This window comes from Sminthopsis crassicaudata, chromosome 2 (genome assembly GCF_048593235.1).
Source record: "Sminthopsis crassicaudata isolate SCR6 chromosome 2, ASM4859323v1, whole genome shotgun sequence".
Classification (NCBI taxonomy): Eukaryota; Metazoa; Chordata; class Mammalia; order Dasyuromorphia; family Dasyuridae; genus Sminthopsis; species Sminthopsis crassicaudata.
In genome coordinates this window covers 495,227,845-495,299,933 of record NC_133618.1, presented here as the reverse complement: position 1 = coordinate 495,299,933, position 72,089 = coordinate 495,227,845, and the positions used below count along the sequence as shown (strand labels likewise).

The following is a 72,089-nucleotide window of genomic DNA, read 5'->3' as shown; positions in this document are numbered from 1 at the left end:
TAAGCTTTTGGAACAAAAACTCATTTTTTGGCAAAAACTGCTGGGAAAACTGGAAAACAATATGGCTATGTATAAATGAGCATCTCACACTAAGATAAAGTCAAAATGGGTTTGTGATTTACATAAAAAGGGTGATATAAATTAAAAGAGCATGGAATAGTTTGTCAAATTTATCAATAAGGGAAGAATCTAGGATAAAAGAAGATATAAAGAGCAATTCAAATGTAAAATAGATAATTTGATTATGTAAAATTAAAGTTTCTGCACAAACAAAACCAATGCAAACAAAATTATAAGAAAGCAGGAAAATGGGGGGATTTTTGTAACAAGTATCTCTGATATTTATAACTGTATCTCTGATACAGTCCTCATATCTAAAATATAGAGAGAACTCCATCAAATTTATAAAAATTACAAGTCATCTCCCAACTGATATGGTCAAAGGATATAAATAAACAATTTTCAGACAAAAAAATCAAAGTTATTTATAGTCATATGAAAAAAAATGTTCTAAATCACTATTGATCAGAGAAATGTAAATTAAAACAATTCTGAGGTACCATCTCATACCTTTCAGATTGAATAATATGACAAAAAAAAGGAAAATATTGGACATTGAAAGGGATGTGGGAAAACCAGTCACTAATGCATTGTTGATGGAGTTATGAAATGTTCCAACCATTCTGGAAAGCAATTTAGAACTATACCTAAGGGACTATAAAATTGTGTGTGCCTTTTGATCCAGCAAATACCACTGCTAAGGTTGTAGTCCAAAGATAATTTTTTTAAATGGGGGAAAGGACCTTGTACAGAAATATTTATGGCAGCTCTTTTTGTGATGGCTAAAAATTGGAAATTAAAGGAATATCCACCCATCAATTGGTGAATGATTAAACAAGTTGTGGTATATGGTTGTAATGGGATATTATTATACTATAGGAAATAATAAGCTGGATGATTTCAGAAAAACCTAGAAAGACTTACATGAATTGATGCATAATAAATTAAATGGAACCACAAGGGTGCAAATAGCACAGTAACAGCAAGTTTGTGTGATGATCAGCTAGGAAAGACTTGGTTCTTCTCAGTGCTTCAGTGATCCAAGGCAATCCCAATAAACTTTGGATAGAAAACTCCATCTGCATCCAGAAAGAGATTGAATGTAAGTCAACGCATATTACGTTCATTTCTTTTTTCTGTTTTTTTTTTCCTCTCTCATGGTTTTTCCCTTTTGTTCAGTTTTTTTCTCCCAACATGATTCATAAAGAAATGTGAGTTTTAAAAGTTAATATGCATGTAGAACCAGAAAAAACAATAAAACAATTAATATTTTTAAAAGAATGGTGTGCATAGTAAAAACAATATTGTTTAATGAAAAACTGTGAATGACTTAGCTAGTCTAAACAATACAATAATACAACACAATAACAAAGGATTAATGATGAGGCATACTATCCATCTCGAGAGAAAGAACTGAATATTGATTGAATACACACTGAAGCATGCTATATTTCACTTTTTCTTTTTTTTTTTTTATTTGAGTCATCTTGTACAAAATGACTAATATGGAAATGTTTTACATAATTACACATATTTAACCATATCTGATTGCTTACCATCAAGGGAGAGGAAAGGAGGGATAGAATTTGAAACATAAAACTTCAAATAAAAATGTTTTTAAAACCAGGAAAGGGGAAAGAGAAACTACTTAGGAGATTTCCTGCTAAGGAAATGTTGAGAAGGCAAATGTAGTCTTAAAAAGAAAAGGTTGAATTGAGAGTAAACTGAAGCATCTGTTAAGCAAGAAAGACAGCACTAAGCTTATTATGGTTGGCTGAAAATGTAAATTATATCATAAATGCAAATGTAATGTGAAATGCATGATGTAATGCCATAAGATTTTTTGAGAGGAGAGCGCATGTCTCTCTGGAAGGAACTATTTTTGTCCCAGAAAGAGCATATCACAGAGGTTCTTTATTAGAGAATAGATTTGGAGAAGCAGAAGCCAACAGAATATCACAGGTTTTCTTCTAAGTTAAGTGACTCAGTCAGGGACTCGAGTTCAAATCCTGCCTTAGATCATTACTAGCTGTGTGACCCTAGGCAAGTCCCATCTTCAGGTTCTCATAGGTAATGTAGGAATAATAATAGCACCTACTGCTCAAGTTGTTGTGAGGAGCAAATGGGATGATATATTTCAAGTGCTTTGCAAACCTTAAAGCACTATATTAATGCTAGATATTAGAATTCTAAGATTAGAGTGTTCAAAAAGACTAGAAAAGAACTTAGGCAAAGAAGAGACAACATAGCATGCCCAATATCTTCCAGCAAGAGAAAGAGAAGTCCTCTGAATTTATGTTGAGTGGAATGGCTACTTCCAAAGTTGGTGATCAGAGGATTAGTGAGGATAGAACATGTAGGCAGCATCCTATCCCAAATGAGCTATACATTGTTGTACAAAACAGTTTTGTTTTAACACTTGTCTCAGTGGATTGACCATTGGGAATCAAGAAGACTCATCTTCCTGAGTTCAAATCTGGCCTCAGACATTTATTAGCCTTGTGACCCTCATCAGATCATCTAATCCTGTTTGCCTCAATTTCTATATCTGTAAAATGAGCTAAACGATCATAGGATCTTTGCTAAGAAAACTCCAAACAGGGTTTAGAAGAGACAGACATAATTGAAAAAAAATGACTGAACAACAAAAGGCTGGAAGAAACTGGACAGCAGATTACATAAGACCATTTGTTTCCCCCAAAAACTGTAGGTCCCTAACAGAGAGTTAAAAGCCAAATCCTGTTTGACTCGTTACAAAGGTTTAAGCTCACAGAAAAATCTGAGAAATGAAATAGTAGACAGACCTGCTCCTCCAGGGGAAACAAATGCAAATGGACATGGCATTAAATAAGAGAACTCAGATGCCCCAGATTGTTTTCTAGGAAGTCATTGTATTTCAGTTTTATACTTACACAACAGACACTTTTAAAGTCCCACAGCAAAGAAATAGAGGGGAAAATGACCTTCATCTTCCCAGAAGAATTCTACCAGTTTGAATAAGTGTTCCCCAAGAGATTTTGAAAAACCTGCTGCCGTTAAAGAGATTATGGAGAAAATAGTTAGAGACATAAACTACCTGAAAGTATTGATGTCCCTAAATGATCTCGTGGGTTTTGGAAAGACTTTGGAGGAGAATGAAAAATGGCTGATGAAAGGGTTAGTGTAGTAGGAAAATGCTTGTGTGAAGCTGTCAGTTGACAAGTACCAGTTTTTGGAGAGTTCCTCCCAAGAATACAAGTCACATATTGTATTGTCGGGAAGGAATATTGTCCCCCTATTTTGCCCCATCTGAAAAATCTTCAGGAACTAAACTTCTCTAGACTTGTGAAGAATAGGACTTTCATTGCAAAGTCTCTCAGTGATCTCACTTGGGGATGTATGGTTGAGAACTGAAAATAAGGAAGCATGAATGGATAGTCTGCCCTAATCCCTCTATGGCATCATCTAGAAATCATTGGGAAGATGATAAATGGCTCAGGAAAAAAATGGCATCATTATCCCAAACACAAATAGCGGTTATGAAAAACACTATATGTGGACCTTGAACCTTTACAACCAACAGATCACCCTAAGTAGCAGAGAGATAGAGAAGCTATGTTTAGTTGAACCCACAAAGTATCGTCACTGAATATTGAATTGAATGTCCTTCCCTCATATGACTAAGTAAAACTCCTTTTGTTAACTGAAAAAAAAATTTCAGGAGTGCTTCATTATTTTATAATATCAAACCCAAACTACAACAGAACATACCAACTCAGGTTGTAAGGATGCACTTAGACCAAGGAGCCAATCGATAAACATATATTAAGCACCCTGTATGTACCTGGTACTGTTATAAGTGCTATGGGTGTAAAGAAAAAAAAAGGAAGGTAATTCCTACCATTAAGGAATAAGAGAGAGAATATCAGTATAAGCTATTCAAGGAGGCACTGACCTTGGAGGAATTAAAAAATCTAGAACACTACTTCACACTCGCTAATAAATATGATGGAGAATATGAGGTCTGAGTGAGATCACATGCATATAATGCTCTCAAGAATGATGCTATAGGCTTTCCACTATATCTGTTGCTTGGGTGAGAACCATATTTGCCTATCACTTTGTGATTTGGCACAAAGAAGATGGAAAAAACAAAGATTCACAACGAGTACATGTCTTGGCTAATGGATCATCTGAAGGAGGTGGACTGCCTAGGTATGACCTCAACTCAGAAATGCTCTGATACAAACTTATGGCGCTCGAGTTTCCTATCAAGAATTTCTTTAAGGGAATAAAGGTCATGAACTGATGCTGAGCAAAGCAAGCAGAACCAGGAGTACATCATACACAATAACAGCAAGAATGTGCAATGATCAACTATGAAATTCTTAGTTCTTCTCAGTGATCCAAAGCAATCCCAAGAGACTTTGGACAGAAATGCCATTTACATCCAGAAAAAGAACTATGAAGACTGAATATAAATCAACCCATGCTTTGTTCACTTCTTTTTTTCTGTTTATTGTCTTTTTCCCTTTTGCTCTGATTTTTCTCTCTCAACATGATTCATAAAGCAATGCATATTAAAAATAAATAAATTTACTAGAAAAAAAAGGAATAAAGATCTGCTAAGAAATCTGTGAATGTGAGGACATACAAGATATTGAATCAAAGAAAAGTCATCCCAGTCTAGGTGTTTGAAAGACTGAGCAACTTGCCAATCTACAAAAGAGTGATTAGACCCTATAATACATCAAAACTCATTGGAGAATTGGTTAGACTCCTATGTGACCAAAAGAGAAAAGAGTGATGGAAAGTCAGCCAAGTGAACTCCAAGAGTTGGGGTCTATGAACCAGCTTCAGAGAGATTATTAGATTATGGATGGCAATTTAGGAGTAAATCTAGAAAGGAGATATCAACACAGATAATGATAATATAAAATATTACATGCTTAAGAAAGTTACAAACAAAAAGTTGCTGCCACTTGGATTGATCCAGAAAGGCTTCTTGGAAAAACTGGCATTTGAGTTAGATTTAAAGGATGGGTAAGAATTCAATAAGAAGTAAAGGAAATTCTTAATTCATCAGAACTATTGTGAATTTCATACATCAAGTATGGATACATGTCCAAGGAGTAGAGAGATATCTTGTTTGGCTACAATTCACAGAGGGAATCATATTATATAAAGCTGGAGGGTAAGATTGTACCTGCTGGGTTGTATAGCTTGAATATTGCCAAGAAATTCATACTTTAGTTACTAGGCAATAGAGAGCTGTTGAAGATTTTTGAGAAGGGAAATGATATACCCAAATCTCTATGTGCTTTAATAAATATTTTCATGGATCTGTTATCTTACTGAGGTAGGTCATTTCTCCAAAAATGAAGTTCACCCACATCCTCTTACAGATCCTCTCCAATGGATATGTGGTCCGGAGGGGTAGGATATCCACTGAATATTCACTTTCCTTTAGATCATATGACATTCTGAAAGTACCAATGAAGCACATGGAAGTCCATTACTTATATCTCACTTTTCACTGTGCAACTGATCCACATCCTCTTCTGACCCTATGGTTCTCTGATAATTCTCTTCTGCACTTCTCCTGTCCAGTTTTTTGTTAGTTATATATTGCAGATAATTCATGTCCACATATCATGATTTTCTTCATTGACCTTTGAGTGATCCATAATTTTTACCTCTTTATATATCATAGATTCAGGCTCCATAGTCACATTATATGCCCAGAAGAATATTGAGGTTAAGGAGATGGATCTTTGTTTCAAGGAGAGGAAGATTATTCTAGCAGTGATACCAAGAATGATGTGAAGGATGTGAGGAAATGGGGAGGGAGAGTAGAGGCAGAAAAACCATTAGGGAGCTATTGAAATAGTCTCTACTCAGTCACTTTGCAGTCACGAATAATTCTTCACGAAAACTCCATTTTACAGCTCATTTTACAGAGGAGGAAACTAAGGCAAACAGGATTGTGTCAGGGTCACATAGCTAGTAAGTGTCTGAGGTCAGATTTGAACTCACAAAGATGAGTTCTGTTGACTCCAGGACTGTCACTCTTTCCATTTGGGCCACCTGGCTGCCCACTGAAATAGTCCAGGAATGTAGTAATAAAGGTCTGAACCAGATCATGGCAGTGAAATAAGAGAGGAGAAATTGGATTACAGAGATGCTGTGGTGGTGACATTCACAGAATGTGAATTGGTAACAGATGACAGGAAAAAGGAGGCAATGACAAGAATGTAAAGGTAAATCCCAAAGAAATTATTTCCATCAGTGCAATGATCAATCCTAACTTTGAAACACTGACAATAAAGCCTACCTCCTGCCTCTTGGCAGAGGGAGAAGTGGACTCCAGGTGCAAGACAAGGTATGCATTTTCATACATGGTTGCTGTGCTGATTTGTTTCATCTGCAATTGGTTATAAGGCAAGAGGAGTCACTGAAAAGGAAAGGCGCTATCATAAAAAGCAAAGATCAGTAGAATATTTAAAAGGAAAATAAAGCTATGACAGGTGAAGAAGAAGAAAGTCAAAGATAACCTCAAAATAGAATATGTTAATATAATTTTTTTTTAAGATCAAGTGACACCAAATAGAGATTCATAGTCTCATAAATAATCCTCTTTTTGTTTGCTACTTTGTATATAGAAATTCTCAGGGGATGTTTTTGTTGTTTGTGAAGTTCAGAGTAAACAAAATATTTTATAACATAAAAAGAATTTACAGAAAACAAAGCTAAGGTTTTCAAGCATGAAAGATGCTTTTGACGATTGTGCCACAGACAGAACAGTGAGTCCAAAAGGAAAAGCAGGTTTATGGAAAAAATAAGCCTGATGGCCAGGTGGCTCAGAACACTGGGTCTGGAGGCAGAAAGGTCTGACTTCAAATCCGGTGACTGAGCAAATCACTTACCCCTGTTTGCCTCAGTTTCCTCCATCTGACCTGGAGAAAGAAATGACAAAAAACTCCAGTGTCTTTGCCAAAAAATCCCAAATGGGATGATGGAGAGTCAGACATCAGAGCAACAGCCACAACAGGACATGCCAAGTTTGAGGTGCTAGAGGACCCTGCAGATGGAGGCGATCAGAGGGAGATTTCTGTAAGCAATTGGTGATACAGAAGAGAAAAATCATCTGCATAAAGATGGTGGCAGAAGCTGTGGCAGTAAATGAATCACAAAGAGAAGAGAAGGGACTAAGCCAGCACTCTTAGGAATACCCCCAAGTTAGAAACACACCCTTAACACTGAAAATTCGATATTGAGGAAGAAGAATCTTGAGAAATCTTCTTAACGTTTCTGGCCAGAAGTGGACTCCACTCCTGCTTGGGAAGAGAGCCCTGAGCCCAGGAGCAGGAGAAGCTTTATACTTGCTAGTTTGTTACAGTGCCTCCCTTCAGAGCGGGATTTGCCCAGTTCTTCTGGGTTACAAGCTTTCTGATACAGGCTTTGGCAATAAGGAGCTCAATAATGACCTTGGAGAGAGCAGCTTCATCAGAGTGGTGGGGGATGAGAGCAGAGCAACCGCAAGGGGCTGAGTAGAGAGGGCAGTGAGTAAGCAAAGAACGACTTAGTAGAGAAGTTTAATAGTGAAGGTGGGTGGAGAGATGGGGCAATCACTGAAGGAGATAGAAAGGTCAAGAGAGGTTGAGTTTGGGTTGGGCTTTTTGTTTGTTTGTTTTTTAGGATTGGAGAGACGTGAGTAAATTTATGGGCAGATGACCGGAGACAAAGGAAGATAAGAGGAAGAGGGTAGGACATGAGGATGGGAAGAAGGTGCAAAGAGGGATAGAAGAGGAAGAGAAGAGGAGGAGGAGGAGGAAAGCACCAGTGACAAGAAGGAGAATAAAGATACATGAGAGAGATGGCTGGAGCAAAGCCTCCGAGGATGTGCGAGGGGATGAGTTTCAGGACATCATTTAAAGCTTTCCGAATTAGTGAATTGTAAGGATACTTTTCTGGCAGGAAAAGAAAACATTTTGAGAAATGGAGAAAAGGAACAGATAACATTGGAGCTGAAAGCAATCTTAAAACTAGCTCTGAGAGAAGTCCTAAAGACGATGGAGTCCAATTATCTTATTTGATAAGATAGTGAAACAGGCCTAGAATGGGTGAGTGATCTGCCCAACAACAAACAAGGAATTTGAAAAAGATATTAGAGTGGAAAATCCCAGTGTCTCAACTCTCAGTTCAGCAGAAGAGCTAGGAACATCGAGAAAGGCAGCCTCGGGGAAACTTCTCAAAGCCTCTCCTGAGCATCCCCACTCAAGCAAGTTTATAGGGAGAGGACTAAAGGATGGAGTCATCCAACGTCAAGAAGGGTAGGGTATTAGCAAGAGAACAGCAGGAGACAGAGGACGAAAGAAAGACATGAAGAGGGGAAGGAGCTAGTGGTTTGAGACTAAAGGAGGGCTCTTTGGGGCAGGCCACTTCCTCATTCTAGGTCTCAGTTTCCCTACCTATCAAAAGTAGTAGTTGGACTACATGGTTCTTAGAGTTCCTCTCAGCTCTAATATTCTCTCTCTCTCTCTCTTTTTTTGGTTAAAGCTTTTATTTTTAAAACATATGCCCAGATAATTTGACAACATTAACCCTTGCATAGTCTTGTGTTTCAGATTTTCTCCTCCTTCCCACTACCCCTCCCCTAGATAACAAGAAATTCAATATAATATTCTCTTTGAGGTGACTACCAGCTATAATACCAAAGGTAAAAAGTAGGGGGTTGGAGGGTCTCTTTGAAGAGGGAAGCACATTCTCCTTCCAAACTGACGAGGCCCATTTATCCCAAGTAGGAGCCTGAGACTTAGTTCTCTGTTTTCTCTCTTCCCTAATCTATTTATTCCACTATACAATCAGGCATCTGCTCCATTGTTCCCTGGGAAAAGTTCCATTCCCAATTCCTCACTGAAAAAAATAGAAGAAACTCTGACTAAGTTTTCAGGCAAAAAATAGGAACTTATTTAAGGTCTCTCATGTGCCTGAATCAGTGTCAAGGGAGCACAAATGGGCATCTCTCTATCCTTGGAGAGTTTAGTGTAGATGGGCAATATCATGGAAATAGCAACACTGAGACCTGAGACCCAGGTTGAGTACCAGTTGTTCCACTTTAAGCCTATCAGATGATTTTTTTCCCCTCTCTTGGCTTCAGATTTCCTCACCTGTAAAAGAAAGAATTGGCACTAAGTGGTTTCTGGGTTCCAGCTCTAACAGTCTTTATGTAAGATTACCAACTAATACTAGGCAGCATGTGCTGAATCTCTAAAAACAGACAGGATAGGAGCCAGCTCAAAGGAAGGCCAGACTTCTGTGAGACTTCTTTGAGAAGGTGTGAGGTGAGCTGAAAAATGAGTAGGATGCAGCTTGGGCAAAGGGGAGAGGGCATTTCTAGGTTAGAAATATTATGAGAACTAAGAGGGCACAAAAGTTAAAGGCATATTCAGTTATAGAGAGGAGACTTTTTAAATGAAAATAAGAGAATTCAGATATGGGAAATCAATTACAAGGTGAAGTAAGACCACCCTAGTAGAGTGGAAAGAACCAAGTGGAGTCCAGAGTCCTGGATTCAAATCCATGTGAACTTGGGTCATTCATGTTGTACAGAATGACAGGATCTCAGAGCAGCATCTCAGAGCCCCTCAGTGATTATCTATTCCAACTAATGTCTGAAAAATAACTCCCCCTGTAATAAACTAGTCAGTGGCCAGCCCCCCTCCACTTGGAGAATTCAAGGTATAGGGTACAAGGAATTCTACTTTCTCCTTTGCTCTACTTGTAGGAGTTTAGGAGTAAACCTTCAGTTTAGGAGAGTATTCCTGGCATCAAACCTAAATAGGACTTTTCTTACTTCTACCCATTGACTGGGGCCAAACAGAACAAATTGAATCCTTCCTCCATGTGACACTGCTGTGAGTTTCAGTTTCCTCACATAAAAAATGGGAGATAATATTACCCATGTTCCCTCTGCACTATGAGGTAAGTGCTCTGAAAACCTTTAGGCAGTCTACACACATGAGTGGTTTTTATGCAGGGTCTTAAATATCATATTCAGGGGGAATGGGATCTCTCTTCCAGGAGGGGAAGGGGACATCTGTAGAATCTACTGAAAGTTTTAGGAAGGTTAGAGGTGATTTCATCAGTATGGACAGAAGCTGCTGGAGCCAGCTCTCACCTACTCAGGAGAGCCTGCTGTTAAAGTTCCAATATGAGCATTTCCAAACAAGATGTTGGCAAGAGCTTCCAGGATGGGGCAGCTAGGTGGTGCACCAGCCCTGAAGTCAAGAGGATCTGAGTTCAAATCCAGCCTCAGACACCTAACACTTCTTGGCTGTATGATCCTGGGCAAGTCACTTAACCCGAAATGTCTCAGCAAATTGTTTAGACCAGAGCAGTGGTACCAAACTCAGGAACAGGATCCATTAAACCATGCATAAGGATTCCTGAGGGTTGCAGATGACATAGTTTAAAAATGTAATGTTATCTTTGTTTTATTGTGTTATATTTATTTTGTTAAATATTTCCCACATACATTTTAATTTGTTTTGGGATACCTCTGGTCTAGACTTAAGAAAGTGATGAAGAAAATGTTAATAATGCAGAATATTCTTAAAAGTATGTCCCAAGTACATTGTTCCCCCCTAGGGAGCCAGTTGTTCAACATTTCTTATCACATCCTTGAATAATAGGAATTCCCAAATGAGGAAATGCCTACTATCAAAGCAGATCAGATCATCGAGAGAAGCTTAATGGCTCAGGAAATCAGACAATAACTGTGTGACCTTAGACAAGTCACTTAACCTTAATTGCCCCCCCCCAAAAAAAAGTAAACCATCAGCTTCTCTACAAGACTCTTAGAGAGTCATTTAGAGCAGGACTTCTTAAGCTTTTTCCACTCAAATCCTTTTCACCAGAGCAATTTTTACTCTACCCCAGGTATATGGTTCTGTAAAAGAGGTATACAAATCAAACATTTACTGATAACAAATCATAAAGAAATTTATCTCAAAACAATTCTTTGGTATACATATAATTTTACTATTTATCAAAAATGAGAGCGAATTTGCATCTTATTGAGATGGATATACTGGTCTATTTTTACATAAAGAATTAAATCTTGGTAGAATATTTGATACCTTTCACTATCGTCAAATTTTTCCATGAACTCCATATTCAGTTATACGACCCTGACCCACAATTTAAGAAGCTTTGAGCTAAAGAATCTTAAGTTTATGTGAGTTATCCAGGGTCACACAGGTAACGTGTCAGAGACAGGATGTGAACACAAGTTCTCCTGGCTTCAAGACTAGCTCCCTAACCTCTGCCTCTCTCATAGATAGCCAGTGTGGTATGAACTTTGACCTTGGAGTCTAAGGTCCTAGATTTGAATCCCATCCCTGAAAGCTGTGTGACCTTGGATCACTTCCCCTCTAAATCTGTTTCTTCTTCTGTAAAATGAGAAGGTAGGGCCATCTCTAATACTGCACATTTTATCCTCTGATCGTAATCAGTCCCCCAGCCTCCCCAACTCCACCTTTGTCTTGGTTAAATGATAAATGTTGGTCCACTTTGGAGTGACTCTTCTCAAACATCCCCCTTGCACAGACCTTGAGGAAGACAAGATGAAAAGTCTTGAAGCGAGACTATCAAACCGGGAGGAGGAGCCTGGTCCAGCCCAGGCAGAAAAACTACTTCTACAAGGGCCTGGGGCCTGTTTTCTCCCCCTGCCAATCCTTTGAGGCCATTATGCAAATGATTCACAAATGACCACAGCCAGGAATTATCCTGATTACAGGGTAGGTCAGGGCTAGCGCTGAGCTCATAAAAGAGCTTAAACCACTGTGGGCTGACTCTTCCACACCTCCAAACCACTCTCAGTTTCCTTCTCCCTTCATGGTTTGCCACCCATAACCAAGCAGTGCTGACCTCGGTCGATCATCTGTATTCTAAGAGTTGGACTATTCTAGAAGGTGAAGTACGAAGAAAAGACCCCAGGGTCCTAATTATGTCATCAACTCACTGTGTGATATTAGGCAAGACACTTCCCTCTGAGTCTCAGTTTCCTTATTTATTTAAAAAAAAAAAAAAAAGGAAGGGAGGGAGGAGGTTTGGACTAAATTATTTACACGATTTCTCCCAGTAAGTAACATTTTGTGAAATATGCAGTGTTATATTAACACATTTTTTGACAGAGATATCAAGTGACTTTACTCAAAGTCATACAGCTGGAAGGAGGAACAAAAGATTTTAGCCTGAAAATCTGGGTCTCTTTTCACTGTCCCGTGCTTCTTTTAAGATCCCATTCTATTTTTTTATTTATTATTTATTTATTTTCCTGAGGCTGGGGTTAAGTGACTTGCCCAGGATCACACAGCCAGGAAGTGTTAAGTGTCTGAGACCAGATTTGAACTCGGGTCCTCCTGAATTCAAGGCTGGTGCTCTATCCACTGCGCCACCTAGCTGTTCCCCAAGGTGCCATTCTATTTTAACCTTTTATGTAACATTTCTATGTTAGTATTTCCTCTGGAACTAACAGGGATAATTGCTCACTATCTCACGTTCCTCCTAAGGTCCCATTCAATTTTAACATTCTATGTCACATTTCTATGTTAGTATTTCCTCTGGAACTAACAGGGATAATTGACCACTATCCCATGCTTCTTCTAAGGTCCTATTCAATTTTAACATTAAATATCACATTTTTAGTTTTATTTCCTCTGGAACCAACAGTTTGAAACAGAACCCATTTTGAAATTATAGAAAAGAAAATTTTCAGTGACTTCACAGAGGTCTGGAAAGGGGAAAGGAGAGGTGACAGAAATCCCAGGAAATTCTTGTTGGAGACCCAATTCAATTATGGGACAGAAATGGTAAAGCCTTCTGGGAGTCTAAAAGGGAATAGGATTTATTTCACTTTTTGAACTAGTGACTAGATCTTCAATAGATTCAATAAATATTTATTAAGCATCTCCACTGTGCTAGAGATTCCATTTCTTTCACGAATATCCAGAATCTTAAAACAATACCTGATGCCTTAGACCATGCTCCTGAATTAATATTAGGCGAGTCAATTTACAACATGGAGTTAGAGAATATTGGCATTGGAAGAGGACTTAGAACAAGGGCTCTTTTTCCTTTTTTTTTCCTTCTCTACCTTCCCTTCCTTGCTTTTTCTCTTTCTCTCCCCCTCTATCTACCTATTCTCTTTCTGACCTGGACCGGTTTGCTCCTCACTAGGTAAGTTGATGCCCCATCCATCCCTTTCTAGAGGCTCCCCTTGTAACTATTGAACTTAGTGCAAATACACCATCACAGCTCAGAATTCCATAACTCAAAAGATTCATCAGTTCAGCCTGTTTAGCAGTAGGGATTATAAATACATTCTACCTCAACCAGCAGAACTAGGGTTCTTTGCAGTCCATTGAAAAGGCCCATGGATTTTGGGGAATATGTGAGTTTGGATAGGAAAAAACTCATCTTGATTTTTATTAACTTCTAAAAATGTTTTTAGTATCTTACTCAATTATTTTAAAACATTACTTTGAGAAGGAGTCCATAGGGTTCACCAATTGCATAAGGGATGCATAACACCCACACAAAGATTAAAAACCCCTTCCTCCTTAGAATGTAGAACATTGGAAATGGAAGGGACTTTAAAAATCACTCACTTAGTCCAACTCACTCATTTCACAGATTAAGAAACTTCAGTCTTTTGACTCATAGACCAGAGATTTTATAATGGAAAATAAAAGGGACTGATTTCTATAGTACTGGTAGGATCCATGGGTTCCTGCTGCTACACAGGTGGCTTTGGATATTCCATCATCCCTGTTCCCAGGGGGTACCTAGGAAGCAAGGAAAGGAGCAATGTCATGTAAGAGGAAGAACACTCCGTAATCATTGAATCAGGAGAGCTGAAGTCTCATGCCTCTGCCAAAGTCAAGAGTTCCCTTCTCTAAACCTGTTTCCTCCTCTACAGATGAAGGAATTGGGGGAGCTAAGAAATGGGGGAAGGGAAAAGAGACTAACATTTTCTTAAAATATTTTTGTTCTATAATTCTAAACTATGGTGTGTGAACTATGGTGTATGGCTGAGTGGATCCTAGTCCTTCCTTTCCATAAACTGATCTCCAAGCCTAATAATATAGGCTAGTGGTATGTAGGAGAGGAAATGGAGATACATTGTAAATTAGAGTCATATTATAAAGGTCTTAAACATTAGACTAAAGGAAATGGATTTCCTCCTGTATGAAACAGGTGGACTTGAAACAAGGGAGAAATATGAAAAATATGATAGGGCAAGTGCATTGAAAACTTGATTCTTTGATGAGGGTATTCTCTGAGGTAATTCTTTTTGACCGTTCTAATTATTTCACTTCCAAACTGAAATGAATTAAAGGAATAAGCATAAGAAGCCTCAATTCTGTATGGACATAAATTAGAATAAAAGAGCAGGTCACTGCTCCTCTGGCAAAGTCCCCATTCTGTTCTCTCTCTCTCGTCTCATCCAGGGATCATAGTCAGGGAGTATGTGAGCTTGGATGGGAAAAAAAGTCATCATTATTTTCGCTGAACTTGGAGTTCTGAGTTTTCTAATCTTCCACTATGGGAAACTGGAGAAATTTCCCTCTTTAGGTTCAATTTCCTCATCTATAAAAGAAGACTGAACTTGATGACACCATTCAGCTCCAACCTTGTACAGTTGTTTCCTAAGATTCCTTTAAGTTCCAGCATTCTATGCTTATGTTCAAATATCCATGTCTGGCTATGTCATTCCTTGTGTAAAGGTCCTTCCTAGTTCAACCTTTTGTTTTCTAAAGACAATCCTATCATCTAAAGTGTCTTTAAATACTGACTTTCTATGCTTTGAAATCGTTTGTCTGGATATTCTATTTTGTGCTTTAATGCCCCTTCCATTTCTGCTGACATTCCACACTCTAAGTTCCCCTCCATCTCTAATATTTTATACTTTGAATTTCCTTCCAGTTTTGACATTTTGTAGTGTATATTCTATGGTCCCTCCCAGTTGTTGCATTCTGTATTTGATTTTCAAAGGTTCCTATTAACATCACCATTCCACACTCTGGGGGACTCTCTATGCAGGGATGTTGTCTTCCGTGGCCACCTTCCAGGAACAGGTGAGTGAAGGTAATTACTGTAGATGATTATGTGCTTTACCTGATGAATAACAAGTCATCTTATTGAAGGTTGAAGGGGCCACACCCCTGCCTTTGAATGCTGGCTTCCCTGACTGAGCAGTGTCCTCAGACTTCCCTCATTAATGTTCTTCAGTCTGGCTGTTGGCTAACACTGTCCTGTCCTTTCACCAAAGTGCTGAGGGAAAGGGGAGTCTGGGGCCCCTGGAACCATCATGGCTGGTGAGTGGAACTTGCGCATTAGGCCATTGGAAGGGGGGTGTGGATGATAATTTCTCTTTAAATGTGAGATGTCCTTGTGGCTCCTGGGATTTCTCTGGAAGATGAAGTCTTTGATGAGAAACTAAAGCAGAATTGTGGATCCCCAGACTTGGGGCTAAAAGGAACCTATCTCCTCCAACTCCTTCCTTTTACAGATAGTAAACTGAGGCCATAAGAGGGGAAAGGGACTTAATCAAAATCACACAGTGAATTAGCAGCAGAAGAGCAGAACCAAAATCTCAATTTAATTCAATGAGCATCTACCAAATGCCTGCTATGTATAAGGAAGACTATGTGGTGTGGCAGGAAAAGCATGGGGCTAAGAATCAAGAGTTCCAGCTCTGCCATTCACTAGCTGTGTAGTCACGAGCCAACAACTTCCCTTCTCTGGGTTTAAATGCCCTCATCTATAAAACAATGAAATTAGACTCCTGATGTTTTTCTTAAATCCCTTCCAAAGAATCAAAAGTAAAATGGTTTTCTTGGCATTGGGGATATAAAGATAGTGATGATACAGACCCTATTCTCAAGACAATTATAGACTAATGGAAGAATGTAAAGTAGACAAATATTTAAGATACAAAACAAAGAATGATAACTAGACGTGAAAAGCCCAGGTAGAGCACTGTGAAAATTGGAGGAAAAGAAACTGATTGAGGGGAGGATGAGGAAATTAAAAAGAAGAGGGGATCAAGGAAAGCTTCATGAAGGAGTTGGCATCTAATTGGGCCTTGAGAGAAGGGAGACAGTTTAACAAATGGAGGTATAGAATGGAGATGAACAGGGAGGAGGCATAGGAATTTGCAGGGACAAAGGCATAGAGATGAGAGTGCAGAATGAGAATGAGGAACAACAACAACAAAAAAAAAATTGGTCTGAATGGCACTTGAAATGCATGAAAGGAAGTACGGATGGAAAAATAGGTTGGAGTCAAATTATGGATAGCTTTGAATGCCAGACTTTAGAAAAAAGTGACCTTGGTTTTATTCAGTAGATAATGATTGTTTTTAGTGGAATCACTTAAGGCTGTAGACTCAAAGTCAGAAACTTGAATTTCAATCATAGCTTTGACCTTTCCTAAACAATGCTACCATGCAGTCACATAGCCCATGTGAACCTCAGATGCTTCAACACTATAATGGGGATGTGTGATAATTAAACAACTTCCTATCTTGATTGTTGCAAACCAACTTCTTTTAAAAATGTAAAGTACCATCAGACTGTCAATTATTATTATGAGCCTGCTGACAATTTTCAGCTCTGGTCCATACCAGCTATGTGATCTTGAGCAAGTCACTGACATTGTCTTCATCTTATTTTCCTCTTCCATAAGATGAGGGAACTAAACTAGATGACCTTTGGAGCGGGTTTTAGTCAGGTCTCTTTTACCTTTATCTCGTGAGTACGGAGTAGAGTTGGAAGACTAAGGACAGCAATAGGGACCAAAGTCTTTCATTCAGCTCAAGGACATTGCAGTAATCCCATCTGTCTATGGCTGGAGAACAGAAGAGCCTCATTTGGGACTAAAGAGTACTTTATTCCTAACCCAGGTAGAAATGACAAGGATGTCTTTTTTGTTAGTTTTCCCCAAAGGGGAACCTAGTGTGAGGTCCTGGATAGAGTTGGCACTCAGTAAATGTGTTAGTTTGGACAAGATTAAAGAATCATTCTTAATCTTCATGGGAAAAAAGATGGAGAATCTATTTCCTAGGGAGGAGCAGAGCAAATCCATCACCCCATCAGCACCCCTCAAGCATGTCTATAATCAGAGACTGTGAGGACCTCCTCCCTAACATGTCTAGTCCCCAGTACACAAGTTTAAAGGATTGTTAAAATCCTGAAGTAATAATAGCTCACCTCTATATAACGCTTTATAGGCCACGGGTTGTTTTACGTCATCGAATCATTTGATCCTCAACATCCCTGTAAGACAGGTAATACAAGTATCATTCTCCCCATTTCATAGATGAAGAAATTGAGACCCAGAGAGGAAAAGTGATTTCCCACCAACTACCAATTTGTCAACTCCAAGCCCAGAGCTTTTTTTTTTTTTACTTCATGTTCTATTTTTTCTGTTGCTACTTTTTTCTGTCTCTAATATAAGTGTTTGTGGATATATGGCTTAAGAAAGAATTGGTTTCGTATTATTGAGGTCCGAAGTGTGGATAATTTACCAAGGAGACAATAGCTAAGAATCTACTGAATTTGGCTTAGTTTCTCTTCTTTGGATGTGCCTGTGTACACTGGCTTCTCAAAATTACCTTGGATTAGTGGTTATGAGGGCTGGGGATTGTGGAGCATGGTTACAACTCCACATTTCACCCTAGAAGTTTTTGCATCAGATCTTGGAGAGCTATCGTGGAAAAAGCTAAGATTTATCAAAAGATTGAAGTTTGAATCCTGACTCTGAAATTCATTTAATTGTCTGATGATGGCTAAGGCCCTTGGCTGCTCTGAACTTCAGGTTCCTCATCTCTAAAATTCTGACACTCTCTGCCTCATAGGGCTGTTGTGAAGAAAGTAGTTTGAAAAACTTAACTTCGATGGAAATAGGGATAAGACCCAGACTTCTGATTTCATTGGATCAATAAAAACTTATTAGTACCATATTATGCGTCAGGCATTGTCCAAAGTGATAGGAATACAAAAAAAAAAAAAAAAAAAAAAAGTCTCTCAAGGAACTTTCAGTATAACAGGGGAAACAATACTTCAGTAACTAGGTATAAACAGATTATATGCAGGATTATTTGGACAAAATTAACAGAGGCAAAGCACTAGAATTAAGAGGGATCAAGAAAGGTAAAATTATAGAAGGTAGGATTTTAGTTGAGACTTAAAGGAAGCTTAGACGTAGAAATGAGGAGGAGGAGGATTTCAGGCATGGGATAATAATGCCCAGCATCAGGAGATGGAGTTTCTTATGTGAGGACTAACATTCTCACTGGAGTTGTAGGGTACACACATGGGAGAGGAGTGTATAAGGTAGGAGAAGACTGTAAAAAGAGATAGGTAGGGGCCAGGGCTTAAAAGTCAAACAGAAGATTTTATTTAGAGAACTTCCAGATAAAGATAAATGTGATCCATATTCAGATCCCACAGTCCTCTCCTCTGACCCTCTCCATCACAAATCTATTGGAAATGGCCTGAGTCGTTTCATTGCTGAAAAGAACCAAGTCCATCACAATTGATCACCTCATAGTCTTGCTGTCACTGTGTACAATGTGTTCTTGATTTTACTCACTTCACTCAGTATTAATTCATGTGAATCTCAAAATATGTTTTCTTTGAGCTGAACATCTTTACTCTAGGAAGCCCTCCCTGACCATCCCCACCCTATAGGGACCTCTCCTTCCCAGAGCACTTACTGACTATCCCTCATTGGGTCCTGCTCATACTCAACCTTGTGTTGTACTCATATGTACATGTTTCATCACCCCAATGAGAAGACAATAATAGTGGATAGAGTACAGGAAGACCTGAGTTCAAATCCAGATTCTTACCAATTATGTGACATAACCAGAGGACCCAAAGGATTCTTCAAGAGATGGAGAGCCTAGGAAAGGGAGTTTTTCTTCTCCTGCACAAGTTATTTAATCTATGCTCGATTCCTCAACAATAAAATGGGAATGATAAGAGCAACTACCCTACAGGGTTGCTATGAGGATCCAATCAACTACTATTTGGAAAGCTCTAAGGCACATTGCCTGGCACATAGTAGGTACTATTTAAATATTTATTCCCATCTCTCCCCTCTCATTTCTATAATATGAAGATTTTGCAAAATATTTTCTGCACAACAATCCTATAAAATGGGCAGTATTATTATCTCCATTTTATGGGTGAAGAAAATGAATTTCCAAAGAGTTAACCTACTTGTACCCAAATTAAGTATCTGAGATTGGATTGAAACACAGGTCCCCTGACACTAAATCCAGGACTCTTTCCACTGTCAACCTTCTTAAAGGACAGAGTTCTATACAATATCCCTAGCTTTATCCATGGTAAGCACCAAACTAGTAGAATACTTCAAGAAGCAGTAAGGTAAGCTAAAAAGAGATCCAGAATAGAGATCAAGAGCTGGGCTCTAGCATCAGTTCTAACATTAATTCACTCTGCAAAATTAGCATAAAGAATTCATGTCTTTGTTTGACCTATATTGAATTGCTTTTGTCTAAAGGAGGGAGGAGGGAAAGAAGAGGAGAAATTTTGAAACACAAGGTTTTGCAAGGGTGAATGTTGAAAACTAATTTTGCATTTATTTTGAAAAATAAAAAAAACTATTATTATAAAAAAAATTCATGTCTTTTCCAGTTCTGACTTTCTATGTTCTAAGTTCAAGGATCTCTCCTAGTCTTGACATTTATGTTCTATATTCTAAGGTTCTATCTAACTCTGATATTCAATATTCTAGAGTTCATTGAACTTCAAACATATTTTCTATGGCCTCTTTCAGGTATTGCTTTTTTTTTTAGATCTGACTTTCTGTTTTTTGTGTACTAATGTCCAATGGAAATATTCACTTAATTCAAGGTTCTGTCTGTACTAGGAATGACCTAGGGTTGATGGGCTGTTGCTTTGCTCAAGAGAAAAGCTAATGAGTCCTGGTTTACATTGTAAAAAATTAGCAAAACCCCTAATTAATCAATTAGCTGTAAAGTTCAGATGTCAGTGATACATTAACCAAGGACATAATGGAACAAATCAAAAATCAATTAATTACACATGAGTCAGTCATCCAAATGCTGTCTAGAAGGAGGGAGGGAGGAAGGGTATATAGTATTTGGAAGTCTCCCTAGCTTAAGTGAATTCAGCTCTAAAGGATTGGAATTAAGCTGCTGAATCCTCTTTTTATACCAAGTCTTGAGCAAAAGACTTAGCTGGGTGGAAGGGGCAGGAAGGTAGTCCTAGCCCATTTTGGGGGCCCATAAGAGGGCCAAACATATATAGCTAATATGGACCACAGCTGCTCTTGGTTCCAACAGATACTTTTTCAATTGACTGATCTCTAATCATAAAATAATAAATTTATACTCCACTGATATAACTCAAATAGAAATGGAGGGTGTTTAAACTATACATAAGGATGATTATGGAACATATAGGTGACTCAATGGATAGAATGCCAGATCCAGAGTCAAAAAGACTCATTATAAGGAGGATGAGTCTTCTTCCTCAGTTTAAATCTGGCCTCAGATACTTACTAGTTGTGTGACCCTGAGAAAGTCACTTAAACCTCTTTAACTTGGTTTCCTCATCTGTAAAATAAATTGGAGAAGGAAATGGCAAACTATTCCAGTATCTTTGTCAAGAAACCCTAAATGGGGTCAGAAAGAGTCAGACACAACTGAGAAATGCCTGAACAACTGAAAAAGGGATGATTCCAAGACACATGTTACCTAGAAACCTCCTACTAAATCCTTTCCATTCTCCAGAGTAAATTCAGATAACTAATTTATGTGTAACTGACCTTTAATCTGCCCCATTATGTCCTTAGTTAATGTGTCACTGACAACTGACCTTTACAGCTAATTGATTAATTTGAAGTTAAACTAATTCTTCCAAAAATCATTAGTTTCTCTCTCTCTAGCAAAGCAATGACTCATCAACCTCAGGTCATCCCCAGTACAGACAGAATCTTGGATTAAGTGAATGTTTCCACTGGACATTAATACAAGAAAACAATGTCAGATCTAAAACAAAAAAAAGTCATAGTTGGAAGGGAATGTGTAAATATGTGTGTATTATGTATATATGTACACATGTCTATATATACATATGTTAATATACTAATATATTAATATATTAGCATATTAAAATGAGATAGGAACATTTTCATCTGATTTGAGTTATGCTCAGGAGTGTTATAGGCTGAGTGTTTGACACCTCTATTAAAAGTCATGGAAGGTGGTGAGTGATATGTTCAAAGGGACACATTCAGAGCAATGAATTAGGTAAATGATTGGCAGCCTATAAAGGATAATTGGAAGGGGAGAAACTGAAATCAAGGAAACCAGTTAAAAGGTTATGGATCTAATACAGAGGTGAGGTAGGTGATGACTAGACATGAATTTGGCAGGCACAAGCTATCAGATTATTAACCTCTGAAGAAAGGACTGGCCTTGGGATTCTTAGAATAAGGAGAGATTCTAATTCCTCCCCTTCTTCCCCCTTCAAATCTGGTGACTTCAAGTCTTAGCAAGTCAACAATTCAATAAACATTTAAGAATCTGTGGTAGTAGCATGAGTAAGACCTTGTACTAAGTGCTGAAAAGATGAAAAAGGCCTTAAATGCAAGAATCAAGAGTTTCAAATTTATTCCATAAGTGGAAGATTACTATAGAAAGATAGAGGGTTGATTTAAGCATAGGAGCACATTAAGGATATTACTCAGGTAGAAGTGGAAAGGATGAACTGGGAGAAGGGAGAGACCAAGTAGACTTGCTTAATTCCAGGATCTGTCACTTGGGTTTAGACCTTCATTAAAGATCATCTATGTGGGGAAATGTATGTTCTATTTTTTTGAATAGTCTGACTGTGGAAATCCACCTCAAGCACAAGAATCACTTTATGAAATCATAGAAAGAATATTGGAAAGAATAGTGCATGAATAGTTAGAAGATCTGGGTTCAAGAACCAGCTGCCTCACTTAACTAGCTGTAGTCTTAAACAAATCACTTAGCCCCTTTAAGATTTTTTTCTTCAATTGATTGGGAGGGGGGCTGGTAAGGTGGGGGATTGAGCCAGGTGAGCTCTACAATCTATAATCTTTTAAAGAATAATGAAAAACAAAAGAAGTGTGAGCCTGAATAAAGTGCAATGGGAGACCTGAGGAGAGAGAGACTTGAGAGCTAATTTCTCAAGAAGGATGTGTTTGAATTGGATCTTGAGGAATGCATAACATCTGGACTAGAGGGACTCCCTAAGAGAAGCCTGGTAAAAACCCACACACATTCCTCTTCTAGAGAGCTTGTCTTTCTGTCATATTTCTTTGAAGAACTGGATGATAAAAGACTAATTGAGTTTAGGAGAGTTGTAGCTTCCTGAGAAATATGGAGGGAAAGAAGAAAGCCTCTCTGTGAGGAACCAGAAGAATCCTCAGAATTTCTGGAATCAACAGGTTTCTCAACTAGAGGATGGAAGAAGAAGAAGAAGAAAGAAGAAGAAGGAGAAGAAGAAGAAGAAGAAGAAGAAGAAGAAGAAGAAGAAGAAGAAGAAGAAGAAGAAGAAGAAGAAGAAGAAGAAGAAGAAGAAGAAGAAGAAGAAGAAGAAGAAGAAGAAGAAGAAGAAGAAGAAGAAGAAGAAGAAGAAGAAAAAGAAGAAGAAGAAGAAGAAAAAGAAAAAGAAGAAGAAGGAGGAGGAGGAGAAGGAGAAGGAGGAGAAGGAGAAGGAGAAGAAGAAGAAGAAGAAGGAGGAGGAGGAGGAGGAGGAGAAGGAGAAGGAGAAGGAGAAGGAGAAGAAGAAGAAGAAAAGAAGAAGAAGAAGAAGAAGAAGAAGAAGAAGAAGAAGAAGAAGAAGAAGAAGAAGAAGAAGAAGAAGAAGAAGAAGAAGAAGAAGAAGAAGATAAGCACAGCTACTAAAATCATTAAGGAGCTAGGGAGAGCCCAATTTAAGCAAAGGTATGATCTAAGCCTTCACAAATATTTCTGTGTCTTTTTGGACTCATCCACCAGGCTACTTCTCATGTCTGAAATTCATGGTCCTTCATCCTGACCTTTTTCAAATCTTCTTTCTGCAAGACCCAGTTCAGCTGTCATCTCTTCCACGAAGCCTTCCCTGATAACTCCCAGCTAAAAATGTTCTTTTACTCCACAAATTTTTCCAGAACACGTTGTCGAGATCTCTTCTTTGCCCCAATTACATTCCCTCGTATGATAACATATTTGTCCATACACATGTCATATTTTCCCTATTTGACTATATCCTCTCTGAGATAAGGGACTGTGTTCTTTTGTATTTATTTTGCTAGCATTGATCAAAAGGTCCTAAACCTAGTGGATCCTTCACAAATGTTTACTGAATAGAACTAATTTGCATCATGTGTTTGTGATGCCCAATAGAATTTGGTTTTGCTCCTAGCTCACAAACATCCCATTCCACAGGACATTTATCGTACTTCTCCCACCCTCAGATTTCTGATTTAATAATAGACTTCTTGATAAATCTGGGTTTCTCTAGGGGACAAGGAAGCCACGCCAGGGAGCAAAGAGGAGTCAGTCCTATTGGCTTCTGACACAGCTAACGATGACCTGGGGTCCTAAAAACACTTCCTCTAGATCTAAAATCTCAGTCATTTGCCCTTCCTGCCATAAGGAGCTTGATTTAGCCTTTTTTTCTTGGTGAAAAAGCTCTAAAGATCTCTCCCATTCTATTATTCCTAAGAATGGTAAACTTTTTCAGGACCTTGGAGAGGGCAGATTAGGCTGGTTGTTGTGATAGGTTAGGGACTACTTTGTCCCCTGAAAGGCTTCAGGACCTAAGGAGAGTCTGCACCCAAAACTAGGTGACCTTGTTGTCTTTTCAGCAGAACCCCCTCCTCTCTTTGCCCCTCCTGGAAAAGGAAGGAAGAAGGAAACACAGATTGGAATGTGCTAAATAGGCGCGTGGAGGATTACGGGTTGTAGTGATGTTGTCTCAAGAACTGGGAGATCACTCAGCTGCGGAGACTAGAGGGGCGGGGGCAGCAGCGTGGTGGGTGAGTCCAAGAAACTGACGTCTGATCTACTCTTATACAAACACAAACACACCCCTCACTGTTCCTGAGGGGAGTTCATCCACACCCACTGTCATTCAAACCAGACACTGACACTGAATCTGCATACTCTTAAAATAAGCCCCACCTCCTCTCTCTCTGCCTGGAAGAGGACATCTTCCTTTCCTCCATTACAAGTAATTTTAAGACCCTTCATCAGTACTCCCAAGTTCAGGGTTGTGTAATGTTTAAGGGAAGCCTTAGAATCAGGAAGATTTTGATTTGAATCCTGCTTCAGACATTAACTGTGTGACTCTGAGCAAGTCACTTAACCTCACTGAACACTGGTCTCCTCAACCATAAAATAGGGATAACACTTCAGGGTTGCTGCAAGCATCATCGATAATGTACATAAAGTGCCTTGAAAATCTTAATGCACTGTATAAAAGAGAAGCAGAGTGATGTAGTGGATAAGGCACTGATCCTATCTTAATCATTTACTGTGAAATGGATGAAAAGAGAAAAAATATTGGATGAAGAGAAGCAGGGGGAAGAAAAAAAGAAAAAGAGAGAAAAGGGAAAGAGGAGGAGGAGCAAGGAGAAAGAGGCAAAGGAGGAAGAAAAAGATTTGCAAAAACAATTATAATGCTTTCTCTCATCAAGAATAGTAGATCCTCCAAGCAATTCCAATAAACTTTGCCATCTGCTTCCAGAAAAAAAAAAAAAAAAAAAAAAACTATGGAGATTGAATGCAAATTAACACATGGTATGTTCACTTCGTTTTTCTGGCTTTTTTCTCTCTCTCCTGTGGTTTTTCCCTTTTTGTTCCGATTTTTCTATCCCAACGAGATTCATAAAGAAATGTGTATTTAAAAAAAAAAAAAAGAATAGTAGATCCTCCACACTTAGATCCTAATTTCACAGTCTCTGAAGTATAAATGGCACTAAAAAAAAAAAAGAATGAAAATGGGAAAATTAGATTGAATCAAGGATTTATAGCGATGGGTTAGAGGAGATAAAATTGTAAGAGCACTGAGGAAGTGTTTTATTTAGCCTCACACCTCTGGTTAAAGCAAAGACCTGGGTGCAAGAATTTATAGGAAAGTAGTGTTTGGGAAGCTGATAAAAACAAAAATTTTATTACTATGTAGTATAGTAAACAAGCAAAAAAATAGTATATATACCCACATTATATGGCAGTATAATCGAAATTACAAGATACAAAATACAAGAAAGTTACCCAGGGCAAGAGGGAGGGAAAGATAAGCTCAAAATTAAGATTCATATGATGAAATTATATACCCTAAAAATGAACTTTGTTGAGAACAGGTCATTTGGTGCCAGATATGAAAAAGGGCATTCTTAATCAGTCCAGTTGTAGTAGAGAAGTTCTCAGAGTCATTTTTTGATACCAGGATTGGATAGGGAGAGTTTCTTTTTTGGAACCAGCAGCTGGAAGAGGTTGTAGATTTTAAGTAAGGCATCAGGAGGAGGACGACTTACAAACTTCTGCTCTCCATCGGGAGTTCTGTCCAATCAGAAGCTGAGAGTATTAAGTGCCTGACACAAGGTTAGTCAGAGCAGGGGGAGGAATGAAACCTTATCTGTCTTTGCCTAATGCCTTATGGGTATTAGGACTACTTAGACTCAATACTGGAATTATGTGACTCCATATTGGAGTTCTATCATTATAGTATCAAGCAATGTAAATATTATAATTATCACAGGGAGCTAGGTACAAAATATCTAAAAGAGGGGAAAAGACCAAAGATATAGAAAAAGACTCAAACTTTACTGATATAAAAAAGGCATTCTCAATAAGGATACTGATGGATCAAATACTGAAAATGGTCATTACATCCAACAATAGACCATATCTTTAGTATCTCACAGCTAATTGAAAGATATCAAGAACAAAATATTCCATTGAGTTCATTATGTATTAATTACAAAGCATTTGACCTTAAGAATAAAAATGATGCCTCCTAGGCTCTTTTACATTAAAGAAGTCTCCCCTTTATGTCAAGGTCATGTAGTATTTCTTGAAAGATGTAACAATAGAAATGACTCTATATAATGGCCCTCTGAAAATAAATAGTGGAGGAATAAAATGGGAAGATGTCTCCTCGCTAAAAGAATACTGAATCCAGAGTAATGTTTAGGAGCAGGAAGGATTGTGAAGTCCTTCTGTTTGTAGATGATATGTCATTGATAGTGTCAAGCCCCAAGACAATGCAGACACTCCTGGAAAAGATCTATGTATATGTAATAAAGATTTCTATGGCAGGAATTCTTAAATTTTTTTGCCATGGACCCCTGTGGCAATCTGCTATAAGCCTCTGGATCCCTTCTCAAATAGTTTTTAAATGCACAAAATAAAATCAAAGGATTACTGAGAAAACCCATTGTGTTGAAATACAGTTATCAAAACTTTTAAAAAACCAATTTCATGGACACTTGGTAAAGAACATTGGCTTTAAGGAATTTGATATGTCCACCCATACAGGAAAGGTCAAATGAATGAACAATGTTTCACCATCCATGCATCTGAACAGACACCTCATACAGCTTGTCCATCTATATAGAGATGAAATCACAAATCCAGGCCCCTTCTCCTTCTCAAAAAAGAATGTGAAACCACAAACAAAATGAACAACAGATTTTCTTTTGGGGGGCTTATAAGAAGACAATACAACTGGCCAGTGAGCTGGACACAGAGTTGAAAAGAAAGAGAATAGCAGGGTACGTTGCTTTCAGGAAATTGCAAAATGCTTTTACTAATCCCAAACTTCCCATAACAACAAAGACAAATCTTTTCAATACCAACATTTTACCTGTGTTGCTATATGGAAGCCAGACTTGGAAATGCCCCCTACCTCTAAAGCTGATCATCAAACAAAGGAAATTATCCAAAAGAGAGTTATTGAGAAGGCAGGGGAATTCAACCTTGTTTTAGGATCTGAAAATGTATGGAAGAGAGGAGGCTTAGTGGAGACCATGGTAACAGGGTTATCGCAGGGAAGAGAAATGAGGTTTGTTTTGAGTACCTGCAGAGTGGAAAAGCAGAAGCAATTACTGGAGGAGGTGGGAAAGGGAGTTACAGGGAAGCATATTTTGATTCAATATAAGGAAGAATTTCTTAATAATAAGAGCTGTTCAAAAATGGAATGGGTCTTGTGAGATAAAAATTTCCCCATCACTGAAGGTGTTTAAGCAAAGAGTAGACAACCAGATATTGGAGATGTAATAGTGCCAATTAATGCATGGCAAGAAGGTTGAACTAGAAGTCTTCTCAGATCCTTCCTGGTTCTAAGAAAGAGTCTGTGATTCACAACCACCCCCGCCTCAGACCCGGCCTTCTGTCTGGACCTAGTCCAGAGGCTCAGGTAATTACTGCCTATTAACTTGACCTCCTGCCTCTGACTCACTTCCAGTAAGATAGTTCTGCAGATAGTTGTGGCAGAAAGAGGCCCGAGATAGGGCCTCTGAGATGCTGAGAGACCTGGGGAGGAGATAAACAGCACATTCTACCAGAGACCAGGGGCAGGTGAAGAGGACTGCGGGCTCTGGACTCTACTCCCAGCGCTGACCCCTTTGCCATGTAACCTGGGCCCTGCCCTCAGAAACTTATTAGGAAACTTAGAAATTATCAAACCCAACTTCTTCCTTTCACAGAGTAAGAAACTGAGGTCTAGAGAGGAGAGACTGTTTTCCTCAGTGAAGTCAGTGAAAGCCCCATCCCCGACTTCAAAATTCAGCTGGTTTTACTACATGATGCTCCTTTTTCAGGCTTCCACTTCCACATATGTAAAATGGGAATAATAATCCCATTATGGGGGAAAGTTATAAGGATTAAAGGAAATCATAGATATGAAAGACTTTGGAAACTTAAAGGCCTAAAGTGGGGGTTTGAAAATACATTTGCTAAAGTCGCAGACGTTGTTCTCCCAGACCCCGATGGGGACCCTGATTGCCTTGCTACCAAGGTAGAGAACAAAGCCTAAGAGAGGAAATAAGTAATGACCTCACCCCTGCCCAGGTCAGAAGCTGTGGTTTGCCTTTCTTTGTGTCTCAAGAACTTGGCATAAAGCCTGGCACACGGTAGGAGCTCAATAAGTGCTCACTGACTGATTGGAGAACCCATTACCTCCTGAGGCAGCTCTTCTCAGTCTCAATGGCTTTGATCATAGAGGCTTGGCATAGACCCACCTCTGTATAAGCCCCCAAAAGAAAGCCTGGTGCTCATTTTGTCTCTGGTTCCACATTCATTTTTGAGAAGGTGAAGTGACCTGGATTTTGATTCCGTCTCTACATAGAGCTTCATAGTGAGGAATGCATGCAAGATATCCCAAGTCTTACTGTAGTTTTAATCCCCTCTGCAACAAAGTTGCCCTGGAACCAGAACATAAGGAGGCATATAGAGGTGTGATCCATGAGGAGAGCTCAGAGGCCATGGCACATACCGCTTGGCTCAGTAACTAGAATACTCGAATTACAGTCAATAAGATCTAGGAGCAGATCTCCATCAGCTTTATGTACACTAAGATTTTGGGGACTTCCTGTATAAGATGAACATCTTCTATACCAGTGGTCCTCACACTTTTTAAACAGGGGCCAGGCCAGTTCACTGTCCCTCAGACTGTGGGAGGCCAGACTATAGTAAAAACAAAACCTCTCGCTCTGTCTCCGCCCCTCAGCCCATTTGCCATAACCCGGCAGGCGGCATAAACGTCCTCAGTGGCTGCATCTGGCCCGTGGGCCACAGTTTGAGGACCCCTGTTCTGTACTGTCATAGGCCAGGATTCTTAACCTGGAATCCATGAACTTGATTTAGATAGGTAGGTAGATAACTAGATATAGATCTAGATGGATATGTACATGTGTATGTGTGTATGTATATGCTTATATGGACATATGCATATGTATTTCTATATGATTGGCTTCTTTTGTAATCCCATATATTTTATTTTACACACTTAAAAATATTATTCTAGCTTTAACAGACTGCCAAACAGATCTATAACATAAAAAAGCTGAGAATTCCTACCTTGGAGAATTCTCTACGGCATTAAAAAAGTGATTTGCCCAGGGTCACACAGCAAATATAGATAAAAGGTAAAATTTGAATCCAGTTCTTCCTGGCATGAAAAGCAACTCTTTAACCACTGGGCCATACTACTATTGGGCATAAAGAAAGTAATTAGTGAATATTGATTAAGGGATGAGTTAATTCTTTCCAGTTCATCCCCTGCATGGGGTCATGCAGATCAAGTCCAGTCCCTCTTCCATATTTGTTCTCCTTCATTCACCCAAGCTTCTTTTCTCCAAATAAAAATTCCCCTTACCACAGTGGAGGTATCATGGCACCATGAAAAGAACCAGATTCTGGAGTCAAAGGATTGGAGTTCAGATCCTACCTTTGACCCTTACTACCTGTGCGTCCTTGGGCAAATCCTTGAGTCTTCATTTTGTCATCTGTAAAATAAAAAGATTGAGCAAGATAGCCTCCGAGTCCCTTTTAGGTCTGGGATCCTATGGCTATGTTCCAAGGGATCCTTGGGTCCTGGGACTGGCACATGGTGGCGTGATGGTGATTAGCTAATAACAATAATAATAATAACCAACAGGGGATATAAATGAGACATAGCCTGAGACTTGAATGAGCGCCTAATGACCTGGACAGTAATTGATGGAGGAGAGCAGGGAAGAATAAGACTCACAAATTACAACATGAGGTAGGATGTGGTGAGTGTTTTTGGAGGGTTGGAGAAATAATATTGTGGCAGGTAGAGAAGTGGATCAAAAGAGGGAGGGATCACCTCCACCTGGGAGAAAGCAGGACAGGCTTTCTGGAGGACATGGCCTTAGAGCAGGTCTTACGTGATGAGTAGGATGTCAACAGGTATGTCAGTATTGGGAATGGAGGAGGAGGGGAGAGAAGGAGGGCGTTCTCAGTGGAGGGAATGCTCATAAGGGGAAGCACAGAGGAGGGGAAAATAGTACATGCTCTCCTAGTTCTTCCCTCTAGGATCAAGCACACAGGAGCTGTGGTTAGCCAGATCATTGCGTGTCTGGTAAGGAAGAAAGGGGAATAAAGGTAGATCAGCATGTTGGGATCAGACTGTGGAGGCCTAAAAAGGACAAGAATGAAGGTTTGCACTTTATTCTATGAGCAATTGTACTTTATTTAATACTGTCCCTGGAATGTGGTAGGTGCAAGTTGATCTAGTAAATGTTAGTGAACTGACTCAAGGGGAGCCATTTACTCTTTGTCTCTGTGTCCCACTGTTTCTCTCATTCTTCGTGTGTGTGTGTGTGTGTGTGTGTGTGTGTGTGTGTGTTTTTAGAGGGAAGAGAGTGACCTGATTAGAGCTGATCATTTTGAAGATTAGTTGGGAGCCTGGTCCAGAACAGCTTGGAAGGCAACAGACTGGAGGTCAGGAGAAAAGCAGATGCTCAGTCTCTCTCCTTCCTGCCCCCTTTCATCCCTACCCCTGTAATCTAGGCCTTGGTGCTCCCCTCCCCTGACCTCATCAGCCTAAGCTAAGTGAGGGGGCACAGTGGCCTGGAGGCAGAAGGATGACAGAGACAAGGAGCCGTCCCACTTGAGTACCAGGGTAAGCATACAGACTACTGTGAGTGCCCTACAATTAACCTTCCTCAGGCCAATTACCCCTCAGAAGTGATTCATAGACAGAGAAGCTAGAGATTGTTTCATGGCCCCAGGACTGGGCAAAATGCCTGGAAATTGGAGTTTGCCGAAGGCAGAATTCCTAATGGGGATGGCTTTAGGGGACAATGATAGTTACATAAAATTATAGAACTCTAAAACTGGAAAAAAAAAAAAAAAGAAAAAAAAAAGAAATGAGAGTTGGTCAGAGAAGGGAGGAACCTTGGAACATAGAACATAGACTGGAAGGATGTTGGAACATACAACATAAACCACTAGAACAAAAAGAAATCTTAAAACATAGAACACAGACTGTCAAAAATAAAGGGAACTTTAGAACATAGACTGCCATGAAATACCAGAGAAATTGAAGCAAGGCAGAGATTGTTTTTTAATCTTTTAGTTGTGGAGAGTTTACAATGATGGGAATGGGTTTGGGAGGACCTTCCAGAGTCAGTATTTTCGGGGAAAAATAACTGGTCTCCTCTATAGAAGCATCTCACAGGTGTGATGCCCAAGTGAGCAGAAGAACAGAAATAGGCAAGGTCACACTATGGTCACGTGTGTCACTTTGATCTAGTGTATGAGGCTAAGTTTAGGTTCTCATGAGACATTTATAGCGTCCTTTTTGGTTCAGCAGCCAGAACTAGAAAGTACCTTAGAAAATAAAACACAGATTGTCAGGACCAGAAAGGATGTTAGAACATACAACATAAACCGCGACAGCTAAAAGAGACCACAGGACAGAGAACACAAACCTCCAGAACTAAAAGGAAGGGACCTAAGAATGCAAATTGGATACCAGGTCAATAAGGCATTATTGAGTTCCTCCTGTGAAGAAAAAAAAGAAGAGAGAAATGGGGTCCCCTGCCCTCAAGGAACTCACAGTCCCGCTGGGAGAACCAGAATGGAGCCTGACAATCTTGTGCAAGAAAAGAGCCCAAAAGAGCTACCCATACCTAGAGAAAGAACTGATTATGTCTGAATACAGATTAAAGCATTTGTTTTACTTTATTTTTCTTGAAAGTTTTTTTTTTTTTTTGAGAGATAGGGAGGGGAGATCTATGTTTTCTTTTGCAACATGACTTATAGAAATGTTTCGCATAACTTCACATGTGCCTACTCATGGGGGTGGAGAGGAAGGAAGAGAATCTATAACTCAATTTGTTTTAAAACAAATGTAAAAATTATTTTATATGTAATTGAGGAAAATAAAAATAGCAAATATCAAAAAGAATAAGATACATAATAAATATGACATTATTTCAAATGCAGGACATGGACCACATTCCTCAAATCAGACTCTCCTTAAGAAGAAAAAAAATGTTGATAAACACTGGGGAAAAAAATTCTTAATATATTACATTAGCTTTATACAAGGTAGATTTGGCAAAAAAAAACTGTTGTGTCACTGTCATTGTCTTCATCATTGGAATTGGTAGGGATGTTAGAAAACATGCTATAAACTCCTAGAGTCAAAAGGGACCTTAGAATACAGGACACAGACTGTGAGACAATGACAACAACAAAGGCCTTATACAAAACAGATTTGGGGGAAACCTACAGTGTGTATAGACCAAGATGGGGGGAGTTATAAGAGAGCCCAAGGCCATCCTCCTAAGTGAGGGTCTCATGGAACATGACTCAGGAAGGCAATGTGCAAGCAAGGAACTAGCTCTGAGACTCGGATAACTACACCCAGACTTCTCCCATCCTCCTTGTTCATACTGACGGCCTGGACCAATCTACTCTCACCCAACCCTCTGGGAGTCCAGTTGAGACCCTTTTTTCTGATAACGGTGGGCCTTAGTGTCTATTGTAGTTCTCCTGGATACAAGTGTTGTGATGATGGGAGCAGGAGTAGAAAGGGGTTACACAGTGTGGGATTTGTCTCATTCTCAGCATCCCCCTACCCCACCCCATGAGTCAGAAGCTCAGAGGATGAAGAGATCACAGTGGGCTAGGGTACCTGGAGAGAGCTTGAAGAAGAGATGAGACTTGAAAGATAATGATAATAATAACTTTTGTTATTAACTTATTATTATTATTTTGTTGTTAACTTATTATTATTATTATTATTTTGTTATTATTGTTATTTGTTATGGGCATTTTTATGCCTATAGCAAATTCACATTTCTATAACACCTTATGGTTTACAAAACTATTTGAATAAAACTGATAGGGTTAGTGGTAGCGGAGAGGTGTGAGAAATGAGGTGGAAATCCCCTCTGGTCAACACACAGGTCCAATGTGAAAGAATTCGAGAACCTGAAAAGTCTGAATGGCAAAAAGGATTTTTATTGGCACTGAGAAGCCAGCTTTGCTAGGAAGACGGACTCCTCAGTGGCAAGGTCCTGTCAGAGAAATAACAAAGGTAATCACTGAGAAGAGGGTATCTTCACAGTGGACAGGAGTCCTGGCAGGCAGCTGTTTCAAGAAGAGAGGTTCCTTGGCAAGGTATAATCCTTCTTCAGACTTCTGCAAAGATTTGGAGTTCAAAATTGTCTTTTATAGCAGTCTGAGGCTAGGATTTCCACTGAGATTCCTTCAATGTTGTCAATGCCGCCAGGCCTAGATTTCCAGTTGAAAAGAGAGTACTTATTTTGGAGTTTCAAGCCACTCAATAGCAATATCAGGCCCAAATCTTCAACTTTTTTGAAGGCTTATCCCCAAAGTCTTGGGAATTTCCTGAAGGGGATCCAGGTCACCCCAAAAGATCAATGGAGGATGATTTGACCAAGATCTCCAATTGAATGGAGCCACTTAACTTGTCTGGGAAGATGTGCTTTCCCAGAGGAGGGCCTGAGACTCCGAATCTCCCTTCTTTTACAGATTAAAGGGACACAGTTTCAGAGTTCACCCCCATCAAAACTGGGTAGAAAACTATAGGATTATTATTCCCCTTTTATAGATGAGGAAAAACAGAGGCTCAAGGAAGTCAACTGATTTTTTAATGGTCTTAAAGCTAAGAAATACCAGATATGAGACTCCAGAAATCCTGACCAATCTTCTTTGCATTATGCCCTGGCTAAGATTTTCCATCAGCTTAGGTACAGAGATGGTGTTAGGAAGAACAGCATAAGCAAATATATTGAGGCAGAAAAGTGCAAGGTTTGGGAGAGACTGAGAAGAGCAGCCTGGATGGAGCATGGATTCACTGAAACAAGACTGGAAAGATGGGACGTACTAGAGAGCCTCAAATACCAGGCAAAGGGGCTTAGACACTATCCTAAAGACACGGGGAAGCCTATATAGGCTTTTGAATGTGCAAAGACTATGATAAAAATGGTCCTTTCCAAATAGTGTCTCCTCTGTCCCTACTACATCTTATGAAACAAGAGACTGAGTGAGAAGTAAAAAGGAGAGGGGGATTTCCTCAAGATTTGGATTCATGTCTTTCCTCTCCTCCCTGTTCTTTCCTCCCCTGCATCCGGAACCCCTAGCAATCAAAATAACAGAAGTGGACTGGCAACAAGAGAAAAACACTCATGCTCACCATACTGAAGAGTACCCAGGCTCAGAGATGGTGGTGAGGAGGGGCCAAAGATTCACTCTCAGCCTGAGGTTCAGCAGGGCCCTGGAGAGTGAGGAGACTCTGATATTCACCGTGGAAACAGGTATTCTCTCCCCACCTTCTTCCTTCACATACTGAGGTCTTCTTAAAGGTGCCTTTGACCTCATTGCTATACTTTTTCTCTGGTACAATCACAAAGTAATGGAAGCATGGAACGTTTTATCCCAATATCACAGAATTTTATACAGCATCCTAGAACTTTAGAACATACAATAACTGAACTCAAAAGTAGCCTTTGGGAATCTCCTAAAGGAGACCCCTCAGAAAACTACCTACATTGAAACTCTCCATAAGTTAAGCTTTTAGTTCTTGAGTGCTCAATGATGTGTTAATTTTTACTAGTTAGCCAAAAGACACTTTAATTCAAAACAAAAGGTGTAAAACTGAATAGCATGAAAAATGAAGTAACAACAATATACTCAAGCAAGTTCAGATGAGGTACATTCTCCTACAGGTTACCATATCAACAAAGGGAAAAGCTAGAAATGAAGATTTGTGACCAAGGAATATATATGGAGAGAACACAGGGCACATATAGAGAGAAAACATATGTGGCTAGGAATTTCATTCAAGAGAATGATGATAATGAAACAACATACCAAAACCTATGAGATGTAGCTAAAGCAGTTCTTAGGGGAAATTTTATATCTCTGAATACTCACATGAATAAAATAGATAAAGAGATCAATGAATTGAGCATGCAACTAAAAAAACTAGAAAAAAAAAACAAATCAAAACCCCCGATTAAATGCCAAATTAGAAATTCTGAAATTCAAAAGAGATTAACAAAATTGAAACTAAGAAAGCTATTGAACTAATTAATAAAACTAAGAGTTAGTTTTATGAAATAACAACAAAATAGATAAACCTTTAGTTAATTTGATTAGAAAAAGGAAAGAAAAAAAATTACCAGCATCAAAAATGAAAAGGGTGAATTTACCACCAATGAAAAAAGAAATTAAAATAATAATTAGGAGCTATTTTGCCCAATTGTATGCCAGCAAGTCTGACAATCTAATCAAAATGGATGAGTATTTACAAAAAAATAAATTGCCCAGGTTAACAAGAGGAAATGAATTACTTAAATAGTCTGATTTTTAGAAAAGGAAATTGAACAAAGCATCAATGAACTCCCTGAGAAAAAAAATCTCCATGGTCAGAGGATTAACAAGTAAATTCTACCAAACATTTAAAGAACAATTAATTTCAGGGCAGCTGGGTGGCAAAGTAGATAGAGCACTAGCCCTGAAATCAGGAGGACCTGAGTTCAAATCTGGTGTTAGATACTTGAACACTTCTTAGCTATGTGACCTTGTCATTTAACTCCAATTGTCTCAGAAAAAAAAAAAATTCAATATTATGTAAACTATTTGGAAGAATAGGTAAAGAAGAGTCCTGCCAAATTCCTTCTATGACACAAACATAGTACTGATACTAAACCAGGAAGAGCCAAAACAGAAAGAAACTTATAGACCAATCTCCCTAATGAATATTAATGCAAAAATTTAAAATAAAATATTAGCAAAGAAATTACAAAAATTTATCAGCAGGGTAATACACTATGACCAAGTGAGATTTACACCAGGGATGCGGGGCTGGTTCAATATCAGGAAAACTATTACCATAATTGACGGTATCATTTGTGGCCCAGGACATTCAATAGGACCTTTGTCAATGTCCTCTCTGCAAATACCATTTTACTACTCTATGGATGTCATATCTCTGCTCTCTGCTGGGTTTATCCCCTCTTCTGGGTGTCTCATTATTTCCAGTGTTGTGAATCCAGAGTTGCTCCCCGAGTGGCAGGCAAAAGAAATTGAACAAGAACAAAAGTTAAGGAAAGAGACAAAGCCATTGATTTCTTCCATCAGCATCCCAACCCTTGACCAATAAATCTGCCTTTATTCTGTACGGTGTAATGGGAAAAGAGAGTCAGAGAAACCAGATTCAAATTCTGGTTGACAGCTTGAGCAAGTCATTCATTTACCCTCTTTCTTTTCATATAAAATGAGAGAGTTAAGCTGATGGCCTTTAGAATCCCTCTCTATAATTCTATTATCTTCCCAGCCATAAAAACAATAACAACACTTTTGCATTATATTTTGGGTATCACAAAGCCTCATCGTCTCCATGTCCCTAGAATATAGAACATTAAAATCCCCAAATCTTGGATCAGAATCCAAGAAGATATAACTCAAGAATTCTACGATATGAGCCAATTTTAGGGTCCTAGATTTCCACGGCCCCATAAGATGTGGTAAACTCAGCTATAACTAAAGCTGGCAAGGAAATTTAAGGATCGCAAGAAGCAATTTTGTCGTCGCTGCTGCTGTTGTTTGTTTGTTTGTTTTTCTTTTTCTTTTTCGCTATATTGTGGAAAAGACCAAGAAGTAATAACTGAAGATAGGGCAAAAGCAAAACTGTTCCTTTCTTATTTTTCTTGTGTATTTTCTGTCAAGAAGAATGTTCTCTGGAGTAAAAAGGGCAGAAGAAAAAAACAGCTAATAGGGAGTGGCTGCCCGAGATTAGCCAGGAGACAACAGCGATGGCCCCCGACTGCCCTCGATGAGTTTAAGTAACTTTGGCCCAGATGACGTTCCTCCCGGAAGACTAAAGTGGCGGACGGGAATTTTGAGCCACTTTCAGTAATCTCTGAAAGGTCTTTAGAAGAGGAGAGATGCCCCAGAATTGGAGAAGGGCTCGTCGAGGGTTGTCCAGGGAAGAGAAGGAAGTTTGAAAACTAAAAGGTCCCTGACCTGGGCCTCAGTTCATGGAAAAACTCAGAGGCAGATTGTTAAGGGGCTGAGCGGGGATACCTAGAAAAGTGCCCATCACGAAAAATCACTTTGAGGTCCGAGAGCGGATCACACCCGACTTCATGCTTTTGGCGAGTTCTGAAGCTGAGCGAGCAGGGACATGCCTCAGTTTGGGTTTTGCTAGCTTCCAGAAAAGACAAAGGTTCTCATGCGGTCCTTGTGGGGAATGGAGAAATATGAGCTAGTAGAGTACAGCTGGGCGGATTTGGAACCAATGAAACTCTCAGACCAAAGTGTTGATTAAGGTGCGATGTCAGCCGGAAGAAGTTTCCAGGGGGTGCCTAAGCGGTGGGGCTTGGTTCACCATTTTTATAGTGACTTGGAGGAAGGCGCAGACGCGAGGATTTTGTGAGGTTCCAGGACGATGAGCATGGCGCAGTGTACAAACCTTAAGCGCTTTATGCCTGCCGCTGCCATCACCAGCAGCAGCCATTGCCATCCTGCGGTCCCCAGGCCTCCCACCTAGCGACGGCCTCATTCCCGAGCCTCGGACTGCGGCTGCTGAACCCGAGCAACCGTTATAAAGCAGCGCGGGATGTGCTGGCAAATGTTTAACAAGGGAGCCTGGCACGCATTCTTACGTTTCACCACGAACACCATGAAATCTAGACAATCAACGAAACAATAAACCAAGGCTGCACAGGTGGTGACGGCTGAGGTAAAAGCTGACACTGAAAAGCTAGCGATCGGCTCTCGGAGAAGCCCGTCAGAGGGAACTGCTGCCAGGCTTGATGGAACTCTCATTCCGAAAAGATAGCTGCTATATTAAAGAAAGTGTCCCTGACGGCTACAACTTGGTCCCGAGTCTGATGAGACGGCATTTTAATAGGGATAAATTTTATCTGGCACTTGAATTAAAAAACTAATTTCATAGATAGGTGGTAAGCGATAAGCAGAAACTTTTCTGAAAAAGCCCTGGGGGGTAAGGGTGGGAGTGGGTTGTGGTGGGCTTCCACCCTTAAAGGGTCAACAGAATGAGGTAAGAGTTAATATTATAGAGCCTTTTATAGCTTACAGGTTACCTTCATGCATTTCATTTGAGCCTCAGAACAACTCTGAGAGTAGAAACTATTATTGGCCCATTTTGCAGAAAACAAAACTGAGGCTGAGAGGTGTAGGATTGCCCGAGATCACCCAGCAAGGGTGAAGAGAAATTTGAACTGGAGTCCTCCCGACCAAGTGCAAAGCGTCCCCACTGCGCCACCTAGTGGCTCCTCAAGTCCATGATTATGACAATGGAGAAAGCTGACTGTAACCTTGGCTGAGCATGAGGTCCAGGCCCGGGAGAGGCTGGTCCTGCCGTGGCAGGCACCCAGGGCGGGCTTTCGGAAGGAGACTAATAAAATGGACTGGAGAGCGACCGTTAGTTGTGTGAATAGAGCACTGAGCCTGCAGTCGCCGAGTTCTAATCCAGCTCCAGACACTGAGTGTGTGACCGCCAGCACATCTCTGTCTGTCTTAGCTCTCCCTCCTGTAATAGGGATCATAAAAACACCTACCATAGCCAGGGTGAGTCCAAGGATCAAATGATACAGTATTTGCAAAGTCCTTCATCTAGTTGGCCTGGAACACAGTAGGCACTTAATAAATGCTGGTTCTTTCCCCTTCCACCTTAGCATCCATACTAGTGTCCAAGGGAGAGCGAGGAGGCTGGCGAAGAACCTTCGTTTCATGCACAAGAAAATCGACTGAAGTAGTTAGATTTTTAGCCTAAAGAAGTAAAGACATAAGGGACGCATTAGCCACCTTTCCGTGTCTGAAGGCCATCAGACAGAAGGAGGAGACTTGTTCTTTTTCTTCTTGGTCCCAAACTGGGAAAAACAATGAAAGAAGCAAATTGAGGCTCAACATAAGGGAAAACTTCGTAATACGTAAAACTGTTCAAAATTGTAATGGGAAGAGAATAGGCATTTATATAACGCCTCCTGTGGGAAGCCTTGGGGGTCCCCGTCGGGTAAGGTCCCTAAGACATGTTGGACAGCCCACGTGGGCCTGTTCTCGTTCAGGTGTGCATCGGGTCAGAGGCCCCGAGGGCCCAGCTGTGGGACCCTGGGATCCCCATTCAGATCCTACAATCTCCAACCGGAAGGATGAGCACTTCTCACTCTTCCAGCTAACATTATAGCTACCCATCACCCCTAGCACTAGTGCTATCGAGCCACACAGACAAATTTTGCTCCCTTTTCTCCCATTGTAATCCCTCCTTGCTTGGAGAAAAAACTATCATGTTCCTGCTATGTTCTCTGTCTCTCTGTCTCTGTCTCTGTCTCTGTCTCTCTCTGTCTCTGTCTCTCTCTCTGTCTGTCTGTCTCTGTCTCTGTCTCTGTCTCTCTCTGTCTCTCTCTCTCTCTCTGTCTCTCTGTCTCTCTCTCTGTCTCTGTCTCTCTCTCTCTCTGTGTCTGTCTCTGTCTCTCTGTCTCTCTCTGTCTCTGTCTCTCTGTCTCTCTCTCCTCTCTCTCTCTCTCTCTCTCTCTCTCTCTCTCTCTCTCTCTCTCTCTCTGTCTCTCTCTCTCTCTCTGTCTCTCTCTGTCTGTCTGTCTCTCTCTGTCTCTCTCTCTCTCTCTCTGTCTCTCTCTGTCTGTCTGTCTCTCTCTGTCTCTCTCTCTCTCTCTGTCTCTCTCTGTCTGTCTCTGTCTCTCTCTCTCTCTCTATCTCTCTCTGTCTCTCTCTGTCTGTCTCTGTCTGTCTCTGTCTCTGTCTCTCTCTCTGTCTCTCTCTCTCTCTGTCTCTCTCTCTCTGTCTCTCTCTCTTTCTCTCTCTCTGTCTCTCTCTGTCTCTCTCTGTCTCTGTCTCTCTCTCTGTCTCTCTCTGTCTCTCTCTCTCTGTCTCTGTCTCTTTCTCTCTGTCTCTGTCTCTCTCTCTCTGTCTCTCTCTGTCTGTCTCTGTCTCTCTCTGTCTGTCTCTGTCTCTCTCTGTCTCTCTCTCTCTGTCTCTCTGTCTCTCTCTCTGTCCCTCTCTCCCTCCCTCTCTCCCTTCCTCCCTCCCTCCCTAAAGATTCTCATTTCCACTTTCCTCCCCCCTTATCCTCCTACATCCACATCTTCTGGGTGTGATCAGCTTGATCATCTAAAATCTGAATTCCAGATGGGATCTGACCTGGATAAAACCATTCAATAAAGGGGAATTACGAGCATAGCTCTAGAATTCTAGTCTTCTAATCCAGGCCTTTCATATTCTAGGAATGGCAGAAGCTGAGGCTCTGAGAGAAAATAAGCAATTTGCCCAGAGTCACTAGTAAATGGCAGAGTCTTTTCATGATACCATTCTGTCTCAAGAACAATTTGGATGCAGATGTGGAATCTGGAGCTGGAGAGGAAACTTCCTCCAGCCCTGAGGATTCTAGAATTCTGCTATGCCTGGGATTCATTGTGAACCTCTGAAGCTAATCTCTGCACAATGTTTCCTACCTAAACTATTGTTTAGTCTGTCATGTCCCACCCTTCGTGTTTTCTTGGCAGAGATGCTAGAGTGGTCTGCCATTTCCTTCTCCAGTCCTTTTACAGATGAGGAAACTGAGGCAGAGTTAAGTGACTTGTGCAGGGCCATCCAGTTGATGACAGGAGGAAGTCAGGTTTTCCTCATTCCAGGTGGGACACTGGCGGCCCCTCTACCTAGACATGAGAAAGAATTTCTCTCCTGAGAGAGAATTCTCTTCGACTTTCAGCACCAAATTCATAGTCATGTATCTTTTTAGGTCCCCAGGCCTCTGAAGCCCTCCAAACTAAATGTGTATTTGAAGCATCAGAATCCAAACACAAGGGTGCCTGGAGAGCCATGCAGGAGACTAGGGAGGAGAATTCTATGACCGTCACCATCTCCTCTCCACCCAATGCTGTCATTGGCCACTACAAGCTGAGTGGGAGGGTCTCCTCCCGGTCCAAATACACCAACAAGAAATTGGGCCATTTTGTTCTCCTCTTCAACCCTTGGTGCTCTGGTAAGTGCTCAACTCTTAGATCAGTCTTCCATTTGGAACCAGTTGTCCCTCCTTCAGTTCTATGTGGGATAAGTTTGACCTGTTCCCAAAAGGCAAGGTTCAGAGCCCCAGTCCACTGTTCTCCTCCCCCCCCCCCATCCCAGGGCCACCGGCAGTTTCCCCTGCCAGGTGCTTCTTGCCCTCTGGGAGCATCCCCCAATGATATTCAGAATCATCCCCCCAGCACAGCAAGTGCAGAGCCCCTAGCCCCATCCCATCCCTGGAGGATTACCCATCCTGGTTGCTGCTTTCCAGAGGATGATGTCTACCTGGCTGAAGAGGAAGAACGGCAAGAGTATGTGCTGAACGACAATGGAATTATCTTCCGAGGAGTGGAAAAGCATATCCGAGCCCAAGGCTGGAACTACGGGCAGGTCTCCAGGGGAGCAGTCCCAGTGGGGCTCTGGGAGGGGGGAGGAAAGAGGCCAGATGTCCGTACTCTCTGTTCCCCCCTTCCCAGGTCAGATAATCTCTTTTTTAAAATTTCCAGGTGGTCTCTGATTGATACTGGGTGTTTCTGAGACTAGGGACTGCCTCTGTGTGACATGCCTAGGGAAAGGCATCAGAATTTGACAGATACAGATCATTTTCTCCCCACAAAAGGAGGGATTATTTATTTCACAGGCTTCCAGACAAAGCCCTACGGTTCTGATGTTAGTGATCTCACTTAGTTAGGGTGTTTTGGGGAGCTTTAACAGTCTAATCAGAGCTGGGACATATGGCTCCAAGAATTTGCCCTGAGATCATCCTGGCTTTTCTGGACCACAGTTTGAAGAGGACATTCTGAACATCTGCCTTTCCATACTGGACCGGAGTCCCAACCACCAGGAAGACCCAGTCACTGACGTGTCCCGACGAAACGACCCTGTCTATGTCACTAGAGTGATCAGTGCCATGGTGAGGACTGTTTGGGAAGTTCTGAGCTGTGACTTGTAGCAAGTTTAGCAAGTATTCTCTGGTCTATGGCTCCCCTTATCTGAAAGGAAGAAATGGGATCTACAAAGTGTGTGTGTGTGTGTGTGTGTGTGTGTGTGTGTGTGTGTGTGTGTGTACAGAAAGTCTCAGAGTGAAAGCCCCCAAATAAGCAAGGTTATAGTTAATTCTTAATCATCTAGGTTAAGAAGTCCAATACTCTGATTGGATCCTATCCGATACTTTTTATACTACACCACATTTGAAGATGATATAAATAATAATAATTATAGATAATTAAAAAGCCAAAACAAACTGAATGATGAAATAGACTAAATGATAGATGAATGGATGGATGGATGATGCCTTGGCTTCGACTTAGTATACCTACAGCCTTTACACTCTTCCACCTGGGCATGAGGCCTTCAATCTCTTAATGGAGGAGGGTGGAGGTGGCAACATATTCCCACCCATTCTGAGATGGCACCTCAGTCCCATAGGATTTTGAGGTCCTGTACGATGGCCACCAAGCCATCCAGTCCCACCTTCCTTCTGAAGGTTTACAGCCTAGACACCTGAATGGACCTCTCTCGGCAGGTGAACAGCAATGATGACAAAGGTGTGGTCCAAGGCCAGTGGCGGGGCAAGTACATCGGTGGGACCAGCCCCTTGCACTGGCGGGGCAGCGTTGCCATCCTCTACAAATGGTACAAGGGCAGATATAAGCCTGTCAAATATGGCCAGTGCTGGGTCTTTGCTGGAGTCATGTGCACAGGTACTTGGTCCGGGGGAGAGGGGTGGTAAGGGAGGTCCAGCTTTCCATTCTCTTGCTTTAAATGTGCATGAAGCATCCCTGATTCCCCCCAGTTTCTTTAGTCTCAGTGACCTGCCCTGCTCTGCAGAGCAAAACTGTGGAAATACCTACCCCACTAAAAAACAAATTAGCAGACAATCCAGTACCACTATTTCTAGATTTCACTTGAGAACACATTTCAAATGTGTCTTACTTTAAATAAACTCAATATATGAAAATCATAAATTAAAAACAGAAAAGTTGGGTAGGACAAGAATTGGGTAGGAGTAGTTTCAGTGGAGAGATAGTCAGAGCCATAGCTTAGCTCCCTCTCTGGGGATGGGATATCAGGGAGGGACATTCCAGGTGGGGAAAGCCTTTCCTAACATGGTCTGGAGTATCTCTAGTCTGTACATTTTTAGTCCTAAGGTGTTTGGGAATTGCCACCCGGATAGTCTCCAATTTCAACTCAGCCCACGACACAGACAAGAGCTTGAGTGTGGACAAATATGTGGACTCCTTTGGGAGGACCCTGGAGGACATAACTGAAGACAGTATGTGGTGAGTATCTAGTGTGCGCCTTGGAGGGAAGGTCTTAGCTCCTTCCCTTTCCCTAGGCTGTGGGAACTTGTCCCAGGGCACAGTAGGCACTTGGCAGAGCAGGCATGTGGGCACTGCCCACCACCCTTTCCTAAGACTGAGAAACAAATTCAGCAGCATAGTCCTGAGCCCTACCCCAAGCTACCTCTGAGCCTGATCTCCTAAAAACAAGTCCAGCCAATTCTTACTGTCTCATCCTTCTCAGGTCTCATCCTTCACACTTAGAATTCTGAAATCCTCGGGGGCAGCTGGGTGGGACAGTGGATAGAGCACCAGCCCTGAATTCAGGAGGACCCGAGTTCAAATCTGTCTCAGACACTTAACACTTCCTAGCTGTGTGACCCTGGGCAAGTCACTTAACCCCAGCCTCAGGAAAAAAAAATTTCTGAAATCCTGGAAACTTCTAATCAGACAGTCACAGACTTCTTATGCAATAGGTTTGCCCAGACAATCTTCTGGCTTCTTCTGCCCACTGAAGAACTATTTGTTCTGGCATCAGTGACGCCATGTTGATAAGGCATCTTGCCCTGGACCGTCTCACTGATAACCGCATCGAGAGTGATGCAAGCCAGTATGCTTAAGCTATACCTCTAGCCTGACCTTTAAAAAAGAGAACAGAAATGGGGGCACATAGAGAGGGAACCAGATGTGGAAGGTCAGGTTAAAAGAATTTGTAGTTCTTTTGTTGTAATGGGGACTTGATATTCCCAGAGAAAACCCCAGGTGGGGTATAAGTCAAAGAGAAATCAATATTGAGAAGGCACCGAGACGGAACACTATTCATATAAATCCACAGAGTTATGCACAATGATTTAAATTTATTTGTGGATTTATTTTATTTTTTATTTATGGAAAGATGGAATTTTAGATGAACAGAATCATAGAATCCTAAAATCCTAAAAAAAGTAGACACCTCTCTCCAGGAAAAATTATAAAGTAGATTTGTCTTTGGTGCACTCTTCAGATGATTTTCATTTCTTTTCCCTCACGCTATGTTCCTGGTGCCTCAGTACTCTAATAGTTCCTGTTTATATAGCTAGCACTGCAAGGTTTTCAAAGTGCTTTACAAATATGATCTCATTTTATCCTTACAAGAACCCTGGCAGGTACTGAAGGACAGAAAGAGTAAGTGGCTTGAGTTTCACTCAGCTAGAAAACAACTGAGGCAGGCTCTGAATTCCTTAGTTCCAGTGCTCCATTCCTGCCATTGCCTATCTGCCCACACTTCCCACGGCTTCCATTGCACAGAGCCTTGCTCTAAACTAGCTTTCAAATAACTGGCTAGAGCAGCCTACAAAGACCTCAGAAGATCTTTCTACTAGAAAAGTTTACTTTTTAAAAGGGGTCTCCAAGCCTTCAGGCTTCAAAAGGAATCGTTTCTTAACCCCAGGAGAAACCAATCGCTTAGATTTCGAGCATATTGATGGGACAGACTAAGGGATCTTTCTGGGTAGGAAGGCCTTTCATACACATGAATATAGTCAATCCTATAGCTCCTTTTATAGCAACTAGGTGGAGCAGTGGATAGATTGCGGGGTCTGGACTCAGGAAGACTTTCTTGTTCAAATCTGGCCACAGATAGCTGAGTGACCAGGAACAATCATATATACCTGTTTGCCTCAGTTTCCTCATCTGTAAAATGAGCTGGAGGATAAAAATGACAAACCACTCCTGTATCTTTACTAAAAACAACCCCAAATGAGATAAAGAAGAGTGGAGCTCAATGATCCTCACTGATTAATAATGAATCCCCCCCCCTCAAACCTCACATAGGATTTTGCTTTATAACTTTCTAATGAACATATCACCTAGAGTAACTGAAAAGCAATTAGGTTAGTAAGGTCGGGATCTGTTTTATCTAATTCTGGTTTCTCCTTAGCACAGTGCTTTGCACACAGCCATGAGATATAAAACATCTCTTCTATCTGCATTTGTTTTTCTCTGCTCCAGGAATTTCCATGTCTGGAATGAAAGTTGGTTTGCCCGGAGAGACCTTGGCTCCTCCTACAATGGCTGGCAAGTCCTGGATGCCACTCCACAGGAGGAGAGTGAGGGTAACCAAATGCTAAAATTTCTTTTTCCATTTGGGGCAATGTCTACTGGCCTCCCTGACCCAGAATTCCCATTCTGGGGGTTGGGACTCCTCATACCCACTTTCTTTACATTGCCCCCCAGGTGTGTTTCAGTGTGGGCCAGCCTCTGTCACTGCCATTCGGGAGGGCGATGTGCACCTGGCCCACGATGGACCCTTCGTGTTTGCTGAAGTCAACGCTGACTACATCACGTGGCTCTGGAATGAGGATGACAGCCGAGAGCGGGTCTACTCCGATACCAAGAAGATTGGCAAATGCATCAGCACCAAGGCTGTGGGCAGCAACACCCGTGTGGACATCACTAGCCATTACAAGTACCCCGAAGGTAAGGCGGGACATGGGTTAGTCCAGTTGCCCAGTAGCTCCATCAAACAATCTATCAACAAGCATTTATTTAGTGCACTGTGCTCAGTGACAGGCACACAATGACAAAAGTGACCTTGTCTCAGCTTTCAACAAGTTTCCATTCTAATGGATGAAGAGTCCAGGTCTTGAAGGTGAAAGACCTGGATTTGAGTTCCAGCTCTATCACTTACTGGCTGGGCAGCCAGAGGTAAATGCTTTCCTCCTCCGGCAACAGTTTCCCCATCAGTAAAAAGGGCCAAGCTGTTCCCCATACTCACCACCCTATATGCCACCTTTTGCCTTTGTATAAGTGATTCTCCAGGGCTAGAATGTTATAATCCTTCTCACTTTACCTCTTAGAATCCTCAGCTTCCTTTACAGCCAGCCCAGGGGCCAGCTTCTACATGGAGCCATTTCTGGTTCCTCCAGATGTAAATGCTTTGCCTCTCTGGTCTCTGTCTCTCTAATCCTCTTTGTTTTTCCTGCTTTCTCTGTCTCTCTGTCTGTCTCTTTATTAATCATATTGTATAACTCTAAGTTTACTTCCCTATCCATATTCTCTAGTAGAATGTAAACTATTTTTCATTTTTGTCTTCTGACCCCAGTGCCTTGAACAGACTAGATGCTTAGTAAATGTTTGTGGAAGTAAATTGCCCTATCTGCCTATTATGAGGAAAGTATCTTATAAATCTGAAGGCTCTGAATGTGAGCTGACAGGATGCCATGGGGGAGAATGTGGGACTCGAGGACAAGAGGGATCTGGATTTAAATTCTAGCTGTCTGTGCTAGAGCCAGAATTTGCTAAGTGTGTGACCTTAACCAAGTCATGTATCTTTCCTCATCTGTAAAATGGACTTCCACTATCCATCTCAAAAGCACTAAGTAAACTGTAGCATTCCATAAATGCGAACATCACAAAATAATTACTGTGAGAACAGAGGTTGCTCTTCTATTGCTTACACAGAGGAAACAGTCCATAGGCTGATTCTCATTAGTCCAAGAACTAGTGGGAACCACCCCATGCCCACTGATTGCCTTAGGAGGTGTAAAGTTGCCCATCAGTAGAGGTCTTCAAAGGGATACTTGAAGTCCAATTTTCAGTGATATGCTTGAAGGAGTGTTTGCTCTGGTACAGGGGGCTAGGGGTGCCCTCTCAATGGGAGATTCTGTGCCACTCAAGAAGTTGGAAGGCTGTTAGATATACTGCCTAGGTGGTAATGACTTAGATTGGGGCTCTGCCAGATGAGCTAATGCAAGAAGAGGTGGAGAATGTAACATAATAGGGACCGCAGGGCAAGCTGGGATACAGATAGAGCAGGGATTCTTTGCAGGAGCAGAGAAGTCGAAGTTGACTGGGTTATCTAAGAAGAAATCAATACCAAGTGATGATGGAACAGAAAGATGTGAGCTCGCCAAGCTGGAAGGGCACTGAGTTCATTGAAGGCTGAGATGAGTGGCTGAGATAGCTCCTAGAAGAGTAAATTGCATCAACATCAATAGAGATTCCCTAAGAAGAAGACGTGGGGGTTGTAATGGGGGCAACCCTGGGCTTTCCAAGCAATGGCAAAATGGCCCAGTCTGCATGGCCTTAAAGGGGTCCAAACAAGCACGGTTAAGGTCTTGAAGTGATTATCAAGAGGAATGGAAGGGAGAGCGGATGTCACCATAGCCAGAATGGGCACAAACGTACCTGAATCCTTTGATTCTTGGCTGCCAGTTCTTATCCCTAAAGGTGGGCTGAGTGGCCAGTAATGAGTATTTGCCCAGTTCCTAACAACTTCTGATAAAAATAACGTTTGTCATGTTTCTAGTAGTTTAAAATTTACAAAGCTCTGAAGGGAATAGTATCATCAATCCCATTTTAGAGAGGAGGAAATTGAGGCTCAGAGAGAAGAAAACTTGCCCAAAGCTACAGAGCTATTAAGCCTGAGTCAGGCTCAAACCACATTTCCTGACTACAAGCCCAAGATTCTTTCCAACTTCTCTTCCCTTCAAAGGGAAGAAGTCAGACGTCACTTTTCAAAGATTCTAACTCCTGAGGCACATTCATGTTTCTAGAATTAGCTGCAAGCTATGCCAAGTTTCAATTTAGTTTCTGAGTCAGACTTACAGTCATTCTTCTGGGGTAAATTAGTAGATGGGGAGAGAGGAAAGCTGAGGTTACCAAAGCCAGCCATGTGTGACGCACCCCCCGGGAAGGACCCTGGGAAGGAAAGGTACCACCAGAGAAGAGGTGCCAGCCCCTTCCGGGCTTTGGAGGCTTATCATGGAACCTTGGAGGGGGGAAATCAATTGATATCTCGACAAGAATCCCCTCAGTGAGTGATTCCTGCCTGACAACTGGACATCCCATCTCTATTCAGAGACCTTCAAGAAAAGGAAACTATGATTTTATGAGAGAAAGAACCATTCCCAGCCCCAGCTATCCAAGCTTTGCTGGTTAGGAAAGTGGGGATTTGAAAGTGGATACTAAAAGAAGGATGAACAAAGTTATTGTTATGCTAAATCTAATTATATGGAAGTGAATAACTTAATCTACCAATTATTGGGCTTTCATTAAGTGCCTACTTTTTTCCAGGTTTTGTACTAAGTGGGAGGAAAGGGTGGTAGCGGGGAAAGATAAAAAGTGAGAAAGTGCTTTCCCATGGCACTTTTGGATATATCGAACTATAAGGAATTTCTTCCTTATATTAAATCAAAACTTCCCCGTGCTAGTTTTGTCCTCTGAGAAGAATCTAATTCCCCTTTCTCATTTAACTCTTCAGCTCCTTGAACCCATCACTCTGCTTCCCTACCCACCCCCAGCCCCAGTACCAGCCTCCTCTCCAGTTCCTTCAAGAGACCTTCATATGGTCCTTAGTCCTCTCACCTTCCCTTAGACAAACTCTGGTGTCAATGATCCTCCTAAAATGTGAAGCCCCAGAACTAAATGCAACATGCCAAGTAGAGTCTAAGCAAGCAGAAGATGGCAGCATCACTTTCTGTGCACTGCATGCTGAACTCTGCACGTTGCCTCAAATCCTATTGATTTTTTAGCTCAACTCTAGAGCTTTACATTGATCTAGTTAGATGTATGCTCCTCTTTTTATCTCTCCCTTCCTTTCCCCCCCAAAAAAAATCTCTCCCCCATCCTAGCACAAAGCCTGGAAAAAAGTGGTTGTTTACTTGTGTCTTGACTCTTTTCATGAACTCTTTTCATGACCCCATTTGGAGTTTTCTTGGCCAAGACAATGGAGTGATTTACCATTTCCATCTCTAGCTCATTTTACATAGGAGGAAACTGAGGCAAACAGAATTAAATGACTTGTCCATAGTCACGTAGCTAGTGTCTGAGGCCAGAATTAAATTCAGGGAGATGAGTCTTCCTGACTCCAGGCCTGGAGCTCCATCCACTGCTCCACCTAGCTGCTCCTATAGAAAAAAAAAAAATAGGCACCTAATAAATTGCACTTTCCACCTAGCTAGATTTAGCATAACAAGAACTTTTTTCATCATCTCCTCTTACCAGATCCACATTTTCCTAACCAACCTCCAAAGCTTGAGATCTTGGGGATGAGGAGTAGCTCTTTCTTTCTATCAAAAAATCATGGAATTTCAGAACTGGAAGGGACCTCAGTAGCCATCTGATCCAGTCTCTATCTCCCCAAAAGGGTCTCTGAGTGACCACACACTATGGTCATTGGGCCCAGTTCTTGCCTTCAGTGACAGGGGACCTGCTACCACCCAGGCAGCCCAGCCCAATTCTGGAAACCTCTAGTCTATTAGGAAGATGAACCAATATCAAGCCTTTTTTTTTTTTAATTTATTTTAACATTTTTTGATAGTACATATGCATGGTTAATTTTTTACAACATTATCCCTTGCACTCCCTTCTGTGCCAAATTTTCCTCTCCTTCCCTCTACCCCCTCCCCTAGATGGCAGGCAGTCTCATACATATTAAATATGTTATAGCATATCCTAGGTACAATATATATGTGCAGAACCGATTTTTGTTGTTGTTGTTGTTGCACAGGAATAATTGGATTCAGATGGTAAAAATAAACTGGGAAGAGAAACAAAAAATACAAACAGTTTACACTCAATTCCCAGTGTTCCTTCTCGGGGGGAAGCTGTTTCTGTCCATCATTGATCAATTAGAACTGAATTAGATCTTCTCTTTGTTGAAGATACCCACTTCCAATAGAATTGATCCTCATACAGTATCATTGTTGAAGTGTATAATGATCCCCTAGTTCTGCTCGTTTCACTCAGCATCAGTTGATGTAAGTCTCTCCAAGCCTCTCTGTATTCATCCTACTGGTCATTTCTTACAGAACAATAATATTCCATAACCTTCATATACCATAATTTACCCAACCATTCTCCAATTGATGGGCATCCATTCATTTTCCAGTTTCTAGCCACTATGAAAAGGGCTGCCACAAAGATTTTGGCACATACAGGTCCCTTTCCCTTCTTTAGTATTTCCTTGGGGTATAAGCCCAGTAATAGCACTGCTGGATCAAAGGGTACAATATCAAGCCTTAACCTGCTTTTTTACAGCTTCTCCCTGCTTCTACCTTCTGGGGCCAAACTGAACAAGACTATTTTTGCTTTTTTTATATTCTCAGAGCTTCACCCAAAGCTTGACACATAAGTACTAAATAAATGTTTCTTTATTGATTTATTGACTTAAATATAATCCTTCTTCCAAGTGACAGCCCTTCAAATACTTAAAGGTAGCCACCATGTTCTCCCTAAATCTTCTCTTCTCCAGGCTAAACATTCTCAGTTCCTTCAAATAATAGTGGCTAACATTTATGCAGACCTTTGTGCTTTACATATATTATTTTATTTTTATAACAATTCTAGGGGCTAGGTGCTATTATTTCCCTCATTTCACAGATGATGAAACTGAGGTAGACAGAGGCTAAGTGACTTGTCCAAGGTCATACAGCAAATGTGTCTGAGGCAGGATTTGAACTTGGGTCTTTTTGATGACAACTCCAACACTCTAGCCACATGAGTCATTTCCTCATTCCAATTCATTTTACATATGAAGAAACTGAGTCAAACAGGGTTAAATGACTGACCCAAGGTCACACAGCTAGTAAGAGACTGAGGGTACACTTGAACTCAGGAAGAGGAGCCTTCTTAACTTCAGGTCCCTGGTGATCTATCCACTGAACCACCAAGCTGCCTGATCTGCCATTTGCTAACCTAGTCCAAAAAAGTAGAAATGAGATTAATTTAATATGACCTATTCTTTGTGCAGCCATACTCGCTATGTGTCCTTTTTCCTTTAAAAAAAATTCATTTAAAATTAATTTTACAAGCACTTACTATCTCTCCCTTCCATCCCCATTCCCCGATTTGAACAACTGAAAAAACAAATTCCCATAGTCCAGCAAAGCCAATTCCCACACTGACCCCATGCAAAAATGCACTTTTCATTGTGGTGCATCTCTCCAGCAGAACATGTGTAGGTGGTGGAGAGGAGATGATGTGATTTGTGATTCATCTTTAGTCTTCTGCACTCATTGTCTATCATTCTACTAATCAGAGTCCCGAAGTCTTTCAAAGTGATTTTTCTCTTTAATGGTGTCATCGTATAACTTGTTCCGGTAGTTGTGCTCACTTTGCTCTATATTGAGTCATAGAGGTCTTCCCACTTTTCTCTGAAATAGTCCATTTCATTATTTCTCATGGCACACTAATATTCCATTAGCATTCAGCTGTTCCTCTCAAATACCTCTCATTTTCCAGTTTTGGACTACTATAAAAAGAGCTGCTATAAATATCTTCGTGTATCTGGGACCTTTTCCTTGTTTTGGGCTCTCAGTCTCTAGTAGAGATAGTTCACCTTTTCCTAACCTCTTACATAATAGGTTTAATAATTGTTAATAATTAATTTAACTACTAACAATGTGTTTAATATGTTCGAGAATTTTGACAGGAGTGAATGTCTCCCTCCCTGATTTGCGATTTATGGATTTGATTTTCTTCCCATTTTTCTTTCTCCAGTCCTTCAGAACCTCTGCCATTTCCCACAGTATTTTAACAGTCACTGACAGGGGTTAAGAATCACATATGTCAGTGTTGACTTTGTTTTTCCTGTTGTTTGTTATTTAAATACTCAAAAGTAGTGTTAATCTGGATCAGCTGAGGGCCAAGAGCAGGGACCGTTCTCTTATCATCTCCTTCCTTACTTTGGGTACTAACCCCCTATTATCGACTTCTATTTTTGGTTCTGGTTTTGTGCTTCAATCCAAAGGATATTCTTAACATTTATTAAGCAGTACTCTGTGCCAGGCACTGCACCAAGCACTTTCTAATTGTTATTTCAGGTGATTATGACCACAACCCGGAGAAGTAGGCGCTATTATTATACTCACTTTATAGATGAGGAACTGAAGGAGACGGATTGATTGACTTATCCGGGGTACACAGTTACAAATGCTTGAGGCTACATTTGAATTCAGGTCTTCCTGGCTCCAGTTCTGGTCCTCTATACACTGCACTCTTGTAGCTCTTTACAATTCTGCTGTCAGGAGCTGCTGGAGACTTCCCTCCTAGGATTCCCTTTCCTCTATTCAATCTGTGTCTAGTTTATGCCTATTTATATGCTTTCTCCCATATTAGAAAGTAAGGTCCTCGAGGGCAGGAGATGCTTTTGCCTTCTTTGAATACCCAGTTTACTTAGTATAGTGTCTGGCACACAGCAAGCACTTAATAAATGCTGATTGTTTGCTTTAAGACCAAATGGAAAGTACAAAATTGTTGAGTGACAGAGCCCAAACACACACACACACACACACACACACACACACACACACACACACACCCCTATTGTGAGGCAACAAAGAGCTCTGGAAAGAATACGAGACTTGGAGTCAAGAGAGGTGGGTTTGGATTCCAGGTCTGAAACTGCATCTATGTCTGTGACTGCCCCTTTCTAAGGCACTCTCCTCATCTGTAAAATAGTAATAACCCTTGCATCCCCTTCCTCATGCAGTTTCCGAGGAAAACATTTTGTAAAGCCCTAGCTCCTCCTCCTAACACCTTCTGGAGCTCTGGAACTGGTCCTTTCATTAGTCAGATAAATGGGTAGAAAATATGGAAAGCTCCATGGTGTAAAGGAGAGAGTCAAAAAGATTTGACTTTAAACACTGATCCAACTCTTTGCCTCGGTTTTGTTATCTGAAAAAATAGAGATCATAGTATCACTTTCCTCCCAAGATAGTTTGAGGAATAAAGGAGATAATTTATGTAGAGCACTTTAAGGCACTAGATAAGGCACAGCATAAATATGTTGGGCCCGTATTAGCCAAGCTCCACGAGGCAGACTGAGTCATGGCCCTTTCCTATTACCGCCAAAGGAACCTGTTTGAAGTCCCATCTGCAGACCACACATTATTAAACAGTCAGACATTTCCCCACCAAGAGTCATGGAAGGACCATCCTTTGCCACCCCCACCCTCAAATTTGGCTCCTGAACAACCGGTTTTGAAAGAAACAGGGCATGCTGTGCTGGGGCCAGCTCCGAGCTATCTGTGTCTAGTGGGGATTGAGTCAGCACATAGGCTATGTCAGCATCGGCTTTGAGGGGGAACATGCTTGGAACACAGTGATTTATGACAACTGCGCCTAAGGTGTTGGCAGGAAGAGTGAGGTGGGGAAGGAGGGAACCTCAGAGGATGGGAGGGGAGGGAAGGCGAGCAGAACCTCAGAAAGAAGTGGGCGTTGGCTCCATGGGGCTTTAGAAATTAGGTCTTCTGAGATAAGAGCTGGTTTTCCTTCCCTGTCTCCCCAAAGTGACAGATTATCCCCCGTGCATATAAATGGGAGAAGGTGGGAAGCAATGGAAAGAACTGGAGTCAGAAGATTACAATTCAAATCTGGCTATCTACTGATCCCCAGCTGTGTGACAACATTGGGCAAATCCCTTAATTTCTCAAGTCCTCAGTTTCCCTTTCTGTGAACCTGGGGATTGAAGTAAATGTAACAATTTGTGAAAAAGTTGGCTCCAAACTGTGACACACTCCAGGATAACAGAATCCAGTTTGATGAAATCTCTAGAGTCATCCACCTGTGTGGCTGGGCTGCTCTGTTGAATGAAGGCTCAGTCACAGTCAGAGAGGGTGATGATGAAGGCCTAGCCACTGCTGTTTGCTCCCCTCCTCAGTGACAGTGACCCAGGCTCATGCCATTTAGAACTGGGAAGGACCTTAGAGATGAATCTAGTCCAACTCGCATGTAGAGGGCCAGGAGGTAAGAATCCATTGCAGCTTTTGATACTTACAGTAGCTTGGCTCACCAATTTCCCTTTTCTATATACAACAGCAGAGACATACTTATTAATATATTGATAAGAAACTGGTGACTGAAGCAAAATGCAAATTCAGCTATATAATGGATCAAAGATATACCTTTGAACTTAGGACAGGAAAAGCAGCCCTTGATGGAGACTAAAGGCATTTGGGAGAAAGATACTTGAGGACATTGGTATGATAAGTTTACTCTGATGTGTATCACAACTATTTACTCTCTTTTGAAGCAGCCAAAATCTGGGCTTAATCATTTGCATCTCAATAGATTGAGTTTGTTAGAAAGGATACAGGAATATCAAAGAGTGTATTTTATATTGACTCTATATTGGAGATATATATATATATATATGACTCTCTAATCAATGAATTTGAAGAGTTCATAATGAATTATCTCCGCCTGGTCCCTGAATCACACACTCATTTCACTGGAGCTTGTCTTCCAACACTCACATGCTTTCCAGAGAAAGAAACTGAAGCCCCCAAACATTGTGATTTGTCCAAGAAGACAGAGCCACTAGGTAGATGAATGTATAAGACTCACATCTGTAAAGAATTTTAAGGTTTGCAGAATACTTTCTTCAAAATAATTCTATGAAATAGGTAGTCTGAAAGATTCTATGATCTGCCCAGGGTAAGTAAGCAGCTTAGAGTCATCAAAGTACAACCCCCTCTCCACACATTCTGCTTCCTTGTGGTTATTGTGGGACTTCAAAAAAGTGAGAAATCCATTTTTTCCACCCAGCCCCTATCCTGTGCCCAACACTAGCATGGAAGAAAGAAAAAATATGAGCACTGCATCAAAAAGGCATCAAGGCTTGGTCCGATGGACAGTTTCTTGACTAAAGTCAGAAAACCTAAGTTCTATTTGAATTCTGACAGTAACTTCTTGTGTGACATTGGGCAAATCATTGAATCTCTCCATACCCCAGTTTTCCCATCTATAACATGAAGTTAATTTACAATTTTAATTTTATTTAAAACTTTAAAGTGCTCCATAAATGTGTCACGATTATTGATTTGAAGTATCAACAGAACATAAGGAAAATCTCACTTCTGTAACTACCCAGACAAATTTCCCTCATTTGTAGATAACTGGGGAAAAGAGACTCTTACTCAACTAATAAGTATATATTAGGTATCCACTATGTGCTGGACACTGGAAATAGAGACTAAATGTTAAACTGTCCCTGCCCTTGGGAGTTTACATTCTAGAGGAAGGCACCCATATGGAATGAAATGTATGCAAAATATATGCAGAAGGAATAGATTCAAGGTAATTTGATGAGAGAAGCACTAAAACTGGGGTAGAGGGGGATCAGGAAAGCTTCCATGAAGAGAATAGAGATCAGATTTAGCTTTGAAGGAAAATGTCCGTTTTAAGTGGCAGAGAGGAGGAGGAAGACTTCATTGCATGGCCAGCCTTTAAAAAGGCACGGACACTGGAGAGGGGATGTTTTGTGTAGGGAATACCAAGAAGGGCAATTTGGCTGGGCCAAAAACTGCCTAAATGAGAGTACAATAAATTTGGATTAGAAGATTGCCATCAGGCTGTAAAACAGGGCTTTAAATGACAAACAGAAGACTCTAAATTAATAGGAAGGCACTGGACTTTATTAAGTCAGAGAACAACATGGTTTAGGTAATTCACTTTGGCAATTTACTTTGGCAGCTGTGTGGAGGATAGATTGTAGATAGCATTCTTAGCAAAAAGACCAATTAGGATAGTATTGTAATAGTCCAGGAGAGAGTTAAGGAAGCCTTAACTAAGGCAGGGTCACATGGAATGGAAAGGAGATGGATGTGAATAATGGCACGGGAAGAGAAATAATAAGACTTGACCCACTTATTGGAGTCATAGGGTAAGAAGAATCAAAGATGGCTCCAAGGCTGAAAACCTGGATGACTAGAAAGGTACCTGCTCTTTAATGGAATTAAAGAAGTTCAGAAAAGGACTTTGGAGACAACATAAGCTCTGTTTATGAGTCTGACGTGCCTGTAAGATGTCCAGTCAGTAAACTAGCATTTATTAAGTACTTGCCATGCACGAGACTAATCTCTGGACAGAGGTTTGTGATGTGAGACTCTCAGGAGAGAAGCTAGGACTTCATCTAAAGAGCCGGAATCCACTACAGAGAGAGAATCATTAAAGCCACAAGTTGATGAATCCCCTTTAGAAAGTTTGTAGAGAAAGACAGTGTATGTTGGGGATGGAGAAGAGGGGGATGAGTTTGGGTAAGGAGCTATGGGATTTGGACAGAATCTGTCCTCTGGGAAAGAAGGAAGGGAACCTTAGGGGTCTGAACTCCCAGCCTTCACCCTGGCTTGCCCATGGCCTGACCTTTAGAAGCTGGTCCAACTGGCTTCAGAGAGAGTATTCTGGGACAAGAACCTGTGGAGCCTGTGCCTGGAGCCCCGGCTCTGGGGCCCATGGCATTCATTAATAATCAATAGCCATGGCATGATAATCATTCTCTTCTGACCCTCAGGATCCCGGAAGGAAAGGCAGGTGTACAGGAAAGCGGTGAGGAAGCTCTTTGGGGTGGAAGCCTCGGGGAGAAGAGATAGGATCCGGAGGGCCAGTGGCCGAGGCTGGGCCTCCTGGAGGGATGACGTTCTGGAGCCGGCCAAGAAGCCCAACATCACGGGCAAGTTCAAGCTTCTGGAGCCACCCGTCATCGGCCAGAACATCAAGCTGGCCATCTGTCTCACCAATCTCACCTCCCGCCTCCAGAGGGTCAAGGTGAACCTGAGCGCAGCCACCATCCTCTACACTCGGAGACCAGTGGCTGAGATCCTGCACGAATCCCATTCAATTAAATTAGAGCCAGAAGAAGGTAACCTCCTCCCCTAGAAGGGCAGATCTGGGGGGATGGCCTCAGGACACAAGGGGCTCTGCCCTGGAGAGCTCAGTGGGAAAATCCCTCCTTCCGTGAGTGAGGGGGGAGGGGGAGGGAAGAAGGAACAATGTGGGCCAGAACTTCCTGCTCTGACCACTTAGTAATGGATTCATTTGGATTAAGGACTAGGAAGGCTTCCTGGAAGAGTCAAGGCCCAATCCAAGGCTTGGCTGAAGCAAAGATTCAAATAAGCAGAGAGAGAATGGATTATTTCCTTAGAGGTCCGTAAGTTCAGACCGAGAAGAGATTTCTTTAAGAGGCATCTAGTCCAACTCCTTCATTTAGAGCTGGGGAAACTGAGATGCCCCAAAAGTTATGTTGATGGGGGTTGAGGTCCCTTTAAGAAACCCCCCCCATGGCTGACCTTTGATTCACAAATCCTGGTCATCGGGCCTGTCCCAGACCCCATCAGATCTGAGCCAACTTGGGACATCACCCACAAGCTCCTTTGGGTATAAAAGAGCCAGCCTGGAGCTCTCTCTTGGCAGGAGCCCTCCCCCCAACATGGTATCCTTCTGGCCATGTAAGGGTTCCTGCCCGCCCAGCGGCCACCTTTGGCCCTGGCATCTTTCTACCTTTGCCCTTACTTCTAAACCCCTACAATAAACCTTTTTTTTTTATCAATCTAGGTTTTCGGGCCTGTAAATTCCTTTTACAGGAGACTCTGCACCATCACACGACTATCTTTGCGTCGACCCAAGAGGGGTTCCCCCTTCCCTAACTCTCATCAATGTGCCTTGTTCATGACTACACAGACAGAAGAGGCAGGATTTGAATCCTGGTCCTCTGACTTCACAGCCATCACTCTTTCCATCCCAATCCTCCTTTAAGGGCAGGATCTGTATCTTACAGTCTAATCTAGACAGGCCAGGTTCTACAGGAAGCACTCAGTAGGTAATTGATTTGAATGGATCTTAAGTGTCACAGACAGTGAATGACCTTAGCAAGATTTGAACCCAAGTCTTCTGGATCCAGTGGATAGAGTGCTGGGCCTGGAATCAGGAAGATCTGAGTTCAAATTTGGCCTCAGACACTCACGAATTGTGTAACCCTGAACAAGTCACTGAACCCCGTTTGCCTCAGTTTCCCCATTTGTAAAACAAGCTGGCTCCAACTCCCATTTCTCTTTCAGAAAAGAGGATCCCTGTGGAGATCTCATACTCAGAGTACAAAGAAGACTTGACAGATGACAAGAAGATCCTGGTGGCTGCCATGTGCCTGGTCTCTAAAGGGGAGAAGCTCCTGCTAGAGAAGGACATCACTCTGGAAGACTTCATTGCCATTAAGGTCCAACTAGCCCAAGGCACCAGTGGGCTCCAAAAGAGAGGCTTGAGTCTGGGGTGAAGGGAGTGGTAAAGGACAACAACAATTTATGGAGTGCCTGTTACATGTCCAGCATTGTGCTAAGTGCTGAAGATATAAAGAAAGGCAAAGGATAGTCCTTGCCCTGGAGGAGCTTACAATCTAATAGGGGAGACTACATGCAAACATTGTACAAATACAATCTAGGCAGGATAAATTAAAGACAATTTCAGAAGGGAGGCACTGAGATTAAAGGGAATGTTTTCTGGAGAAGGTGAGATTTTAACTGAGACTTGAAGGAGGCCGAGGAAGCCAGATGGTGGAGACAGGAGAGAGAGAATTCCAGGTGCTGGGGGCGGCCAGTGAAAATGCCCAGAGGAAAAACTTGTTTGGGGAATAGCAAGGAGGCCAGTGTCCCTGAACCAAAAGGTGTGTGAAAGGCAGCAAGGTATAAGAAGACTGAAATGGCAGAAAGGGTCAGTCTTTGAAGAGCTTTATTTATAAGGCAAACAAATAAGGGATTTTATATTTAATCCTGGAAATGATAGGGAGTCACTAGAATTTACTGAATAGGGAGATGACATGGTCAGACTTATACTTTAAAAAGATCACTTTGGGGACAACTTTGAGGAGAAGTGAATAGAGTATGGCTCTAGAGTCAGAGGGACCTGAGTTCAAATTCAACCTCAGATACTTACTGTGAGACTATAGACAAGTCACTTACCTCAACTACCTCCCTCACCAAAAAATCCATTTGACTATTGACTGGTGGATGGACTAAACTGGGGAGAGACCTTTAATGGTTCCTTCCTGCTTCCTCTTGCTGTGATTCTATGGAGAGCCCCTTTCATGCCTCCAAACTTTGTCGGGGATGATGGTGTCCAAGAAGGAAATGGCTCAGAAACCAATCTGCTGTGGTGTTGCCTCTCCAGATGCTGAGTCCTGCCGTGGTAGGGGAAGCTCTTGCCGTGGAGGTCACGATTGCCAATCCCCTGTCTGAGCGTGTAGAGGACTGCCTGCTGATCATGGAGGGCAGTGGGCTCCTCAGGGAGCAGCTCAACATCGAGTAAGTAGAGGAGCTGGGAGGGGAGATGAGAGAGGAGCAGGGAGCCAGACCCTGCAGCAAGGCATTTCCGAGGGCCTGGCTGGGAGTTGGGGCCAGGGGCCAGGAAGTAGAACTGTCTGCTGAGGAGTCCAGGAAACATAGCCAAAGGGGGCATTTTTTTCCCCTAAGGTCTGCCATGCAGGTTTTTTGTTTGTTTGTTTGTTTGTTTGGGTTTTTGTTTTTTTTTTTTTTGCAACATAATTTTATTGAAAATATTTGAGTACAATAGCAGAGGAAATAACAGGAAATTCATTTTGTAACAGTGACCTCATCAGCACAAGAACCACAAACAAAACAATTCTGGGACATTAACAATAGCTAATAAAGGAAAGATAGGGTATAAATACTTATTGATATGACAATTTTGGAGACAGCAACTTTGATATGATAGTTTCCTAGTCATGTTACTTGGAAAGGGCCATGTAAAACTAATGGTTATAAGCATTGTACAAGCATCTTTGAGCCTCAGTTTCCCCATCTGGAAAACTTGTGGGCAAGCTCAGAGGGGGTGATGTATATTGAAGCAGAATTGTGATACGGTAGAAAGAGGAATTTAGTGACTTGGGATTAAATCTGGTCTCAGACACTCACTAGTTCTCTGCACCTCATTTTCTATATCTATAAAATGGGAACAAATGATTCACCTCCTAATTCACAGGGTTGTTGTGAGGAAAAGCATAATATGGTCTTTCTAAGGTTCCTTCCAGCTCTATATCCATTAATCCTAAAGTAATAAAAATATTTAAAGTTTTAGTATACTGTAATATAAAACATAATAATATAAATTAATATTAAAATGTATTTATTTATATTATATAAAAATTTATACATAAATATTGAATGATATGAATAAAACAAAATAATATTAAAATACTAAAGCTGTAAAAAGAAAGTCTGCAAATAATGAAGTGCTATGCAACTGAGCTATTGTTATTACAGATGGTGAGGGTCTGGCATGGGGGGAAGGGAGTAAAAACTTGTGGGCAGGGAAAATCAATAAAGACTTTTTGGAGGAGGTAAGACTTAGTTGGGCTTTGAAACGGGAAGGATTTAGAAGGTGGAGAAGGGGAGGCAGGATATTCCAGGCATGGGAACTACATAAGCAAAAATATGGAGGAAGGAAAGAACCTGATGCATGGAAGGCTCTGAGGAGATGGTATCTATCCAAAATTGAAGCAGGGTTAATATAAAAGAGTAGAGAAGAGAGGAGAGAAAGGAGAATGATACTTGAGAGTTAAATTGGAACCAGATGGTGAAGAGTTATCCAACACTAGGTAGAGCAGTTTGGACTTGGTTCTGTAGGCCAGCAAAGGGGTTTTAATTGCAAAGGAATTTGTACTGTTCATTCCTAGAGACAAGAATAGCTCGACCCTCATTCTTTCTTCTTGGTTCTAGCGTGCCAGCCCTGGAGCCCCAAGAGAGGGCTAGAGTCCAGTTCGAGATCACACCATACAAAAGTGGAAGCAGGCAGCTGCAGGTGGATCTTATCAGCACCCACTTCCCAAATATCAAAGGCTTCCTCATCATCCACGTGGCCACCACGAAGTGATAGGGCTGGTGAGGATTTGGGAAAGCACTGATGGGAGACACAAAGAGAGTCCACCACCTTCTTCTAGTTCCAAGACCTTAATTAGTGAAGGACCTGAGTTCTAAACCAAGCCAAGCCTCCAACTTATCATGTGGCCTCCTTAAAGAAATATGATGGTCTGAAGGTACAGAAGGAGACATGTTTTCACACATGGCCAATGCAGAATTTGTTTTGCTTGACTATACATATTTGTTATGAGTTTTCTCTTAATTTGTTTTTTTGGGTTTTTTTTTCCAAGGGGGAAAGGTAGGAGGGAGAGGAAATCATTTTTTGTGAATTAAAAATTAAATTTAAAAACCTATATAAATAATAATAACTAGCATTTATGTCATGCTTTAAGGTTTGAAAAATATTTTGTTACAACAGTCCTGTGAAGTAAGCTACTTTTATTACATCCACTTTACAAATGAGGAAACTGAGTCACACAGAGGTTAACCCATGCCCGGGGTCACACAGCTAATGTCTGAGACAGGATTGGAAATTAGGTCTTCCTAATTGCAATTCCTATACCCTACCATCATTTTTTTTTAAAATAAACTTTAAAAAGTGCATATCAAATTATTGTGTGGCCTTGGGCAGATTTCTTCACTCACTCCTGATTTCAGATTCTTTTGAGGCAAAATGAGGTTAGACTCTAAGATCCCATTCATTTCTTATATTTTATATTCTATGGCTCCTTCTCTAAAATGCTATGTTCTGGGGTGCTCTGAGCCTCCTCCCCCCAACCCGAAGCCTTCACCTGCCCCTCCACCACACGCCAACATGATGACATAGCTTCTAGATCCTAAGATTTGTTCTGGTCCTGGTATACTGTGGGTTAAATGGACTAAAGAACTTCCACGACTCTTGTGAAAATTGGAAAAAGGCCTTCATCTGTCATCTCCCAAACCAAAAGGAGATGTGGGAGTAGCTCCTCCAAGGTCTGTCCTACTTTCTGTGTCTTCTCTATATTCATTATCCCCAACTTCATCGGGTTCACATCAGACTCTGTTGGAAGGCCAGCCTTTGCTAAAGGTATTCTCCATCTTTACTGCCTCCATACACATCCCAGAACACCTTGCTCTGCTCCTTACCTTCTTTCTGATGCTCCACAGAAGGAAAGTCTTGCCTTGAATGCCCCTGAACCCTAAGCCATACTGCTTACCTCTGGATTTGTCCCCCCAGCTCTTCCCCAGAGTTCATGGAGCAGCATTTGGGAGCTTCTCCAGTTCCTGGGCCCTTAGAACTTAATAGTATCTCTTTCTCTCTCCTTTTTTCTGTCCTTTTCCATAAAATTATAGAACATCAAATCTGGAAAGAATAGAGAAGGTCAGAACTGGAGAAGACTTTAGAAAAATATCAGAAATAGGATATTTCTGATGACCTCTTTCAACCCCTAGACAGGAAATTACTCATCCAAGTTCACAGTCAATAACAGAATCCAAGCTTTTTGGCTGTCTTTTTTTCTGCTGTTTATTTACTTTTCCCCTTTTTTGTTATTACAATTTATCTTAAACTTAAGTACAAAATAAAAAAAGAAAGAAAAAACATTGCCATCTATACAGCAAAGCATAAAAGCGGATTCAATATAAAGCAATACATTTTCATTTCAAGAAAATCTTTATAATAAATGCTACACATAGTTTTCTTTTTTTCTTTATTAAAGCTTTTTTATTCTTTAAAACAAATGCATGGATAATTCTTCAATATTAGCCCTTGCAAAACCTTGTGTTCCAATTTCCCCTCCTAGATGGCAAGTAGTTCAATATATGTTAAACATGGTAGAAATATATGTTAAATCCAATATATGCATACATATTTATATAATTATTGTGCCACAGAAGAAAAATCAAATCAAATAACTAAAAAAAGAGAGAGGCAAAATAAAATGCAAGCAAACAACAACAACAAAAAGAGTGAAAATGCTAGGTTTACACATAGTTTTTATAACTGTCCAGATTTGCTTTGCTTTCTTGTGGGTTTCTTTTCTTCTCTCCTGTGTACTTTTTTCTTTTTTCCCTTCTCTCTCCCACAACCCTGCAAAAGGCTACAATTAAACACAGATATGTATGTGTGTGTGTTTGTGTGTGTGTGTATGTGTATATATACTTAGATCTATGTATACATATGTACATATATGCAAATTATACATACACACATACACATACACATACCTTGATATCTATAAGTGTACACATAGAGACACACATATACTCATATCCACTATACTATGCTGATTTCCATTTGTCATCTATTTCTCTAGAGGTAGATAGTATCTCTTTTTATTAGTCCAAATCTTTCCATGTTTTTTTCAAAATCAACCAGCTCATCATTACCTAAATCACAGCAGTATTCCAATCCAATCAATTCTGAGATTGTCTATAAAAGCATTTTCCCTCATTTACCTGCATTCCTTCTATTCTTGGGTACATAAGTTTTATTAATGTGAGAAATTTTTCATTAAAAATAATCAAAATTACCCATTTTATACTTCAAAAAATTCTAACTTTATAATATAATATGGTTCAAGGTCTGATACTACTGAATCTGCTACCTTTATAGTTTGTCCCCCAATATCTTTAAAGTTCCTGATCTTTTATTTTTCTAATTGAATTTTGTTATTATTTTTCTAACTCAGTAAAAATATTTTTGTAATTTAATTGGGATGGCATTACATAAATAGATTAGTTAGGCAAATTTTTCATTTCTTATTATATTGACTTTACCCATGAACAATAAATATTACTTTTAATTATTTGTATGTAACTTTATTTACATAAAAATTGATTAATATTCATATATGCATAAATTCATCCCATTCACATTATAACTTGCAATGGGGGGCAGCTAGGTGGCACAGTGGATAGAGCACCAGCTCTGAAGTCAGGAAAACATGAGTTCAAATCTGGTCTCAGACACTTAACATTTCCTAGCTGTGTGATCCTGGGCAAGTCACTTAACCCCAATTGCCTCAGAAAAAAAAAAAATGCAATTACTTGTATATTTTGCTCTTTTCTATATTTCCTCTTTATCCTTTTCAGTCTCTTTCTATCCCTCCTCACTTTTCTGCTTTACATCTACCTGCTACCTAGCCCTTCTATTCCTTAAACTACCCACCCTTCCAGGAATCCTTCCCTTATCTTCTCCCCCCACCTTACCCCTTTGCCTTCTTATTTCTTTCTGAATTTAGAGAACTTTTATACCTTTCTATATGTATATGTTGTTCCTTTTTTAATCCATTCCCAAATTTGAATAAGGTTTCATCATAATCCACTCTCCTTCCACTAACTTTTTTTGTACTTATTTTTCCTCCCCCCCTCCATTTATATGAAATTTTTGCTCCTTTTTATCTCTTCCTACAGTTTCTATTTTTTTAGAATCATCCTATCATACTTAGTTCAGCCCAAGCCTTTCTTTCAAATGATCCAAATGAAAATGACAGTCATAAAAGAACTGATAAATAAGAAGTAAATTATTTGACCATATTGAGTCCCTTATATTTGGTCCTTAGTGTTTATATTTCTCCAGGATATTTTATGTCAATTTTTCCCCTAAGTTCTGCTGTTTTATCTCTAATATCAAAGTTTTTCAGTTCATTAAATGTCTATTTTAAAAAATCAGGGCTATACTTAACTTTGCTGGGTAAGTTGCCCTTGGTCATAATCCCAACTGTTTTGTTCTGTGAATCACAGTATTCCATCATCTATAGCCCTTCAATGTAATAGCAGCTAGGTCTTGTGTAACTCTTATTGTATCCCCATAATTTTTTCTTTAACTTGGAAGCTTAGAAACTTGGCTATGGCATTTCTGTAAGTTTCCTCCTGAATCTCTTTAAGTGTGATTGGTAGATTTTTTTTTTTTAATTTCTGCTTTGTCTTCTTCTGGAATTTCAGGGAAATTTTCCTTATTAAGTTCTTGTAATATTATATCAATTCCTTTTTAATTTTCAGTCAGTCTCACTAAATAGTGATTATTATATTATATTATATTATATTATATTATATTATATTATATTATATTATATTATATTATATTATATTATATTATTTCTCCTCAATTTATTCTCCAGATCAGTTGTTTTTTTATGATGAGATTTTACATTATTTTCTATTTTTTCATTCTTTTGATTTTGTTTATTGATTTATTTATTTAGTGCCTCAGAATGACATTAGCTTCCCTTTGCCCATTTCTAGTTTTCAGGGAATTATTTTCTTCCTTAAATTTTTAATTCTCTATTTCAAGTTGTTAGCCATTCTTTTTATAAAAACTTAATAAGGAAAATTTCCCTGAAATGAAAGGAAGGATCCTCCAACTGAAATCCTCCAAGAGCTATTTATTCATTCATTTTTTGCTCATTAATTTCACTATCAGCATTTATTAAGGAGCTATATTCATGGCAGATACTCCCCCCAAAAATGAAATAAAGCTAATTCTTAGCCTCAAGTAACATATAGTCTACTAGAAGTAATAGAACCTGTACTTAGATATAAGTACAATAAAAGGTAACATAAGATAGGAGCGAAGGAGCTTCTGAGAAAGAACTCAAGGATAATTTGAGGAGGAAGATGTTATTCCCAGTTGAAAGCTCAGGAAAGGCATCATGGAGGAGGTAGCAGTCCAGTAAGACAATCCCAATTGTACCCTGAGACCAATAATAGGGCTTCAGTTAAGAACTCAGTTCCTATGCTTATTTATTGATTTAACAATTAATTCCCAAATTCCAAATAATGGAATGCCTTGTCTCGTGGTGAGTTCCCCATCACTGAAGGTGTTCAAGAAGACAAGTGTGCTATAGTCAGAGAGAGAAAGAAAAGTATGGCTGCGAGTGGTCAGTTGTTTCCAGGAGGAGGTTAGAGCCTGTAGGGAGGTTGGGAGATTAGGTGGGGGTTGAAAGATGCAAAAGAGTTGGAGATGGGGAGAGGAAAGACAAACAAACAGCAGGAAGGCTGAAGAGCAGAGGTCCCTGTAAGAAAGAGAGAGGCAGAGAGAGAGGGAGAAAGAGGGAGGGAGTGTGTGTGTGTGTGTGTGTGTGTGTGTGTGTGTGTGTGTGTGTGTGTGTGGCCTAGTCAGGGCCAAAAGAGGGGAGGATCCTTAAAAACCTTGACCTCCAAGAGGAGTTTGGCCATAACACGGAAGGTAATAACCTATAGTTTCTTGAGCAGGGGAGGAACATTTGGAGAGCTCACTTCAGGCAGATAATACTACAGACAACTAGAGCTCTAAGAATTGAGATTCCTTTTGAGGTAATCTCCAAAACAAAAACTATCAAGGCTTCTTTATTCAAGCTCTGGGCAGAGAACCCAGTTCTAAGCACTCCACTGAGGACATATAAAGCAGATACGCTCTCTGCTCCTGTAATCCATCTCTGCCTTTTACAGGAGGGTTTGTGTTGGCTAATGATGTGAGACTGGGGGAAACCAAGTCTTTTTGGGAAGAGAGTTGCTAGACCAAGGAGTCTCTTTAACCAGCTTCTCTGGGAGGTCAGAGTTCCCTTTTTTGGGTCTATATTCTCAGGCACAGGAAGACAGATTGAGCCTCTCCCAACCCAGATTGATGCAGAAAGATCAAGAGGTCTCTAAACCAGTTAACTGTATTGGTTAATTGAATGGAAACCAAGCTGGCACAAAGGTTCTGGCTGCCATTGGTTGCATGGGTTGACAGCGCTTTCCTCCTTTCCTTCTCTGTCTCCCACTTCCTGGGACCCTAGTTCCCTGGTTCAGTTGATATCCGTTTGATATCCATTTATGGGAACATATGACCAGACCCTGTCTGAGATAGGATCACAAAGGAGAGAAATGCAATATTTCATTCTATCACTGGGGTCAATTTAAGCTTCAAGGAGGAAGATATTTTGTGATGGGACGGTAGATATCACCTTGCCCACAGACTACACTATCCAGGGCCAGCCCTGCTCCAAACTTGCAAAATCGGCAGGATGCCCAGCAGGGAATTTGAACTGCGGACTCTGCCTTTAGAAAGGCTCCCGTTCCAAAGTCAGAGTAAACCACACCGACAGCCAGTTTGGCAGCCTGAAGCAGCTTCCCTGAGAACTAGTAGTCCCTGCCTTGCCTTGCCCTGTCCTGCCCAGCCCTGCTCTGCCCTGCCCTGATCTTCCTCCCAGCTTCCTGGCGCCTAGGGATTAATTTGTCAGCAATGTTGTCAATAGTATATTTGAACTTCACCATGACCATGGTTTTTGCCTCTCCACCACAGGCTAGGCCAGCAAAGGGTCATGCAGGCTGAAGGACAGAAGGTCAGCGGACTAAGTCTGGAGCTGTGAGAAACATCTTGGATTATCTTGGGTCTGTCAAACAGGCTTTCACTTTCCCAGTAAGAAACTGGATTACAGTGCCAGGTCCTCTTATTAGCGATGAGGGGGATGACACAAACTCTTATCTCTGTGTTCATTTCTCTAAAGCCGAACAACTTCCTGGCCTAAGTAGCCCAGTAGGCCTTGGCCCTGGGCTCAGACTGATGCCTGATTCCAGCTCCACATTTGCCCCGAGAGGTAGAGCCATCTTAGAGGCCTCCAGCCACCCTTTCTGTCCCTCTCTGTAGTGATCCTGGGGACCGTTTCCAAATGAGAGCGCTCATGCTGTGGCTTCATCTAGACTTCCTTACTTCTTCTACATTCTGAGCCTGAGATGTGAATGAGAAAATAAATGTGTGTGAGTTAGGGGGGGATTAGGGATGCAAAGTTTAGAGAAGAAAAATACTAGAGTTCCCGGAGCTTGTTAAAGTCCATTTGGGAGGCACTTGGCTGACAAATGTGATTTGGGGGCAGTCTGAGTTTCTTCCTTCATTTAGGGACTGACCAAGCAGACAAGTCCTGGTATGCTCAGTTATTTGTGAATTCTTAGTCATGGGAGAGTCAAGAGTTTGTTTCCTTGAAAGAGCTGAAATACAAACTTTCTTTGGATTAAAAAATCAGATCCACATGAAGAAATTCACACACAAAGACGGGCATTTACATTTGCACACACACACAGATATAAATTGTCATACTGTAAGCAGTATAGAAAACATGAATTAATTGTCATTATTATTAGACACATGCCCAGCCGTGTTCTCAATTAAAATCTATTGAAGTGGATTCAATAAACATTTTGGAAATACCTTTTATTTGCAAGGCTTTACACTTGCTGTCAGGACAGAGATGAAAAATGATAATCTCTTACCTCAGAGAAATTTAGAGTCTATTAACATGGATAGAGTATGTAAGCTAGTGAATATTAGACAAAGTATAATGAGAGCAAACAAGAGATCTAGAAAAATGTCCTGAGAAAAATCTTAAAGATCTAATTTTCCCCTTAGAGGAGGAGGGAAAGTTTTTAGGGAGGAAGTAGCACCTGAACTGAAGTGTGGAGGAAAGAAATTATTTTAATAGGCCAAAAAGGGTATCACTTGACCTTTCTAGATTTAGCTCCCTCGTCTGTAAAACGGGAGTCATGAGTCTTACACTATAATGACTTCCCAGAATTGTGAGGAATGAACTCTGGGTAAACTTTAATTATTATATAAATATGAGCTACCATTCAAAAGATTTGTGATTTCATCAATGTGGCTGCTCCCTCCATCAAGAAAAACTGCAAGGCCTCCATGATCTAGTAGATGGACTTTATGATTTCAATTTTGTCTCCTCCTCAAGAAAATACAACTTCTGCTTAAGGATGCCATGGAGTTGGACTACACAAATATGAGAAGGCAGATGGCAGGTCAATTTCAAGGAATAGCAACAAGTAATTCAGTTTTCTAGGAATGTAGAGTACCAAATGGAAGGTGAGGAGAAAAAAGTATGGAAAGATAAATAGGAATTAGATTATGGAGGGGCTTAAGAACTAGGCTAATAATTTCATACTTTGTCCTATATATATTTGCTGAAGCAATTGGGATTAAGTGACTTGCCCAGAGTCACACAGCCAAGAAGTGTTTAGTGTCTGAGGTCAGATTTGAACTCTTGACTTCAGGGCTGGTGCTCTATCCACCACACTACCTAGCTGCCCACCTAGAGCCTTCCCTAGATAGTAATGAATCACTCAGTAATTTTGAGTGAGAAAGTGACACTGAATCACAGAATCTTAAGAACTGGAAGGAACGCCAAATGATATCTGGTTCAACCTGTACCCAAACAAGGATCTTCTCTACACTACACTCATTAAATTCATCCTACCTCTTCTTAAAGACTGCAAGCAAAAAGGAACACAGCTTTCCAAGTCATCCTATTCCACTCGGGGATAGTTCTTTTTTAACAAAAATTTTATGCATGGGTAATTTTCCAGCATTGACAATTGCAAAACCTTTTGTTTTAACTTTTCCCCTCCTTCCCCCCATCCCCTCCCCCAGATGGCAGGTTGACCAATACATGTTAAATATGTTAAAGTATAAATTAAATACAATATATGTATACATGTCCAGTTATTTTGCTGTACAAAAAGAATTGAATTTTTAAATAGTGTACAATTAGCCTGCGAAGGAAATCAAAAATGCAGGCAGACAAAAATAAAGGGATTGGGAATTCCATGTAGTGGTTCATAGTCATTTCCCAGAGTTCTTTAACTGGGTGTAGCTGGTTCAGTTCATTACTGCTCCATTGGAACTGATTTGGTTCATCTCATTGTTGAAGAGGGCCACGTCCATCAGAATTGATCATCCTATAGTACTGTTATTGAAATATATAATGATCTCCTGGTCCTGCTCATTTCACTCAGCATCAGTTCATGTAAGTCTCTCCAGGCCTTTCTGAAATCATCCTGTTGATCATTTCTTACAGAACAATAATATTCCATAACATTCATACACCACAATTTATTCAGCCATTTTCCAATTGATGGGTATCCCCTCATTTTCCAGTTTCTTGCCACAAACATTCTTGCACATACACGTCCCTTTCCCTTATTTAAAATCTCTTTGGGATATAAGCCCAGTAGAAATACTGCCGAGTCAAAGGGTATGCACAGTTTGACAGCTTTTTGAGCATAATTCCAAATTGCTCTCTAGAATGGCTGGATGTATTCACAATTCCACCAACAATGTATCAGTGTCCCAGTTTTCTCGGGGATAGTTCTAAATGAAAAGAAGTCTTTCCTCTCAGCAGTAGCCCAAATCTCCCCCTTTCCAGCCCTCCACAATTTCTGGGAAAAGAGACTAAAGCCAGGAGCTTCTTTTTCCCCTTCTCTACATTTAAAAACTCCTTGACATCATCCTTCATTCTCATTTCCTTTATTCAAGTCTCTCATAAAGAAGCCTTTATGTTTATTTATCTATTTATTTAAAGCCAATTTCTCTAAAACTAAGTTGGGTTATTGGATCCCGTCCTCTCCAGTCTCCCCCAACAGTGTCCTCATAACACCATTCTATTCTCTCTTCTCCCTTTTTCTCTAACACAAATACACACACACACACTCTTCAATTTTTCCTGCACTTTTTTCTGCACTTACAATTGTGCCCAAATTCTTCCTCAAAAACATCATTGACCTACTATGCCCTCAAGTTATCATCCTATATCTCTCCCTCCTTTTCATAGCCATACATCTGGAAAAACTCATCTCCTCATGTTGTCTTTCAATCTCATTTACTTCTTAACCCTTTACCATCCAGCTTCCAACTTACTCACTCAAATAAAACTATTCTCTTCAAATTTACCAATGATTTCTTAAAATCCAAATTTGATGGCCTTTTCTCAATTCTCATCCTCCCCAATCTCTCTACAAGGTTGATCACCAACTATTGACCTTCTGTATATTCTCTTCTTGCTGAATTTTCATGATTACTCTATTTTGGTTTTTCTCCCATCTGTCTAGCCTATCTTCTCTTTGAATGAATGAATGAAAATGCATTTATTCTTATGTGCCAAGCATTACTCTAAGTGCTAGAGATATAAATACAAAAATGCAGACAGTCTCTGTTTTTCAAGTCTCTGCTTTAACACTTTAATAGGGAGAAATAACATAAGAAGAGTTATTTTGGTGGGAAAGTTAGAGGGAAAATGAATAAAGCCATAGAGAAATAGAATGACATTCTTTTTCAGGACTAATGAGCCTAATTTTGATTATAGTTCCAAATATGACAGAACTAGGATTTTAACTCAGGTCCTCTACTTCCAAGTTCAACATTTTCCACTCTGTCATGCTATCTTCCAATCAATACAATGGGAAATTTGTGAGAAGCATCATGATATGGTAAATAGAGCAAGGAAATTAAGAGTCAGGAGGAACTAGATTCAAATCCAAACTCAAAAGATTTGCTGACCATGGACAAGTCACTAAATTTTTTTTTAGGTATAGTTCCCTCAACTGTAAAATGAAGGAGTTGCATTCAATGGCCTCTAAGGTCTTTTCAGCCCTAAACATATGAAAGCGGAAGAAACTTTAGAGTCAGGAGCCCTGGGTTCAAAAACACATTTAACAAGCTAATCAACCTTCAGCAATTCCCTTTAGGCCTTAGGCTACATATCTATAAAATTGGGCTAATATTCTCACTACCTACTTCTTAAGTTGCTAAATTTTTTAAAATTTTGAAGCATTATATAAATCATATACACTGTTAAGGTTCAGCAAAGTGGGCATAGAAACCTGAGCAATCTAGAAGTTAACTTGATATTCCCAATTTCCAGGCAATTTCCAGTAGCCCTGGGTTCTGAGAAGTCCTCAGTCACCTGAGTGGAGAGGCTTCCCTCCAGATGGAAAAGGCTATGAGCTGTATGGGCCAATGTCTAAAGTCCAAGAGCACCATTCCATGATTCTATTAATGTTCATAGAAAAGTCCCTGATGGCAACTTCAGTCATTTGCCCCATGCTTCCCCCTAGTGAGCTAAATGTGAATCACAGCACTGAATGAATTTTCAGATCCCAGAATCAGGGTAGTTCAGCCATTTTCCTTTTGTTGGGTCTGGGGGAAAGAAACTATGTAGACACATGCCCCTGGAGAAAGGGCATCTTTCTGATCCTAAGCCTAACTCAACCTTTTGAGGCTAATTCAAA

At 40.6% G+C, this 72,089-nt stretch overlaps 1 protein-coding gene across 1 annotated transcript; it reads left to right on the top strand.

The window, feature by feature from the left end:
- Positions 1-15,345: 15,345 nt before the first annotated feature.
- TGM6 (transglutaminase 6) lies at positions 15,346-61,689 on the top strand. The gene is made up of 13 exons (XM_074285185.1): positions 15,346-15,422; positions 34,264-34,437; positions 40,905-41,147; positions 41,442-41,560; positions 41,955-42,083; positions 42,696-42,873; positions 43,314-43,452; positions 45,442-45,545; positions 45,667-45,909; positions 56,726-57,073; positions 58,269-58,423; positions 59,371-59,504; positions 60,939-61,689. The coding sequence occupies exons 1-13, from the start codon at positions 15,416-15,418 to the stop codon at positions 61,090-61,092; spliced, it is 2,127 nt and encodes a 708-aa protein (XP_074141286.1). The 5' UTR covers positions 15,346-15,415; the 3' UTR covers positions 61,093-61,689.
- The last annotated feature ends 10,400 nt before the right edge of the window (positions 61,690-72,089 follow it).

Excerpts from the sequence above, each read along its gene's own strand:
- TGM6 (XM_074285185.1), top strand. Across the intron at positions 42,084-42,695 it reads CTAGAGTGATCAGTGCCATG|GTGAACAGCAATGATGACAA; the intron begins GTGAGGACTGTT and ends CTCTCTCGGCAG. Across the intron at positions 57,074-58,268 it reads TAAATTAGAGCCAGAAGAAG|AAAAGAGGATCCCTGTGGAG; the intron begins GTAACCTCCTCC and ends TTTCTCTTTCAG.